The sequence below is a fragment of the Engraulis encrasicolus genome, chromosome 22 (genome assembly GCF_034702125.1).
Source record: "Engraulis encrasicolus isolate BLACKSEA-1 chromosome 22, IST_EnEncr_1.0, whole genome shotgun sequence".
NCBI classification, from domain to species: Eukaryota; Metazoa; Chordata; class Actinopteri; order Clupeiformes; family Engraulidae; genus Engraulis; species Engraulis encrasicolus.
In genome coordinates, this window is record NC_085878.1 from 6639476 (window position 1) to 6702992 (window position 63517).

The 63517-nt window shown below is 44.2% G+C and overlaps 2 protein-coding genes across 3 annotated transcripts in view; one reads left to right on the top strand and one right to left on the bottom strand.

The window, feature by feature from the left end:
• orc6 (origin recognition complex, subunit 6) overlaps positions 1 to 5721 on the top strand; it is an 8619-nt gene extending 2898 nt beyond the window's left edge. The window contains exons 6-7 of one of the 2 annotated variants that reach the window (XM_063189079.1): positions 2617 to 2703; positions 4680 to 5721. In XM_063189079.1, the coding sequence (XP_063045149.1) occupies positions 2617 to 2703; positions 4680 to 4813 (221 nt within the window). In that variant the 3' untranslated portion in view covers positions 4814 to 5721. The remainder of the gene's footprint in view (positions 1 to 2616; positions 2704 to 4679) is intronic. The other variant, XM_063189081.1, reaches the window with a different exon arrangement.
• Positions 5722 to 8799: 3078 nt separating this feature from the next.
• Positions 8800 to 53901, bottom strand: mylk3 (myosin light chain kinase 3). Its single transcript, XM_063188017.1, has 13 exons — positions 52481 to 53901; positions 48484 to 48577; positions 46942 to 47260; positions 45896 to 46290; positions 43512 to 43617; positions 39949 to 40042; positions 34508 to 34617; positions 28836 to 28977; positions 28297 to 28367; positions 20968 to 21096; positions 13548 to 13700; positions 9321 to 9456; positions 8800 to 8968 (listed from the first exon to the last, which is right to left on the bottom strand). The coding sequence occupies exons 1-13, from the start codon at positions 53402 to 53404 to the stop codon at positions 8894 to 8896; spliced, it is 2748 nt and encodes a 915-aa protein (XP_063044087.1). The 5' UTR covers positions 53405 to 53901; the 3' UTR covers positions 8800 to 8893.
• Between the last annotated feature and the right edge of the window lie 9616 nt (positions 53902 to 63517).

Genomic DNA, 63517 nt, shown 5'->3' on the forward strand with positions numbered 1-63517 from the left:
ATACATTAAGAGGAGGTATTTTGTTGTGCTTTTTCTAAAAGTCCTTTATAGCGTTCTGACATAGTAATTGTAGCATTTGAAGAAAATAAATAATTAAAAAAGGTTTATTAAATACACCAGCAGCAGTATGTGTGTGTGTGTGTGTGTGTTTGTATGTGTTTTGTGTGCGTGCGTGTGTGTGTGTGTGTGTGTGTGTGTGTGTGTGTGTGTGTGTGTGTGTGTGTGTGTTTAGTGCAGGTAGAAAGTGCGGTGTGCGTCTGTGTGTGTGTCTGTGTACTTGTGCGTGTGCGTGTGCGTGTGCGTGTGCGTGTGCGTGTGCGTGTGTGTGTGTGAGTATGAGTTGTGTGTCAGTGTGTGTATGTTTGGGTTTAGTGCAGAAAGTGCGGTGTGCGTGTGTGTGTGTGTGTGTGTGTGTGTGTGTGTGTGTGTGTGTGTGTGTGTGTGTGTGTGTGTGTGTGTGCATGTTTTGAGTTAGTGCAGGTTGAAAGTTCAGTCACAGATGTAGTAGTGCAGGTGGAATGTTCAGTCGCAGATATGGTGGTGGGGATGAGGGGGGGGGGGAGCGTTGTCAGTGGCCTGGCTGGCTAGAGGCTGACAGTGAAGGGAGAGTGGGTTGAGTGTTCAGTATCTTGATTGCTTGATGCATCGTGCTGCTTGCAAGCCTGGTGGTACGGGAACGGAGGCGCCTGTACCTCTTTCCAGAGGGCAGGAGGCTGAACAGTTTGTGTGCAGGGTGGCTTGTGTCTTTGATGATCATCAGTGCTTTCCGGGTGAGGCGTGCGGTGTAAATGTCCTGCAGGGAGAGGAGTGGTACTCCAATGATCTTCTTCGCTGTGTTCACAACACGCTGGAGTGTCTTCCTGTTTTTCTCCGTGCAGCTTCCTCCCCACACTGTGATGCAGCTGGACACGACGCTCTCTATGGTTCCTCTGTAGAATGTTGTCATGATGGAGGGTGTAGCACTTGCCTTCTTTAGTTTGCGCAAGAAGTAGAGACGCTGATGGGCCTTCTTCGCCAGTGATGTAGTGTTGGTGGTCCAAGAGAGGTCGTCGCTGATGTGCACTCCAAGGAACTTGGTGCTGCTCACTCTCTCCACAGCATCACCGTCGATGGTCAGTGGTGGCAGTTGTTTTTGGACCCTCTGAAAGTTGACGACAATCTCCTTGGTCTTGTTGACATTCAGCAGGAGGTTGTTGTCTTTGCACCATCTGGCCAGCAGGTCTACTTCTTCTCTGGCCAGATGGTGCAAAGACAACAACCTCCTGCTGAATGTCAACAAGACCAAGGAGATTGTCGTCAACTTTCAGAGGGTCCAAAAACAACTGCCACCACTGACCATCGACGGTGATGCTGTGGAGAGAGTGAGCAGCACCAAGTTCCTTGGAGTGCACATCAGCGACGACCTCTCTTGGACCACCAACACTACATCACTGGCGAAGTGATGTATCCTTCGCAACTCGCAGCGCGTGGGTTCTACGGATGTATAAAATAGAAAGCCAAACACGGCTGCTGTAGGGCTACTGAACGTCTGACTCGTGACTTACCACATTGAAACATAGATTTTTGTTGTAGCCTACATTGCCAGATCATTCCAAGACCATGTGAGAGCATTGTTCTGGCGGCAGAATTTATAAATAGATCGCCGAACACAACGTGCTTCTGAACAAAGTAAACAATTGTTTCACTGAACAACATTTAAGGGAGAAGATAAAATAACTCTCTAGGACATTTTATTATCCTCAAAATGATGCAGAATCCATTCTGTAGTAGCCTACAGTAGCTGTAGCCTCTCTTCGCAACTCCTGCTTTGTCTGCCTACCTACATGGTCGCTGGTGGCGCACGCCAAGTTACAAAAAATGTGGGGTGCACGAACTCGCGCCACGGCTGCTCGCGCCACGGCGTGTGACGTCATTTTGGGTCACGTGACGGCGCGCGCCATCGTCGCGAGTGAAGTATGAAGGAGGGTAGCGCCAGTCACGCCAAGTATGAATCCCCCTTTAGGCCGAAACGTCTGTCTGTCTGCCATGCTAACCCAGTATTAAAACTGCAAGAAACTGATCCGGGAGTGCGACTTTTTTACTATACATGAACTTTGCTGTTTGCTCGCACCCAAAGACCTTGTAAGAAACTTTTCGGAGTTGAGCGCACTTTCTCTACTAAAACTGTAGCATTTTCTTTGACCTTTTTTATAATCAAGATTCTATGAACATACTCATGAAGGCTTATAAGGCATTTATTAAGGATTTATCTTTGAGGCATGAAAGAGCTACATAATATCATAAGATGTGTTCCAAGTAATGCATTAACTTTTTTAGTTCCTGGATGAAAAGTTTGACCAGAGAACGAATTCCACACCTTGACCACTTGGTGACAGTGCAAGAACTCGTGCTTCTAATGCTTTAAACTGTCCACGTACAACATGTTAAGTATTTTAAATATGTGATCATTTTCTGGGTTGTGTTTCTGGAAAGTGCAGTTGTTAACCAGTTAGCTACTTGGATAGTTGCCAATGGGAAATTGCATTGGAAACAACAAAGTAGCAAACGTAGTTAGCAACTACAGTTTTGAGAAATGCACCTCTGATGGCTTATGAATTATCTTATCGCAACCTGTAGGTGAAACTACATCAGCGAAGGAGACGGCGAAGAAGGGGCAGAAAAGGCAGAAGACTCTAACAGAGATCTTGGAACAACAACAGGAAGGTAAACAGTCTTCCCTTATGCACTTGAATTGTATTGCTTTGCAATAACCAGGGGGGTATACTAAGAACAGGGGTTATACTAAGAACATGGTTAAGTAATAAACCAGGCTGGTGGTAAGTAGTGTTGCACCGATACCATTTTTTGGCCCCGATACCAGATACTTGGCTGTGCAGTATCGGCCGATACCGATACCACCCTATTTTAAATGTATATATATGAATGGCTGTAGTGCATACTACTTGGATGTAAAATAGTTGCATGGCTTTGTCAGGCTGCTGCCTACCTTTGTGAAACAGGAAAAAGACTAATACTAAGTGAATCAAGCAAAACTTTTAATACTTTTCAAATACCTCTATGAAATAACTAATTTCAAGGCTGTTTAAGTGTCATACAAGCACCTGGAAATGGTATCGGTGCCCTATGTTTGGAACTCGCCGATACCGATACCACCATTTTAGTACCGATCCACTGATACTGGTATCGGTATCGGTGCAACACTAGTGGTAAGTCTGCTAATGGATAGCCCACAGGTGTCATTTAGTTAAGGAGATGAGGACTCCAGGCTCTTGCATTAGATGAGTACGGTGGCGGGAACATAGTTATATGTTATGGCTACCTTGGTGCCTCAGGTCCTTGTCAGTTTGCTTTTATCAGTGGAACAATGAACCTTATGAGGTGATGAAGTTATGAAGTTTGTTGAGATATTTTACTGAAAAAAATGTGAGGTCTTCTGTCACAGTTGAAGCACACAAGAGGACGGGTGCTGAAATGGGCCAACAACTCACATTTTAGAAGCAAATCCACTTTAGAATGGCTTCATAACAATGAAATGCACATTCTGCAATAGCCCAGTCAAAAGCCCTGACAAAAACAAATGAAATAGGGCTGGCATGAAATAGGGCTGCACGATTATGATTTTGACCAAAATAATCGTGATTATGATTTTTTCCATAATCACGATTATTAATCACGATTATTGATTTTTGCTGATTTTTTTGAAAATTATAACAAGATGAAATATAACCAAGAATGAATTACATACGGGATGAGCAAAATAAAATGAATTGTAATAATTATGTAAAGGCAATAGCATGAAACTTAGGTGGACAGATTTCTGGCCAGAAACACCAGCCTGTCAGTATGTTCTGGCTTCAAGGATGCTCTCAAATGTAGGTCACTATTGCCACGATTAAATCACGATTAAAATCATGAGTTCGATTTCACTATTTTATCACGATTTTGATTATTTTTCGATTAATTGTGCAGCCCTAGCATGAAATCAAGAAAGCTATTCACTCCAGACATCCCAGAAACCTATGACTGTATGTTCCTAAAACCACCCTAAATATTTGTTCCCAATGCTGTGTAGATATGAGAGGCATACATTCGAAAACAAATGTTTAAGATGTTTTTTAAGAACATATTTGGAAATGCCCATATAGACTGCCATTGAAAAGCCAATTGAGACAAACATTGAAGACAACTCAGAAAAGGGGCTCAATGTTCAAAATAGTGCATTTTGTCCTTTAAAGATGAACATTGGTTTATGTACTTGGCAGTGCAGTGACTTCCTGATGCCAGGTTCCCCCCTGTCCCCGCTGCTGTCATGAGCTGATAATGAGAAGACTGGACAAGAGTGGGTGTGGGAGGTGTTGGGATATTATGATACACGTGTTGCTGGGGTTTTTTTTCTTTTTTTTTTCTCTTTACAATATTACTGAGTGCATCTCTAGTTAACTTGCACTGGCATTTATGATATTAAGAGTAGTTTTGATCGGTTCCTTCTAACACATTTGAATTGGCACGTGGACTTGTTGAGCTAACACCCTTTCAATCTTCACACATTGAATAGCGATTAAAATGTGTTGAAAGAAACTGTGATTGCTGTCTGAATTTATAACCAGTGTGGGTAGGTCAGATGAATATATTCAGGAGGTGTTAAGCTCACACGTTCATTGTCTTCTCTTCCCCTCTAGCAGAGGAGGACTTGCCAACCTCACCGAAGCAAAAGAAGGATGAGGAGGCTGAAGGGGGTGCGAAGGAGGACTATGAAGAATGGAAGAGAAAAATATTAGAAAATGCTCTCAAATCAAAGACGGCAGAAGCCTGAAAGTCTAGTTTTATGTCCTCAGACTGTGTCATGTACTCCTCATGCACTGTGTCCATGCTTGGTTATGAACACAAAGGGAGGGACTCATCGTTCATCACACCCCCTTGTGGTGAAGTCCAGTAATGTGCACGAGTCACTGTGAGTGCATCTTAATATGCGACCTTGCCTCCTCCACTTGCCTCCTCCACTCGCTTCTCGTCATGATGACATCACTGACAATAGCATTATATTTCAATATCTTGCAAAAGCTCAATTGTAGAGTCTTTTTCTCGTTTGCAATTGGGATGGTGAATGAAAAACAGTCCCTCAAAAGTTGCTGTGGCTAGGCTGACAGCTGGGAAACTTTATCGTTTTCTCCACGGAGGAGGGGCCAGGAGGCGGGGCGAGGAGACAAGCGCAAGTGGAGGAGGCAAGGTCGCATATTAAGACGCACTCAATGGGAGTTGTTTTCACTTCCTGATTTGTGCTTCAATTCTTTCTGATGTTTACGCAATTATGGTTTTAATATGAAAATGTGAAGAGTTGGGTCAAGTTGAAGTTTTGTTGTGGTGTTTCAACTTTGTATATACTATAGATGCCATGTAAGGACAGGTGATTATTATTATTTTTGTATCTGTTTTTAATGAGCTCACCAAACCTTTACTATTTTTAGTACTAGTACCCTGTAAATAATTCCAGGTATTTGATTTAGTAAAATGGGAATGTTGAATTGGTGTCCATCTGAATTTATAGCAGTCATTACGCTCAGATTAATTTACTGGAGGCTGTAGGTCTTAATCAAATGAACGGATGCACATCGATGGACATAAGATGAAGGTTTCAAAACATCTTTGAAAGATGTGTGTAAAATCCCTCATTTGCTCAGTTCTTTGAGTTTCGTTTTTAATAAAGTTATTTTACAATTCTGACTAATGGTCGTATTGAATGTAGAAGCCACACATTAATACATGTATTTACACTATTACATATCGATGCAGTTAATTATATTCCTACAATGGTGTAACAATATAATTACATACATACAAAATAGCATCACTATAACTAGTAACATGAAAGACAATGGATGGTCTCTTTTCTCAAGTTAGCTGCTTTGTCAGGATGAGTTTCCCCAACAATTTAACCATAAAGACAAACTAAACAACTTCAAATTCATTAAATTCTGTCATGGTTCCTACAATCGACGGTAGGGCAGTGCATTTGGTGATACACCTCACAATAACCCTGGGAAAAAAATTGAAGCATTGAATTATTTCTCACATTACAGTATAGGTATCCCACATCTAACAATGCAACTACTAACCCTGAATAAAGATGTAGCCTTACATGATTACTGACCAAGTTGCACTGAACACCATTATCCACTTTATTGAAGGTCCCTCTGCAGTTTGAGGAGAAATAACCACACTTGAATGTTTTATCTTCTTTTTTTTATTTCTCATATCCAAAGCAGAATTAATGAGCTGTCTTTCTTTCTATATGTCAAACGAACCTTTCAAATAGACAGCCAGGTATAGAACAATTTAAAACGTTGAAAATATTGAAAATTCTAAACTGAAGATGCCTGGAGAATATTTCCTGAATAATGATGGGTGTTAAAAAAAAAAAAACTTTTCAAAGGGTAAAGATTTGCATCATTGTATTCTTGCACACAACATGTAGGTAGATGTATGCAAAAAGATTATACTCACTAAAATGTTTAATGTATTTACATGCATAGAATTCCTGAATAAATTATTTGCATTTATAAGAACCTGATATCTCCAAACCGTGAAATGGCCAAAAAGACGTGTGTGTGTGTGTGTCTGTGTGTGTGTGTCTGTGTGTGTGTCTCTGTGTGTCCCTGTCTCTGTGTGTCTGTGTGGGCGCGCACACACATATAGATAAAACTGCATAAATCTCACATACATAAAACATAATAAGTATTACCCATTCACTTGGAAAGTAGGAAACCTTCACAGAAGGAAAATGTAGCCCCCACACACACACACTCAGCTTCCCCCAGCCACCCCATGTTGGATTGCCTGCTCCACCAGACATCAACAGGGGTGTGGAAAGACAGCCAGGGCCGGATTAACCCACAGGCTAGATATGGCTGCAGCCTAGGGGCCCCCACCTCCCAGGGGGGCCCCGTTGGTAAAAGGAGGAAAATGTGAATTTAATTGGAGAAACATAACAGGATGTGGTATTCTGCCCTACAAAGCAAAAAGGCAGTAACTGCGCAGAGCTCAAAACTGAGTCAGTTGACTTTAAAATGATACTGCAATCCAGTATAAGTGTGTTTTGGGAGATTATTGGCATGTGACAGTTTTGTTACTTTATATTACCATCTTTTTTGAAGATCAATCATTTTATTTAACTTTAGACTTTGATATTTATGGCATTAAAGTCATAGTAACTCATTTTAAACAACAATGCAGTTACTGCCTTTTTGCTTTGTAGGGCAGTATTGATAACTTAGTCTGCTGTGTCAGGTAGAGTTTTAAACCTTGTCAATACTCCTCTTGGGCAGGGTTGCCAGATGAGGCCCAAAAAAATCTCAAAACCCGCCTAGAAGCACAAAATCCAACACACAAATCACAAAACACAAATCAAAAAATGGTATTTATCAGAAAAACCCGCCCAATTTTTGCCATAGAAATCAATACAATTGGGCGGGTTTTTCTGATAAATGCCATTTTTACCCGCACACGGCCATCCTAAGCAGCCCAATTGGGCGGGAACCAGCCCAATCTGGCAACACTGCTCTTGGGTTGGAATTATGAAGGCCGTCTATGTGATTTTGTTATGAAATTTGCCTTCTGCAAACTGTAGCCTAGGGACCCTTTCTTAATCCGGCCCTGAATATAGCTATGTGAGGTAAAGCTGGCACGGCATTCCAAACATTGTATACATGACTGTGGACACAGAGGGAGATGTCCCCTTTAATGTCCATCCTCTCAGATGACCACCAAGTGGCCATTTGAGACGTAAGGCTACCCCGTAAAAACAACATGTAATGTAAGTAATGCACCTCATATGAACCTGTGAGAAACAGAAGAATTCTCACACTGTAAATCAGTGAGTTGCACCGTACAAAAAAAGTGAAATATTACACGTTACATTCATAATCCTGTCATTTCAACACCGCAAAAGTGTTGCTTAGAACCAACTTGGAGAAATTAAGGCAACATGCTGCCTGCTACATTTTAGGTTGGCTACCTACAGTAATCCAACTAAAAGAGGTCAGTCGGGCATGTTAATATAACAGTTGGTTCTGTGTCTCACTTTTGTTGGTGTATCGTATGCTAAAACCTCAATATTTTACTGCCTGCCTTGCCTGTACACATTGCACCCACGAAAGCAGAAACTCAAACACTCAGACAGTTCCCCCCGCCCTCCTCCTCACCACCCAGCCACGCCACAGCAGAGTGCCCCCTATTTCAGTGTCATTTAAGGTGCTGTTTCCACGTAGCAGGATATTTTTAGCAGGGTATTTTTTTCTCCTGTTAGGTGTAAACGCAACATGTGGATAAAAATAAATCCTCCATTGTAACGAATGCGTTTCAGCCCCCTAAACAGGATATTTCTTTTCTCCTGCTTTTTATACCTTGATTTTAAATATCTGCTATGTGGAAACGGAAGGCCAAAACCAATGCAAAACCAATACAACCAGGAGAAAAAAATATCCACATATAAAAATATCCAGCTACGTGTAAACGGCACCTAAGGTAGAAGTAGGCCCCACTCTTACAGTGGTAACTACAACATCAATAGTATGATATTACATGGTTTCAAATATGGTCAGTCAGTAGGCTAGTGGTGCGCACATCCAAGACGCAGGTGCATGACAAAAGGTCAAAATACTGTGAACATAAAGATGAATGTTTGCACACTGCTCCCGTGTTGCTTTTTTATTTTTTTCAAGTTAACGACTAGCTCGAAAGCGCTCACTTGAATTTTTTTTTTTTTTAAAGCAACACGGGAGCAGTGTGCAGACATTCATCTTTATGTTCACATGTTTTCACATATGTAATATCATAAGGGTACTTCTACTTTATACAATGCTGCCCTATTTTCTTTCACACGGACAGACAGCAGGTGCTATGCAGGGTTTGACGACCGATTCTTCTGGAACTTCTGGAGACGGTTGGCAGCTGCAACTACGTAGAAGTGTTTCTGTAGAAAACAAAGAAATACATTCTATGAAGTGACAGGGATACAAGAGTGAGTGAATTAAGTGACTGTCTTAGGTGGTACAGATGAAGCATTGCTTGCTTGATGTTTACATGTTTCTCACACACCCTGTGCACACTGTACATGTATATTAACTTGTCATTGTTTTGGACATGGACTCTTCCATACCAAAGGGGATGAGAGTTGCGCAATACCAAACGTGTGCTCTGACCACATCCAAGGACCAGACTAGTTTGTTTGACAGCCAGAGCACAACCCTACTGATGTTCACTCCCATCACATCAACTAGTCAACATTTTGGATCAGTTGTGGACTGGTGCAACTGTCCTCTCACCTTCCACTGGCGGTGGATGGCCATGTATCTCTGCAGGTGCATCTGGGACTTGAGCTGGACGCAGTGCTTCCTGGCCTTCTCCCCCAGGTTATTCAGCCAGCTGTGCTTCATGCAGCCAGTTGCACTCAGCCGACCACTGCGGAGGGCAACACACACACACACACACACACACACACACACACACACACACACACACACACACACACACACACACACACACACACACACACACACACACACACACACACACACACACACACAGGAGATCAGAGATCAGAGATCAGAGCTACAATGGACATAGTGGTGGCACTCAGGCAACCACTTAATACACGCACAGGAGATCTGGGCTGCGTTTCTCGACAGCATCGTTGCTAACTACATTAACAACTGACTTTTTTGCAGTGCAACCTCCATTTGGCAACCAACGTACGAATGCCTCTTTTCCAATGTTGGTTTCCTGGTAGGTCTACAACTCAACACAGTGCAACTTGGCCGCCACTTTTTGCTTTTCCAATAAGCACGACACAGCTCAATCGCAAAGAAAAAAGTGGCGGCCAACGAGTCGCGCTGTGTCGAGCTGTAGGCCTACCAGAAAACTGGCAATGGAAAAGAGGCATAAGTGGCTAAGTGGTTAGCAATGATGCTTTGGAGAAAATGGGTCCAGAGCTACAATGGACACAGAGACACTCAGGCTACCGAGCCCTATCTCACGCCTTTCGTAAAGTCTTCATGAAAAAAATAGAGTAATTTTCGTGGTGCATTCACGTTATTGCCCGCCTTTCGTTAAGTCTTCACGAAAATAATAGATTAATTTTCACGCTGCCTATTCACTTGAATTGCCCCACTGCTGCTATGGTTATCCAAACGTCTGCAGGGGCGGGGAGGGGGTGCTGACAGAACACTGCTGATACACTCACTAATTCGACGCCCTTTCGGTACTTACGCCTTATGTCCCCTAAACCTAAACCTAAACCTAACCCTAACCTTAACCCTACTTAACCCTAAACCTAACCCTAACCCTAACCTTAACCCTAACCTTGACCCTAAACCTAACCCTAAATTGCTTGTTTGAAATGTTTGATTACCATGTATCAAACTAGTGGGTCGCTAGGCAACAGTCGGGCAATTCAAGTGAATAGGCAGCGTGAAAATTAATCTATTATTTTCGTGAAGACTTTACGAAAGGCGGGCAATAACGTGAATGCACCACGAAAATTACTCTATTTTTTTCGTGAAGACTTTACGAAAGGCGATACGATACGGTTGGGCTACCACTGCAGAGGGTACGAAAAACACAATGTGATCAGTGCAACAATGCACAGTTTTGGCATGGCTGCCCGAACAGTGAGAGCAGTGATGGGGCTGTGGCACACTGCACTAATTCGCTGTAACATACTGTAGGCCTATGGTCAACATTGCCCAGGTTTAAGTAGACCCCCAACCTTACTCCGTTTCTCTAATCATTTCCTCTCCTGTCTTCTCTCTATTGTCCAAATAAATAAGGCACAAAAGGTCGAAAAATATACTGAAAACATAAAAATAGTAATATTGAGAGAGACTTTTGCAAAAACGAAGGGGAGATCCCTGATCCTAGCTTTGAACCCAGGCCACACCACCACACAGTCAAAGAACAACCTCTTTCAGTGCTTCAAAGAGTTGCCAAGGCAACAGATCTTTGATGCTAGATGGCTTGACATTAGTGTTTTTGCTCACCGGCCGGCCACTGTGACCAGTGATTTCCCAAGTCACTAGTCATTCAGCATTTCTACTTGCCACAGTTTTGCTCCCGGTTTTCACAAAGTGCAGTAGATGATCAGTGCTTTTACGTACAGGTAACATACGTAGCTTCCTAAATTAAAATAGCCTACTGGAAATCAGACACAAATTAAGTGAGCTATGCTGAAAACATCCAATTGTTGCACAAAGGCAAACAACAGTCTAGGCTACTGTGGTGTGTAGTGTGATCAAGGATGATGAACAAGCTGTCAAAGTGGCTCAAACTGAAATGATTAAAGTATTGCCAGCAGCCATAGCTGAGTTTTATACACATTTGGCCAGTGGACAGGTACCGTACCCATGACAAGCACTGCTGATAGGCCTAATAATGCACTGCATGGACTGAGGTTCTGAAGAATAATTTTTGTAGTCTGAAGAATATTTTGTTTTAGCTCCAAAAACCAGGGGTGATTTACTTGAACTAGACTACCACTTTGACAGATGATTGCAAAAAATCGGGGCCAGAAAACTGGTAAACCAAAACTAGGCTACCTGTAGTGTTTTTACTGCACCCACACAAAACACATAATAGAAGTACCATCCATACAGTACACCATACAGAGCATGATATAAAAGCTCTTGAGGGCCCTGGAGTAAGCCAGGGGGTCTATTCTCTGACTAGAGGGTTGCACAAGGACTGGGATGAATCATACCAAAAAGGAGGGACCAGCTAATAAAAGCAACAACAACAACAACAAAACAGTTGGGGGCCAAACCTTGTATATCCACAACTACCACCTCACCTCACCTCATGCAATCACCTTAATGGAAGTCCACCCAGAGCTCACACAAAATATAGAGTATGATATAAAGGCTGTTGGTCTTGGTGTGTTTTAAGGCTAATGTGTTGTGCAAACGCGAGAATGAATCATATCAATTCACAGGAATGAAAAAAAGAAAGAAAGAGAAAGAAAGAAAGGGGGCCAGACACTAAAAAAAAGGCTGATTAGGCAATTACTGTGCCATGTCTTTAAACAGGCATTTTTTTGCATGTGGAGGACATCTTAATATGGAACCAGCACTTTTCAAATCTTTATCATCATCAGAGCAACACATCATATTCACATCCATGTGTTACCCATTAATATATATCTTAATGTCTCTAGGCCTAAGGGACTTTCTGTATAAGATGTGATAAGCAAAGTCAATAATTTCTTATGTGTATTCATAAATTTGAACATGAACCCTTTTCTAGAGTGTTGCCATCATCAGCTGAACAGTAGACTGTATCCAAATGCACTGTCCTCAACACATCCGGTAAAACAGTGAGACGTGTGAGACGCCTTGTCCCTATCATTAGCCGCGCTGGTTGTGAGTGGGGATTGCAGGGTACAGTAGGTTACTCAGCCCGAACCCTCTTTTCACTGTCATGCTAGCTGATCATTAGCAGTGTCTCGGTCTAACAGTGTTTTTGTTCGAGGGCGAAAGTAGGCCTGTATGTTTTGCGTCACGTGTGCCCCCACTCCACTCCAGAGCCACCTGTCATGCGAGGCAGCTATTATCTCCCAACAACAACAACAGAGTGCCATGGATATGCAGGGTAGGGGGCATCTGCACTAACAAGCACACACACGCACACACACACACTCACACACACACACACACACACACACACACACACACACACACACACACACACACACACACACACACACACACACACACACACACACACACACACACACACACACACACACACACACACATGATCAAAGCCCTGGGCTTATAATGACCACATTAGCTGATCGTTTCATGTGTGTGTACACGGAAAGTCAAAGGTTCAAATCTAAGTGGGTATCATGTGCATGTCAATGTAAATAAACATGTAACATACACAATGAGTCTTTGGCCAACAAGTCAGCCTCTCATTTTATCCAGAGTGCCTTTTATATGACTCAGGAGAGAGAGAGAGAGAGAGAGAGAGAGAGAGAGAGAGAGAGAGAGAGAGAGAGAGAGAGAGAGAGAGAGAGAGAGAGAGAGAGAGAGAGCAAAAGCAAATTCAAACGAACATGAAATAGAAGTTAGGCTATGTATTTTGTCCTTAGTTATGAAAATGTTATGTCCTTGTTATGAACTTGGAACTTGCACAAGCAAATACAGTGAGGCTGAGAACCATGAATACCCATGAATACCATAGGCTATGTGTTCCTTGTTGTACACAGTATATTCTGAAGGTAGAGAAGACTGGCATAATTGAAAGAAAAATGTCTGCACACTTAAATCCCCTTTGTGTTCTTTTTGATAAGAGGTCAAGCTTTCGGTCTACTGACCTTCCTCAGGGCTCAGGAAGGTCAGTAGACCGAAAGCTTGGCCTCTTATTAAAAAGAACACAAAGGGGATTTAAGTGTGCAGACATTTTTCTTTCAATTTTACACAGTTTTTGTTTATGTTTGGCACCTTTTAATCAAGAGTGCGGTGTGATCCGGCTAAACACAGAGAAGACTGGCATACCATTTGGCTGGAATGAGCAGTCTGGAGACAAAGTCTTTGGCCTCCTCAGACACGCCATCAAACGCCTCGGAGTCAAAGTCCCAGTTGGCGTGCAGGATGTTGTTCATCGTCTCAGCGTCATTTTCACCCAGGAAAGGGGAGAGTCCACTTAAACTATAACACAACAGCACCAAAACATACAACAAACGTTAATATACAACCACCCATTAAAAAGTGAATCATTATTTCATTGATTGAATGGATTCAGAACACTCAACATGGGGGACAAAGTGAATCATAAAACCGACTTTAACAAACAAATGGAGTAAGTGGATGGACCATGTTATAGATGTTGAAATGTTGAAAAAATAAGTTCACTCCAGGACATTTCACAGGACACTGTACACATACGACAATGTGAGCCAAGAAAAGGAAGTAAAGAAATGTCCTTAAGAAACCCTTGACAGGATGTTGTGCATTAAGGTCCACAATCGTTACATCAAGCCCTCTGGCTGGCAATTGTGCCACATACTTGTGAAATTGTGAAACGCAGTCCGTAAACACGCCGCTGCCCTGCACGCACACATGCACATGATTATAGTGGCTTTAAATAGCATGAAGGATAATAATTGAATTAGCGCACTGGAGCCCGAGGGGTTGTGTCAGGTTTTGGGTCAGTCTACAGCAGCTTGGAGTGGGACAAGCTCCGCTCCTTGTGTCCCTGGGTGGGGGTGAGCCACAGACATACTACAGCCAGTGGTTCTCAACCTTTTTTAACAAACGCCAGACAATGCCCCCCCCCCCCCCACACCACCCTTTACCCAACATCATCATGATAAAGATTTTGAATACAACACAGCCTAATAACCATAATAATCTCTTCATGAATGCTTCTGTGTACCTTTTGATTTAAAGCATTATCAGGCTGTCTTCTATATTGTGTTCAAATTAATGAAGTCAGTTCTAATATACAGTAGCCTATGTACTGTAGATGCTTCATAATTTTGTCTCCTTCTCAACACCTCCCAAGGGCTCTCTAACGCCCCCTGGGGGCTGTAACGACCCCATTGAGAAACACATTGCCATACTGTATACCGTATCTATGCAGAGCTTTCAGAAAGCTCCTTCAACAGCTGTGAGGTTATTAGCATTAATCAAATCAGTTCGGCTCCCCTTGGATTGGCTCTGACTTACATCAGGAAGAGAGGACGAGGCAAGGCAAGACCAGCAGTGTGCAGATCCTTTCCCGCTCCTACATGTGACAGTTTTTTGGTTTGGCACCTGCTGATGCTTTTTTGCTGGATGTGCGCACTTTCCACTACACTCTCAGGCCAGGGGTCTCGCCAGACCTATTTTACAGTGGCACGTGCGTACCTGGGTATTGATTTGCTGTACCCCTACCCCGGTATGAGTTTCACAAAAAAAAAAACAACCTTGCTACCTCAGAATTCAGCTCAAGTTTAGCATACAGAGTAATCTAATGCACACAAAATAGTGCACATGCACTACTTGCAATAATATAATTAATTTACAAGCTTTTTAAAATAAATAACTGCAAAAACAATGTGCTCACACGCTTTACACGCTCACATTATCTCTCGGTGCCCTACTGTGACCCTGTATAGCGTTAGGTCAGCTGACGCCCCTGGGAAAGGCAAGGCAAGGCAAGGCAATGCGAGGTAGCTTTACTTAACATTGCATATTTCTTCCACTGAGGCATTTCAATGTCGATTCACAGACCAGAATAGGAAAATGCCTTCAGTAACACCACAAAAAGTGGCAAGAGGGAAATCGAGGTGGAAACAAGAGGTCAACATGGCCGTGAAAGTGTGGGAGCTGGATCGTGTAGGTTGCGGGGGGGGGCAGGAAAGTGGTGGTTAGAGGGTAATAACCGGCCTGAGAATGAATCGTGGTTTGAGTCTAGGCTAAAAATCTGTGTTGGTGGAAATGAAAGCCCATGTGCACAAAGAGCCTCATGGTTGAGAATGCCAGGCTGTGCTGGTGATTGGATCCCTGAACTGAACTGAGGCGTTTGACTCTCATCTCCTACGCTTATTAGTAATAATTAGTAATATTAGTAATAGTATACATTACTAAAATTATACATTATTTTTACATTATTACATTATACTATAATGTAATAATGTAAAAATAATGTAGAATTTATTCACTCTTTTGTCTCTTAGTGTATGACGCGTCAACCAAGAAAAGACATCCCCAACACAGCATCTATCAAAACATTTTCTCAAATACCGGCTCCAGACCTCCAAGCCTGCAGGGGGCAGTGTCTACAACCAACCAAACAGATCTGAGCTTCCTGTCAGACTTCCTGCGGCGGCCATATTGACAACAGCACACCTGCATGAGAAATGTTTGTGAACAAAGAAGAACTTGTGGATCCTGCACTGAGACACTAAAACAAGAAAACACTCAGGAAAAACACTCAGTTCAAAGTCAAGACGCAACTGGTAGGAGATGGACTTTTGAAGTATTTGAGATAACTAAACATGTAAACAATGACTCAATTGCTTGCCTATCTAAGTGAACTAAATGCTTGTTTTATTTGGCTGCTGCAGTGTAAACTTAACCTTAACCTTAACTTAATCTTAGATTGTTGATTTAGGTTTTGTTTACTTTCAGCCAATAACAATGAATGTTTGTTTGTTTTGTTTTCAAAGGTTTTCAACCTAATCACCCCATCCACTTAATAAAAGGAAAAAGGGAAGATTTGAGTGGTTACTTTGCGTCCTTAAAGACAAAGTGCTTTTCAAGTTGAGCAAGAACTGGGTTAAAACAAGACACAACTTGACAGTTGAAAACCAGCGTGGCAGCACAGACGAGGATTAAGGACCAGTCAAAGAAGCTGTTGACGCAGAGGAGAACCAACTGTGATGATGGCAGAAGAAGCTGTCGGCAAGACAATAAAGCAGCTGAAGCAAGAACAAACATCAGCCAAGAACATCTTCAACAAGCAAGCCAACCACCTAAGTAGAGCCTTTCGATACCTGACAAAGTTGGAGCTGAAAAAGGGATTCAGGGAGCTTTCCTCACTGGCAAGGAATGTCAATGACACAAACCACGACTATGAGCTTGGCCTACTGGCTGAAACCAGTGAAGAAGAGGGGGAAGTGACGCTACAACCAAAACAACAGGCTGACCTGTCAAGAACCATAGAGGACTGCAATGCCAGAATGGAACAAGTCTGGAAAACGGTGCAGTCCAACCTCTGGTCCAGGTATGCAGAAGGTGAGCTGAAGTTTGCAGTTGAAGAGGCTGAGTCAGCCTGCGAAAGAATTCATGCAATTCCTGTGTCCGTGGTCAACACTGATGCCTACGAACATCAGGTGGAAAGTGCAAAGAAACTCATGAAAGACACCATAGATATCTTCATGGAATGGGAAGAATGGATCCCAGGGGAGGAAAAGGTGCTTCTGGGTGGCAGATTGAAAGGCCTGCGGAAACTGATGAACAGCCTTGAAGCGAAAAAAGCTGAATTCCTGACCGTACAAAGAACCGCAGAAGAGGACAGGAGAACAGCTATTCAGGCCCAGTCAGCAGTACAGCCAGCCCAGCTGCCAATTCTCAGGATAAAACCCACCAGCCTACCTACATTCCATGGCTCCAAAAGAGACTTTTATCAGTGGAGAAAAGACTGGGAGAGCCTCCAGAAGCAAGGTGAACCAACCGGCTCGGTGGAGGCAAAAAAGATCCAGCTCCTCAACAGCATCGATGAGATGATCTGCAGAGACCTCAGGCTGTCAACTTACAAAACTGCAGAAGAAATGTTCAGAATACTTCAAAACAGATACGGCAACAAAACAACCATCGCCATGGAGATAATTGAAGACCTGGAAAAAATCCCACCATTAAAGTCATGCCAACCCAGGAAAGTGATAGACTTGATCCAGTCTGTTGAAAAAGCATTAACTGACCTGATAGAGCTTGGTAACACTGGAGCCATCAAGAACCCACTTGTCATTCGGTCCATCGAGAGCAAGTTGCCAGACAACATCAAGAAGGACTGGTTAGTATTCATGATGAATCCAGCGAAAGGCATCACACCTGATACTCATTTTGACAGCCTTCTCACTTTCCTTAAAAGCCAAGAGGACATTCTAGAGAGGCTAGAACAGCTTGGAGTAAGTGGGAAGCCAGATAAATATCTGGAATCAAAGAAATATGCCTCAACCCGGTCCACAAGACAAGGTGGATGTGTTGTGTGTGGCGATGAAAAACACAAAGAAAATATTATATTTTGCAAGCAGTTCAAACAACTGAAACCCAAAGAAAAGAATAGTGCTGTGGAGGAAATGGGAGCCTGCAAGAGGTGCCTGGAGTGCCATGAAGAGGATGACGAGTGCACAGATACATACCTGTGCAAAAAATGGGACTGTAGGAATTCTGCAGAACACAATTACCTTCTCTGCCAAAGAAGAGACTCGAAGAGGACTGTGACTTACAGAACCCAAAATCCAACCATGAACAGACACCAACTTACAGAGGAACAAGAGCAATTTGTGTCTGACCTCTCCCCAGACATGGAGGAAAAATTTAGGAGTGCTTTCACAAATGTCACTGCGACAACACACTGTACTGACAAGCCCAGAGTGATGGAGTCAAGTGCACTGCAAGAGCTACCAGTTATTCCAATGCTGTTACAGGTGACTGCCAATGCAGGACAGAAAATCGGAACACTGATAGACCTTGCATCAGACACCAACTATATCACTCATAGGGCTGCCAGAAGATTAAACTTGCGCAGTGAAAATATCTCACTGGTCATTCATGGAGTTGGAGGGATGGCCATGAAGGTCAAAACCAAAAGATACCTGTTGAGAGTCAGGGTCAAGACACCCACAGGCAAAGAGGGAGCCCATGAGCTATTATGCTATGGATTGGATGAAATTGCCAGAGTAGAAAGAGCAATAAAAAACTGAACAACTTAGAAAGTTCTTTCCTGAAAACCAGCCTAAGAGACCTGCGTCGACCAGATCACATTGATCTACTCATTAGCCACCGTGAAGGACGACTTGCTCCTCAGAGGATGAAAGTGGTTGGAGACCTGGTCCTTTGGGAAAGCCCACTGGGAAAGACTGTGGGTGGAGCACACCCAGACTTATTTGAGGAGGTTGGATATAGCTGCCCACACATCAAAACACCACTTTGCCCATTCCATGAGGGCCACTGCAGTGAGACGCCAAGTCTTCACCAACACAGAGGACAAAGGCCAAAGTGGGAGGCAGAGGTACGGACCAGGAGTAGACAATCAAAAAGCCAATCACAGCTTCAAATAAGTCAAAGTGGGAGGGTGGAAAAAACAAAGATGAAAGGAAAAGGACATCAGACATGTCAGTGCTGTGCTACCTACGGAAAAACAAAAGAAAATCCAAAAATTAACACCAAAAAACAAAACATCCAGGAGCAGCGTGACCTCCCTGGGTTCAGGAACCAGGAGGTCAAGTGGGAGGTGACGCGTCAACCAAGAAAAGACATCCCCAACACAGCATCTATCAAAACATTTTCTCAAATACCGGCTCCAGACCTCCAAGCCTGCAGGGGGCAGTGTCTACAACCAACCAAACAGATCTGAGCTTCCTGTCAGACTTCCTGCGGCGGCCATATTGACAACAGCACACCTGCATGAGAAATGTTTGTGAACAAAGAAGAACTTGTGGATCCTGCACTGAGACACTAAAACAAGAAAACACTCAGGAAAAACACTCAGTTCAAAGTCAAGACGCAACTGGTAGGAGATGGACTTTTGAAGTATTTGAGATAACTAAACATGTAAACAATGACCCAATTGCTTGCCTATCTAAGTGAACTAAATGCTTGTTTTATTTGGCTGCTGCAGTGTAAACTTAACCTTAACCTTAACTTAATCTTAGATTGTTGATTTAGGTTTTGTTTACTTTCAGCCAATAACAATGAATGTTTGTTTGTTTTGTTTTCAAAGGTTTTCAACCTAATCACCCCATCCACTTAATAAAAGGAAAAAGGGAAGATTTGAGTGGTTACTTTGCGTCCTTAAAGACAAAGTGCTTTTCAAGTTGAGCAAGAACTGGGTTAAAACAAGACACAACTTGACAGTGTATGACATTATACACTCATGCGACTCTTTAATGCAAAACGACTTGTAAGAGGACAAAAACATACAGGTACACAGATGTGGAAAATCACATAAACAGAAACCAAGCACAGTTGGTGCAGCCAGGCTCACTGGACCAAGTTTATTAGAGGTTATTTCTGTTTGTTATTTTGGAAGGGAAGCACTCTCGGAAAAGAACCTTCCCGAGTTTCTTAGAGGTCAAGAGGGATGACCTCTCTCTTGCAGCAGCTGCTGGCTTTTTCCACCACATACTGTAACAATGGAGAGCATTTTAAAACGAGACTGTCTCTGTTCCTCGAGTGAGGAGAGGGCAAGGGCAAGGGCAAGGGCAAGTAAAATAAAGCAAATAAAGCAAAGCACAGAACCATAAAAAATATGGCTATTGCAGCCTCCAGTGTGAATGTATAGTTTACTGCTTAAAGGGGTATGCATTTGGGGCTTAATACAGTTGAAATCATTGGCCAGGGTTTATAAAGGTGGTAAAGTGTCTTATTTTTTCATGTCAGCCGTTGTCTTGCTTTAAGACAAGTTAAAAGAGGGAGCATGTCGCTAAGCTAGTGAAAGTCAATGGATCCGTGTAGCATGCTTTAACAAAAAGCGAACATATGAGTGAATATATCCATGACCTTGTTGTTGGAGGTTACTTAGTACTTCAGGAAAAAGAGTGGGAACATTTTGACACAATGCAGTATAGATAAACATTGTAAAGAAGAATACTGTGTGATTTATCCAACTGGACCATGGTTTAAAATGTACTTTGTAATGGCGGATAACTCATCAATTGCTCATTTTGTGCAGGTATTTATTATGAAACGTTGCTTGCTCTTTCAAAAAAATATCTTTAGGGTTTATTTAAAAAAAACACTTTGAAGGACACTCTTCATTTACTTCAGGGTTTTGGAGTTGTTTTGCTGTACAATACATGACAAAAAACCGACACAATAACCCTGATTAAAGTGGATTGAGCATTTCTGACGGGTGAAAATTCAAGTATGACAATCATCCAAAAATACCGCCATTATGATGCGAAAGCATGAACCAGAACAGCGACACGTCTGCCTGCACAATTGGTCACAGCGTGACACATCCTGGCAATTGAGAGGAGGTTCATAATCTCGTGTCATTATGATCAGGCTCGCTGACAGGAGGGGACAAAGGGGTATGTTGTCCCAGGCCCGGGGAGATAGGGGGCCCAGAATTGGGTCCCAATTACATTGTATGTATTGCATAGGGGGCCCTTTCAGATGACTTTGTCCTGGGCCCAGCAAAAGCTATCAGCGGCCCTGATTATGATATCTCCAAAAGATTACACACAGTTGATTGCTCACTCACAGCATGTATGTGATGACGCCAACGCTCCACATGTCGGTGGGGAAGGAGACAAAGTCGTAGTTGACCACCTCAGGAGCCAGGAACTCAGGAGTGCCAAAGTTCACCTTCAGCTTCTCCCTTGGCCTGTATCTGAGGAAGAGATTTACACATGGTGTATTACTGCTATGACACTCATTTCCTCGGTCGGCCTGTATCTGTGGTCGACATCTACACATGGTAGGCCTATATATTACTACTATATGACAGTCATTTTCTCCCTCGGCCTGTATCTGTGGTAGACATCTACACATGGTGTATTACTGCTGTGACACTCATTTCCTCCGTCGGTCTGTATCTGTGGTAGTAATTTAGGCCTACACATGGTATTACCAGAGATTCTTTAAGTATATAGAGATATGCCAATGTAATAGGTTGCTATGGGCACCTAACATGACCAGGTTCCGATCTGCCTAAAGGGGCGTGTCATAATACTCCTAGCATTGAATAGAACAGTCCTTAGGTCTGCCTAGGTCTGCCTAAAGGGGGATTCCCCCCCCTCCCCATTGCAATAATAGAACCCGGAAACAATGGGCCAATGGAACCTCTCTCTCTCTACTCTCTCTGGTATTACTACTATACTCATTTCCTCCCTCAGTCGGTATCTTTGGGATAGGACTATTACATATTACTACTATGACATTCCTTTTCTCCCTCTGTCTGCATCTGTGGGAGAAGATTACGGTAACACTTTATTTTAGGGATACATCTACTAGCACTAATACATACAATGTTAATGCCTGCATAAGTAACTTGTAAGGCATGTACTAAGCAAACGCTAAGGCCTGCTAGGTCCTTACTAAGGTTAAATTGGTAATGAATCCCTTATTGTGCATGAACAAGACATTTGCGAATACGTGCCTAACAAATGTTTGATTTTGCTTTGTATATGCCTTACAAGTTACTTATACAGGGACATTGTATGTATTAGTGCTATGTATCCCTAAAATAAAGTGTTACCAAGATTACATATCCTATATGTAACTCAATTTGGCAAAGTTAGCCCTATATCAAATTTTTGGAAAAAAAAAAAAGATTTTGAAACAACAGGTGTGTCTGAATCTTTGGTAGAAGATTACATGTAGTGTAGTGCCTTACTTGGAAAATGAGCCTGAAATCATATTCTAATTTGGGTTGAAAATATCCAGATTTTGAAACAATAGGCTAGGCGTCTCTTTTCATACTGTACCAGTGGTGTAGTCTACGTAGAACGCAGGTATACAAAGTATACCCACTTCTAAATTTCTGGGATTTCAGTATACCCACTTAAAATTGATTTAGGCCTATCCATTATTTAGAATAGCACAAACATATACAGTATACCCACCTCAAAAAATGCTCAAATATACAGTATACCCACTTCAAAAAGTAGACTACACCACTGTACTGTACATATACCAATACTTATGTAAGAAATGGCTTTAACCATTAACACAAGCCTTACAGTCTTGCATTTTCATTGCTGACAAAATTTACATTTTAAATTCTACGTCACTGTGTGCCTCATGTGTTGGCAAATTTGGGCAACTACTGTTGGTAGACGATAGCATTCGTAGGTGATATGTTTTTTGACTTGCAACCTAAGTGTCCTGAACCGTCTACTGAGGATGTCACAATAAAAATGAGCAGAGCTTATCACTCATCTCATCTTGCAAACCGCTTTCTCACCAGAGGAACCGGCGACAGTAACCATGGCTACAAGATTAAAAACATCGGGAAGGGATTGAAGAGAGAGGAAAGAAGAGAGCGAAAACTGGCACCACAGTGACTCATGGCACGAAATGAACACCAACATAACAGAATAACCTCCCTCAGGATAAGTGCACAAGAGAGATACACATGACATTTTTAGAACAGGGTGTTTTCAAATCGGGTCCCTTTCAGCCATTTAAGTGAAGATCAGACCTGTAACTCAGCATTTTCTCTGCATATGTGAAGGCTCTGAAGTGTACCCAGACCCTCGGAAGTGAACCGTATGAGACCTTTATTGATGTGCTCTCAGTACGGTTCGCTTATGAGTCCTAACCAGTTACACTTGAGACTAGGTGGAGCCTTGGGTGAACTGGGTGTAATCAAAAAGAGGACTGACACACCATAAAAGTGTAACGGGACCAGAAAGAGCAGCCGGTTCTTTTTGCAATACACTCACAATGGGGGGAAAAAACAGAAGCTTTTGCTGTCGGCAGGGGCGCCGCCATGAATGTTGGGCCCCATGAAAGATTCGAATTTTGGGCAACCTTTATAGTCTAGGCAGGATTTCTGAAAAGGTGCTTATTTAAGGTCCTGAAGGCAAATCATGTTAATTTTCGGCATACAACTGATTAAGGGGTATTCAAGGGTGCTGAATCCAAATCTGCCGTATGCCGGACGCAAAAATGTACCGAAATGCCTCAAAACGGGCAAAATCCAATATGGCCGCCGCCACCGTGTTAAAATCCTGCAATCACTTTTCTTTTGGACTAAATAAGGTATGAATTTGAAAATAGCACTTATTTTTATGTTTTCAGACATGGGGAAAGCCATTATGTCATCAGATTTAAGCTCAGATTGGAGGAAAATGCTTATGTCATTGGCTGGCAGCCATTTTAAAAGCAGAGAGCCTCATATTGTCAACGATTTTTAACATTCTTACTAATCTTTCAAGATCCACAGAAAAAAATGCTCTTTGTTTCTGTGAACACAAATACTACAGAAAACTGCACTGGACTGTCTACTTTCACCTGAAAAAAGAAGTTTGTGTCTACCTTTTTCCATTCTTTAGTTATGGGCAGTAGAACATGGGATGACACCACAAAAAAGCACAGATTTTTGACCCCAAAATACTGCACTTCTCACTGCCCATATTTTTGCTTTAAGGACATATTGTCTTTGATAGTGTTCATGTTTGATATACAACATTTTCAGGGGGTTTGAAGGGTGCTTAATGCCTTTAATTCCCATAGTACATCAAAATGAAGAAATCCAATATGGCCGCCGTCACCAGTCTACAGTGTACATTTCTTTGATTACACAAGGTAAACTCTTAAGTAGGCCTACATTATGTAGCATCAGGTTTTCATACAAGGAGAATTAATTTCCATACTCAGATTTAAGAAAGATATCAAAGTAAATTATTTCAGTGTAGACTGAATTCATGTTTGCAACAGGAGATTCTTTTCCATAAATTGACCATTTGTATTTAAATCTCTCCCTATTTCAATTACACGTTTAATGCATTATACCATGAAAAATGTTCCCACCTCAAACCACCACACAATGTTTCCACACCTCTTCACCCATAAAAAATAAATGACCACAAGAGTCTGAAATCGAATATTTTCTAATAGTATCCTTTGTACAATGGGAATTACTTCATGTTTGCCGGTTTAATTGCTGTGCTCAGATCACTGTATATCTAGGCCTATAAAGGGGATCAAGAGGCAAACTGATGTGAATAATATATAGAATAGAATAGAATAGAATAGAATAGAGTGTACAGATAAGGGAGTGGCATTGTGTGTGTGTGTGTGTGTGTGTGTGTGTGTGTGTGTGTGTGTGTGTGTGTGTGTGTGTGTGTGTGTGTGTGTGTGTGTGTGTGTGTGTGTGTGAATATATACACAAAGGACATACTCAGGCTGGTATTGCACATCAGTCATCCAAAGTTATTGCATAGATTGTCTTGCTTATATATTAATATATAATACGTACATATTTCAGCTGAGATGGCCACTCTGTGACAATTATAACCATTAATTACAAGGCTGGCCTTTGTTCTGTAGTACGGCAAGAATTCAGCTCAACACATTGCACTGTATCAATTATTTCACAACAACCGGAGGATGGAAGGAGATCAGGGAAACAAGAGATTGTAATGAACAGTCAGACAGTCCATGTGTGTGAAATGTGGTTTTAGTCTTTGGTCCTTACTTTGATGATACATCTGTAGTGCCAATGATACATCTGTAGAGACCCAAGAACTCAGAACCAGGATAATGTCCAAGACAATGTTTTAGCTCTGTGACAGTGGGAAGTTCAGAGAGGGCTAGGTCTATTCTCGCTATAGGTGTGCCTCCTGAAGGCAGCAATGATCTCTTTGGTTTTCTTTTCATTCAGAGCTAGAGAAATTTGTCTCGGTCTCTGTACACCAGGCTGCCACCTTCACCCTTTTGCTGGCCATGCTGCAGTCATGGACGGATAGACTTTAGATGGGGGCTCAGCATCCAGCCATGTGGGGATCCAGCCCTGCTGAACAGGGGAGCAGGAGGAAAAGAGAGTCTGTCTGTTATCTTCTGTTGGTAGAAATTGGCCTAGTTAAAATATACTGGAATGTACATCTGCATTGTATCAATAACGGTGCTCAACTGGAGAGAGAGAGCCAATGGCAGGCAGAAGAGCAAGTGGTAGTTTTAAGGTGCCTAGGCACAGAAATGGGCACTTCCCTGTCTTTCTCACAGCACATGAACACAATACTCAAAAATGGACTGCTAATTAATCCATTTTGTCCTACGCCCTTTTTGGGAAAGGGTGCCCTCTTCCTATTAAATCCGCAATGTCTCAGCCTCTGAAGCACATACAAACATGAAATGAGTTACATTTAAAGCCAATACCCTCCCCTTGCATTGTAATGTGTTCATTCAGCTCTAACATACCCACATAGTTAATAAAACAGCTAAAATCTCAAGATCCTGAAAAACCTATTTGTGTTTCCAGGACACAATGGGTTAAGTTATACGAGGAGGAGGTATCAAAAATCAGAATGTCCTTGCTGACTTGGAATGTCCTTTTTTGAATATTGTGTTCATGTGCTGTGAGAAAGGGTGCCCATTTCTATTAACCTTGCGCACCATCTTACGTATTTCCGCCAAGAGACTTGACTCCACACTACTTCTGATACCAGTTTATAGGCCTATATATACCAAATATATATGCACATACAGTCACCCTCCTCTACTCTAACCAAAATTGTTTACTTGGTATACTAAGTTAACCTATTCCTAATCACCCCTCCTTGAGTTGCTGAATTGCAGCAACTGCTTGACTCCATGTACTCCATGCCACTTCTTGCAGATGCAGTGTTGGATGAGGCAAGCACAAGTTGTGATGTCTTTGTGTGCCTTGAGAATACATGGGTTCTAAATTTTGTTTATAACCTGACTGCGAACCTAGCCACGCACAACTCAGCCTCTGATTGTTGGAAACCGCTGTCTGTCAAAAAAAATAGCTCACGTGGTTGGCTGCCAGTGTCTTGCCCCTCTTCATAACATTGTGTTGATAAACAATGATAACCCATGTATAAGTGGCAGATACAGGACCAGTGGGACTAAAGCCCTGTTCAATACCACCCATCCCACTTCGATGACTGGCAGGAGGATAGGAAGGGGTGTGTGGGCCTGACTCAATAGATTTGATAATGTGGGGCATTTTATGTAACCATGTGACATCTGAATTAGATAGGACTGATCATTGCAAAACGCCATACTTTGCTTTTGTTGCATTTGCAGCCAAAGTGCCATGCAGTGCATGATATTGTGTGTCCTGCCAAATCACTGGAGAGGAGGAGGTTGATAGGCCTAATGGTTGGGAATGAGTTAACATATATCAAGTAAATTCCTCACAATAACATAAACACGTTTCACCTTTCCACCATTCAAAGATATAATGTAAGCACCGCAATAAAATCGGCAAACAATGAATTCCTAATGCACAAAATGTAGATGTGCATATTATATTTAGGCACATTCAGACTTATGTGTGTACATTTGCCTCATAATGGAAGAGGTGGATTGAGGTGAACATATTGCATCATGTTATAATAAGCATTAAAATAAAAGTGGAAGTAGAGAAAACATTTTCATTCAAAAGAACAGCTTATTGACATGAAAGTCAACTGTCACTTGTAAACATGAATTCAACCTATGAAATAATGTCCTTTGATTCTAATCTTTAATCTGAGTATGGAGATGAATTCTCCATGTATGACAACCTATAGCTACAATGTAATTAAGAGTCCACCTTGTCTGGTGATGGCGTCCATATTCGATTAATTCATTTTGAGGTAGGCCTATTAAAGAGGTTTTCAGCCTAATACACAGCATATTTGAATATTTGAATTAAGCACCCTTCAAAACCCCTGAAAATGCTGCATATCAAACATGAACACTATCAAAGACACTTTGTCCTTAAAGCACAAATGTGGGTTGAGACAAGTGCAGTATTTTGGGGTCAAAAAATATTGTTTTTTTTATGTCACCCTATGTTCCTGTTGCAATAATGAATTCAGACTACACTGAAATAATTTCCTTTGATATCTATCTTAAATCTGAGTATGGAAATTAATTCTCCCTGTATGAAAACCTAATGCTACATAATGTAGCCTACTTAAGAGTTTACCTTGTGCAATCAAAGAAACATACACTGTAGACTGGTGACGGCGGCCATATTGGATTCCTTCATTTTGATGTACTATGGGAATATACATTTATTTATACATCATATTGGCATCAAGCAACGTTCAAACCCCCTGAAAATGTTGCACATCAAACATGAACACTATCAAAGACAATATGTCCTTAAAGCAAAAATATGGGCAGAGAGAAGTGCAGTATTTTGGGGTCAAAAAAATTGTGGCGTCATCCTATGTTCTACTGCCCATAACTAAAGAATGGAAAAAGGTAGACACAAACTTCTTTTTTCAGGTGAAAGTAGACAGTTCAGTGCAGTTTTCTGTAGTATTTGTGTTCACAGAGACAAAGAGCATTTTTTCTGTGAATCTTGAAAGATTAGTAAAAATGTTAAAAATCGCTGACAATATGAGGCCCTCTGCTTTTAAAATGGCTGCCAGCCAATGACATAAGCATTTTCTTCCAATCTGAGCTTAAATCTGATGACATAATGGCTTTCCCCATGTCTGAAAACATAAAAATAAGTGCTATTTTCAAATTCATACCTTATTTAGTCCAAAAGAAAAGTGATTGCAGGATTTTAACACGGTGGCGGCGGCCATATTGGATTTTGCCCGTTTTGAGGCCTTTCGGTACATTTTTGCGTCCGGCATACGGCAGATTTGGATTCAGCACCCTTGAATACCCCTAAATCAGTTGTATGCCGAAAATTAACATGATTTGCCTTCAGGTGTCAACTTTTTGGAAAAATGACCCTGACTATTAGGGCCCCTGTCAATGCTGTCAATGCTTGGGCCCTTAGAATCTGTAACACCTTTTCCCCCCTTAGTGGCACCCATGACAGTCGGTTGACTATATAGCCAACATAAAGAGGTTAGGAAAGCAAAACTTCATGGGGCATCAACACACTTACTTCCTCGCCAGGCCAAAGTCAATGATCTTGATCTGGTTTCCAGTGTTTGTCACACAAAGAATATTTTCCGGCTGTAACAAAAAAATTGCACAAACTCGTGTCAGACACTTTGTTAATACAATACCAATTGCATCGAACAAAGAATGTATCAGGTTACATTAAGCGTATGGCCTTAAAGGGGTATGCCACTATTTTGGGGCTTAATACCGTTAAAATCGTTGGCCAGGGTTTATAAAGGTCGTTAAGTGTCTTATTTTTTATGTAGCCGTTGTCTTGCTTGAAGACAAGTTAAAAGAGGGAGCATGTCGCTACGCTAGTGAAAGTCAATGGATCCGGATGCTACATGCTACAGTGATCCATTGACTTTCACTAGCTTAGCTATATACTCCCTCTTTTAACTTGTCTTAAAGCAAGACAACGCTTAACATGAAAAATAAGACACTTTACCACCTTTATAAACCCCGGCCAACGATTTTAACTGCATTATTAAGCCCCAAAATAGTGGTAGGCCTATACCCCTTTAATGCTTTGCACTTCACCTTCAGGTCTAAGTGTAGAATATATTGCTGGTGGAGATATTGCACTCCTTCACAGATCTGTCTGGTGAAGATGATGGCATCCAGCTCTGTTAACTGGCAGTTGTCGTCCACAATGCGATTGAAAAGTTCGCCTCCTTCCACACTGGTGACACACGCACACACCCACACACACACCCACACGCACGCACGCACGCACGGACGCACGGACGCACGCACGCACGCACGCACGCACACACACACACACACACACACATACAGGTACATGCGTACAGACACCCACACATGAAAAGAGATATGTGGGAAGGGAGAAAGACACAGATTGCTAGATAAATAAGAGACATAACACCAAGGCATTCTAAGGTAATACATGACCACAAATACCTTTCCAAAGGGGTTTGTTGCCTCGGGCCCAGGGAGATTGGGGGCCCAGACTTGGATCCCATGTACATTGTATGTATTGGGTAGGGGGCCCTTTCAGATTACTTTGTCCCGGGCCCAGCAAAAGCTGTCAGCGGCCCTGCTGCCTTTAACCAATTGGAGCATTTAAAAGCAAATCCCAAATGGTGTAATACAAACTGGTGTAATACAAACTTTGATCACATTTCAATGGAAACATTTGCTGATCATACAACCCCCCTTTTCAAAATGTCTGGACATTCTATCTAGTCTGACTACACTCTGACATATTTTGCAGGACTGTTAAATGCATAAGTGACTATGATCCCTGCCCTTGAGCAATGCCGGTCATAACTGCCTCTGGTATTCTGGTAACAGGGTGAAGAATGGTCTTTGGAATAATGATATAAGAGAAGATCTTGGAATCGATCCCTTGACCAAGATGTGAGATATGAGATATGAGTTGGTTTGGGAGGGGGGCGAGCAGTGTTCTAGAGCAGTGGTTTTCAAGGTGGGGGCCCGGAGACCCCTTGGGGGTCACGGGGGGGCGCTAGGGGGGGGGGGGGGGGGGGGGGGGCGCTAGGGGGGCTGCGGCAGGTGGGCAGGATAAACAAATACTTAAATAAATTGAATACACCAAAACTAAAAAACTAAAATAAGCTAAATAATATTCCCATTAGGTCAGAGCTGCATTAAAACAATCTATTGCATCTCTCAACATTACCACTATTATCATTATTATACCCCCGAAACGCGGAGCGTCGGGGATGTAATGGTTTTGCGTGCGCCGCCGCGTCCGCGTCCGCCACCGCGTCCGCCACCGCGTCCGCCACCGCGTCCGCCACCGCGTCCGCCACCGCTGCCGCATCCGCAGGCACGTAAGGTCTTTCGTGTTAATGCGATAACTTTTGACCGGGTGGATGGATTTGTCCCAGATTTGGTGTGTTAATGCTCTAGGGTAGGTTCATGAACTGATTCGAGTATGGAGGTCAACACTTTCAAAATGGCGGAATTTTTATTTGGCCCATAACTTCTGAGTGGATGGATTGATTTGCCCGGTAACACCTTATTTTAATGGTTCACCATTTCAGTAAATCTACCATATTAGGTACAGTGTAATAACCAGTGTAACAATATTTAATACCATGTAATACTAGTGTAATACCAGTGTAACAATATGCAATACCATGTAATACCACTTACACACAAATACATGATGTAAGTACAAAATTGGTACATGGTGTTGCACTGGTATAACATGGTATTAAATATTGTTACACTGGTTATTACACTGTACCTAATGTGGTACAGTATATCCACTGTAATAGTGAACCATTAAAACAGTGTTACCATTTGCCCCAGTTTTTGCCTCATTTTCACAATAGTCGCTTGGTTTTAAGCCTATGCACGTCATTGATCTATGTATAGATATTAAATATATTTTTTTATATTTTGTATTTATCATCTTTGTTTATGAAAAGGTGGACGGGAGTGGTAGGAATGATGGGGGACTGGAAGCATCGTGTTTTGGGGATATACTTCAAGCAGTCGAAGGCGACTGCACAGGGCTAGTTTTATGGGGCACTGGCACAGAGACATACAGTAGACTACATATGATTGTGAAAGGGGGTGCACAGAAGGAATAGTATATGAGGGGGGCCTTGGCTGGGTTCTACTGGTATTTGGGGGGCCTTGTCATGGTAAAGTTTGGGAACCCCTGTTCTAGAGCGGGGTTATCGTTCTCAAAGTGGGGTCAAAGGGGAGCCCTGGGGGCCATAGAGCATTGCCAGAAGGTCTGTAAAAAAATTGTTACAATGCAATAGAGGAAAATGCTACAGTACACATTGACAATGGCATTACGTAGTAGTATTTCGACATCCATTAACTGAATAAACACTAGCTGGAGATGTTATGGTTCCATTTTTGTTGCTGTTACAATAAGTAATTTGTTTTTTTTTACCACTGATATTTAACGATAAACTCAGCTGAGCATGAGTCCTTAGATGTGCTATGGAATTTCGAGAAGAAAAACAAATCCGTTGAAGAGGTGCTATCTTTGAATGGCTCAAGGATTTTGACACGTTTCTGTTTCTTGAGAAAGGAAGGTTTTAACGAGGCGTGTTGGTAACAAGACTGGTGAATCACGTCAGGAAAAGATTGTTTTGATTAAACCAACTCAGAAATGAAGTTCACACTGTGATGATGGTAAACCCAACGTCCATTTTCGGGAACCTTTGTCACTACCAAGGCCCACATAATCCACTTAAGCCTAGTGCATGAGTAAGGCTATGGAAAAATATGGCTTGGGAAATAATTAACTGCTTAAGGCAGAAAACCCTTTTGGCTACTGTTAAGAATTGTGAGCCCTGAGTCCCCTGAGCCCTCAACAGTCAGGCCTCTTCTCACTTGTCAACACTCAGCCCATCCCCTGTTGTTTGTGAGAGAGATGCTGCACCCCCTCTCCCCTCCCCACCTTCTACTGCTCCCCCTGCTACTGACCTACAGACCCTTTCACTGACCTACAGACCCGGTACTTTTCCATCATGCACCAAGTGTGTGGCTAGGCAGTGATTGGCCCAGCAAGCGGACCTTCCGGCTCCAGAGGTGGTTGTGCAGCTGGAAGCATATAGGGCCAGGACAGAGGTCACTACTCAGACCACTCATCACACGGGGACTCCATGCTCAGTTCACTTGGGATCCAACTTTCATTCTCATCATCTTGGACGTTTCAGGATCCCAGCGTCCATTCATGTACTCATGTGCATTCCGTGCGTCTTTCAGAGTGAGTGTCTGTATTATGTTGTGACTATGTTATGTCTGTCTAATTGTATTGTTTGTTTACTGTACAGTTTGCATTGTCTAGTAGCTGCATAGTATGTTACTCATTTCTCCATGTCGCCGTTCTACCAGAGAGTGCATTGGTTCTGCAATGTGCTACTGTGGTGGAGTAGCGCTTACACTGATGTCTGTTTATAGTAATGCATGCTCTGTGTGTCTGCTGTAGGCAGGCCCATATCCATGCCCCAGTCCACACAGCTACTGTAGGTAGCTGTGTCATGTTCCCCCTCCCCCTTGGTAAGATAGCTGCTCATTTCCCCCATTGTACATATTGTATAGTATATTGTATAAAATCTGTATATGTATTTTGCTTGTATTCACATTGATGTATACATGTTCTTATGTCTTGTTTGTATTCTTTTTACTTTTATAGTAAAACCACGGTTTCACGGTTTCACTTCTACATCTGTGTGTGTCTGAATTCATTGGACATCTTCATACTGTTCTGGCCGGACAGCCTGTGGCGTTTGTTGTATACCTGATCCAGCCCCTTTTCAATACAGTCCTTTTTCGGGTGCATCACACGGCACTATTGTTTTTACAGCTACTAATGGTCTATTCATGATTTTTTCTTTTGTGGACTCGACTCGTAAATTATGTTTATGAGTATATGACAATTAGAACATTTCAAAGTGGGGCCGGGGACCCTGGGGGGGTCACGAGGAGGTGCTAGGGGGGCTGCAGCAGAATGGCAGGAAAAGTATAGCACAGCAACAAATTAACAATAAAACAATAAAACAATAATAAGATGAACAATAGGCCTATTCCTATTCCTATGGATAATATTTTAGTGTCACACTGCCTCACAGGCCCTACACTATGGTTGTGAAAGAGGGTATACAGAAAAAATATTGTGGCACGACCCATGTAGGGGGGCCATGGCTGGAATATAGCGACATATGGGGGGCCATGGCTGGAATCTACTGGTATATGGGGGGCCTTGGCTGGAGTCTACTGGTATATGGGGGGCCTTGGCTGGAGTCTACTGGTATATGGGGGGCCTTGGCTGGAATCTACTGGTATATGCGGGGCCTTGTCTGGAATCTACTGGTATATGGGGGGCCATGGCTGGAATCTACTGGTATATGGGGGGCCATGGCTGGAGTCTACTGGTATATGGGGGGCCTTGGCTGGAATCTACTGGTATATGGGGGGCCTTGGCTGGAATCTACTGGTATATGGGGGGCCATGGCTGGAATCTACTGGTATATGGGGGGCCATGGCTGGAATTTAGCGACATATGGGGGGCCATGGCTGGAATATAGCGATATATGGGGGGCCTTGGCTGGAATCTACTGGTATATGGGGGGCCTTGGCTGGAATATAGCGACATATGGGGGGCCTTGGCTGGAATATAGCGATATATGGGGGGCCATGGCTGGAATATAGCGATATATGGGGGGCCTTGGCTGGAATCTACTGGTATATGGGGGGCCATGGCTGGAATATAGCGATATATGGGGGGCCTTGGCTGGAATATAGCGATATATGGGGGGCCTTGGCTGGAATCTACTGGTATATGGGGGGCCTTGGCTGGAATCTACTGGTATATGGGGGGCCTTGGCTGGAATCTACTGGTATATGGGGGGCCTTGGCTGGAGTCTACTGGTATATGGGGGGCCTTGGCTGGAATCTACTGGTATATGGGGGGCCTTGGCTGGAATCTACTGGTATATGGGGGGCCTTGGCTGGAGTCTACTGGTATATGCGGGGCCTTGGCTGGAGTCTACTGGTATATGGGGGGCCTTGGCTGGAATCTACTGGTATATGGGGGGCCTTGGCTGGAGTCTACTGGTATATGCGGGGCCTTGGCTGGAGTCTACTGGTATATGCGGGGCCTTGTCTGGAATCTACTGGTATATGGGGGGCCTTGGCTGGAATATAGCGACATATGGGGGGCCATGGCTGGAATCTACTGGTATATGGGGGGCCATGGCTGGAATCTACTGGTATATGGGGGGCCTTGGCTGGAATCTACTGGTATATGGGGGCCATGGCTGGAATCTACTGGTATATGCGGGGCCTTGGCTGGAATCTACTGGTATATGGGGGGCCTTGGCTGGAATCTACTGGTATATGCGGGGCCTTGTCTGGAATCTACTGGTATATGGGGGGCCATGGCTGGAATCTACTGGTATATGGGGGGCCTTGGCTGGAATCTACTGGTATATGGGGGGCCTTGTCTGGAATCTACTGGTATATGGACGGCCTTGGCTGGAATCTACTGGTATATGGGGGGCCTTGCCATGGTAAAGTTTGGGAACCCCTGTCTCATCTTGTATCATGGCCATCTTCAAAGATAAAGTAAAATAACAACAAAAAAAGGTCTTACTGTCCCATGTGAAGGATGAATGTGCTTTCAATCTCGTTGTGAATGTGCATAGTGTAAATTGGACATGTGAATAATGACAATAGAAGGCATTCTAAAAAGACCTTACTATTCCATGATGAGCGTGAGGTTTGTTCTCGACTCAAAGGCGTCGTAGAGCTGGATAAGATTCACGTGATTCAGCTGATTCATGACACCGATCTCGTTCTTCACCTCATCCTGAATACAATATATAAACATACACACAAATCAGTCAAATAGCAGAAATAGATGGAGTCCATAGAAATAGACACATTCAAAGCAGTCAAATACTAAAATATGTAGGCCTATGAGATATAAAAATCCGTCAAATACAGAAAGAGAATGGATAATTGTAAAAAGGTAAGGGTCTATTTTTAAAAAAAAACCTAAAGCATGTGTACATCTACAAGATAATTGAAACAGCTTGATAAGAACAGCAAGTCTTAGGAACTAGTAGAGGTTTGGGTTGGACCATTTTGAAACATTTGTAAGCTGGACCAAACAAGTACAATATGATGAGAATTAAAATATGGTTGCCTACAGGGCTGGACTGACACGATAAAACCAACGGGGCATTTTTGACTCAAACTGGCACCTCACACACATACAACCCGTTTCTGTACTATATCATTCTAGACTAATCAAACACTGTTTTCCAACAGCCACATACAATGACAACACACATTTCGTTGTATTTCATCCAGTCCAGTGACTGTCCTGCCAGGCCTAGCATCAGCCGTTATACCAGAGAGAGTAGAGAGAGAGAGGTTCCATTGGCCCATTGTTTCCGGGTTCTATTATTGCAAGGGGGAGGGGGGGGGAATCCCCCTTTAGGCAGACCTAGGCAGACCTAAGGACTGTTCTATTCAATGCTAGGAGTAATATGACACGCCCCTTTAGGCAGACCGGAACCTGGTCATGTTAGGTGCCCATAGCAACCTATTACATTGGCATATCTCTATATACTTAAAGAATCTCTGGTTATACAGTACCGTACCGTATTTCAGCCTGCGTGTAAGAGGTCCTGCTGTGTAACAGAGCAATGGCTAAGTAATTACGCTACAAGGAGATGTGTGTCAACAGCACATGAAACCTTTTTATATTTCCTTTCACTCACCATTCTAGCTTTTCGATGGCTATTTTTAATGTAACCCTGGACACTGACTGCAACATGAGCACCATGTATTTTGGTTGGGAAGATCAAAGTGTGCTATGGTTTGTACCGGTACATATGTAACCAAGATGAGGAGTGCGTGCGTGCGTGCGTGCGTGCGTGCGTGCGTGCGTGCGTGCGTGCGTGCGTGCGTGCGTGCGAGCAAGCGAGCGAGCGAGCTTGTCAGTGTACATGATCTGAGGTTGCACTCTTATGTCCATCTGAGCGTATCTGGTATCAGGGCCGCTGACAGCTTTTGCTGGGCCCGGGACAAAGTCATCTGAAAGGGCCCCCTACCCAATACATACAATGTAATGGGGACCCAATTCTGGGCCTCCTATCTCCCTGGGCCCAGGACAACATACCCATTTGTCCCCCTCTGTCGGCAGCCCTGTCTGGGACCAGTGTCTGGGGGCCAGAGGGGGTTTGGACGCATCTCAGCTGGGCAGCGTTTGTTGGTTGGCCTTCGTGTGGTTTTATGGTCCATGCCCAGGGCTGGACTGGGGGAGAAATAAGTCCCGGGGATTTTTTTTACTTTTTTTACTATTTTTTTTACATTTCTGAAAATAGGGGCCCACAAAGGTGCAGGTCGGGCCCACTGGGAAATGCCCGCTATGCCAGATGACCAGTCCAGCCGTGTCCATGCCTCATGTCAGGCCTCAGTGTCTCCGGTTCAGGGTCGGAAAGTCTGGTTAAACTCGTCCGCAATGTGCTTATGAGAGGCCTTGTCATTAGTAAATGTAATTAGAGCCAGTTGTTGAAGGCCAAGGATGCGGCGCTACACGAAGGTGATGACGGCCTCCGAAGTCTTGAGGATGGGTTGTGAGAAGGGCTGCCATGCCATGCCCAAAAGTCGACTATGTACGCACATTAACAATTATTATGATCTCATATTGCTGTGCTGTGGTGCTGTGTGTGTGAGTGTGTGTGCATGTGTGGGGGGGGGAGTTAGGGTGTCTGTGGGTGTATGTGTGTGTGTGTGTGTGTGTGTGTGTGTGTGTGTGTGTGTGTGTGTGTGTGTGTGTGTGTGTGTGTGTGTGTGTGTGTGTGTGTGTGTTTCCATTCATGTGCCCAGATGTGTCTGTTCTTCAAAATAGGTGAAAATAGCCCAGATTCATAAACACATCTGTGTATCGTGTAGTGGGGTATGTGTGTGTCAGTGTATGTGTGTTGGAGTCTGTTGTGTATCGTGTAGTGGGGTATATGTGTGTGTGTGTCAGTGTATGTGTGTTGGAGTCTGTGTTGTATGTTGTGTATCGTGTGCTGGGGTATGTGTGTGTGTCAGTGTATGTGTGTTGGAGTCTGTGTTTTTATGTGTAGTACATGCAGGCCCGGATTAAGATGGTCTGGGGCCCCTAGGTTACATGTTGCTGTGGGGTCCCCCAGAATGCAAATTTTGCGAACGATTTACCAAAACATTGTCATAATTATGAGTTAGGAATTCAGGATAACATGTCTACCAATTGTACTCAAAATAGTTGTTAATGTGTTAATGTTAATGTTTTTCAACATTATTACATTACATTATTATTACATTGCATTTGGCAGACGCTTTATAACCAAAGAGACTTTCAAAAGAGGACATAATCAAGCCAACATCACAAGCAAATACAAAGTGCACAGGAAATATACAGAACAACAAGTGCAGTTGCAAAGAGGGGTTAGTTTTTTTATGTTTTAGAGTACACACACAGCACACACACAAACGCACGCACACACACACACACACACACACACACACACACACACACACACACACACACACACACACACACACACACACACACACACACACACACACACACACACACACACACACACACACACACACACACACACACACTCAAACTAAACTAAAACTAGACTAAATAAAAATAAACTAAACATCGTGTCAAGATTCTGCCCTGGGGTTAGGCCAGCATTGCATCTTGTCACAATTCTGCCATTTTTAACTTTTGGCCAATCAGGGGCCCCATGGCAGGTGGGGGGCCCTAGGCTGCAGCCCCATCTAGCCTGTGTCTTAGTCCGGCCCTGAGTACATGGATGCCACTAAGTTCACAGCCCTCGCTGGTGGTGGTTGTTGGGGAGCAGTACTCATAAATCATATTAACAGGAGCTGAGTGAGAGGAGGGAGGATTGCTGCTGTTACATGGCTGATGCCAGGGCCACAGGACTCACTGTGTGTGTGTGTGTGTGTGTGTGTGTGTGTGTGTGTGTGTGTGTGTGTGTGTGTGTGTGTGTGTGTGTGTGTGTGTGTGTGTGTGTGTGTGTGTGTGTGTGTGTGTGTGTGTGTGTGTGTGTGCGAGTGTGCGTGAGTGCATGCATGCGCACGTGCTTAAGTGCATGTGTACTTGTTTGTATATGTGTATTTGTGTGTGTGTGTGTGTGTGTGTGTGTGTGTGTGTGTGTGTGTGTGTGTGTGTGTGCGAGTGTGCGTGTGTGCGTGAGTGCATGCATGCGCACGTGCTTAAGTGCATGTGTACTTGTTTGTATATGTGTATTTGTGTGTGTGTGTGTGTGTGTGTGTGTGTGTGTGTGTGTGTGTGTGTGTGTGTGTGTGTGTGTGTGTGTGTGTGTGTGTGTGTGTGTGTGTGTGTGTGTGTGTGTGTGTGTGAATGGGTGTGTGTGCGTGTGTGCATGCATGCGCGTGTGCCTAAGTGCATGTGTACTTGTTTGTATATATGTATTTGTGTGTGTGTGTGTGTGTGTGTGTGTGTGTGTGTGTGTGTGTGTGTGTGTGTGTGTGTGTGTGTGTGTGTCGGTGTGTCGGTGTGTGTGTGTGTGTGTGTTTGTGTGTGTGTGTGTGTGAGAGAGAGAGAGAGAGAGAGAGAGAGAGAGAGAGAGAGAGAGAGAGAGAGAGAGAGAGAGAGAGAGAGAGAGAGAGGTTGTATGAGACCGGTATGCATGGTAAAGCCCAGCATAGAGGAGCTAGCAAGGACACACATGGACTCTGTTCTGTCTACTCACCGCGCTAAAGGCTCTACTTCAGGGGTGGGGAACCTATGGCTGCGTCCCATTACTACCACTTCCACTTCCGCTTGAACTTCCCCTCGTTTGGAGTGAAATTAAAAAGCGAGTCATTCCCTCGAGAATAAAGAGAAGTCGCATTTTTCCCTACAGATTGGGACAGACTTCAGGTGGTGACGTAGAGCTACTGAATACACATCATCTCATAAAAGATCTTCCTCCAATGGGCCTACTATTTCATTCAATTATTATATTTACGCAGCAAATACGAATGGACCGTTTGTAATTTTCAACAGGAAAGGCAAGTGTCAGGGAGTGTTAGGGCTCAAAACGAGTGGAAGTGGTAGTAATGGGATGCAGCTTATGTCTCTGACCCTAACCCTTGAGGCCGTTTTACCCGGCCCCAGATATAATTCTAATGTTATGCAGCTTCACATGAAATAAGAAATATTTTGTAAAGGAAATTTACATTTTCAATACAATTAAGTTATATTCAGGGGACCCAGAGAAGGTGGGGTCTGTTTTAAAGGTGGATGCCTTCAATATAGGCCTAAAGTGCAGGGGGGAAATCCTGGTTTGTGTTCATAATACGGCCCTTGGAGGACTTTTACGGCCCTTGGAGGAATTTGAAGTGGCCCCTCAAATGAGAAGGGTTCCCCACCCCTGCTCTTCTATGTTGTGTGGTGTTGTGTTGTGCAGTGCTGTGCGGCGATATGCTGCGCGTCATGCCATAACTGCTGCACTTGGGCTATTGTGCAAAGTGTCAAAAGTAAAAGTAAAAATAAATTCATGGTGTAAGTACAGTGCAACATGATATTGCATAGCTGTTACACCAGTATTTCCATTGTACCTAATGAGCTAGATGCTTTGTTGTTACTGGAAAACACTAAAAACCCAACAAGAACCCACCACAAATTTGATCCAACCAGCACAGTCAGCTGACGGTAAGACATCGCACAAGTCTACTGACTATTGCTCAGATAAGTTACCTGTGTGGAAGGAAACTGTGTTTCTTTTTTTTGGAAGTCTGATGCGTGCTAAGTCCCTTTAGAAAGATTGAAAAAAAAATCTTGTTCTTGTGGGTGCTCTTTGGTTCAAGGTCCTTGGTTGCCCAAAGTTATTTGAAAAGAAAAGGGTTAGGCCCAACTGCTGCTACGCCTGGGCAATTTTAGATTCCTTAGTGGACATGTCATAATACAGTGATAAACTATATAGCAAATAACTATAGTAAATAACTATACTTTTTGGAGTGCCTTGGTTAAGAAAACGTTTTTTTTCCCTTTTCAAATAACTTTTTTAACTTTTACTTTTACTGAAGACATCTCTGCTATTGCTGTATCGTGTCATGCCCTGTCTTGCTATTGTTGTGTCGTGGCATGTGGTGTATCCTTGTACTGGTTGCTACTCACCCTCTCCTTCATCCCCCTGACTTTGATGATCTTGGCTGCGAGGGTGAGTCCCGATGACAGCTCTGCACACTTGTGCACCTGGCCAAAGCGCCCGCTGCACACACAAACAACAAGTGATATCCATGGTAACAACATCATGGTACAGTAACACATCCCCCGTTTATACATCCTATAACATAAGCAAGGCACCCAATCTTTTTGAGACAGATGGGCGTGTTTTTCTTTTTCTTTGCTACACTAGCTCTCAATTTTACGTCCATGGGGAGGGACAAAACTGAACTGGACTGGCCCAGTATCGAGTCCCCAGTCCTGGGTCACAGCATTCATGGATGCACGGAGAGGTGCCCAGGCAAGAGGAGGAGTGAGGGGGGTGAGGGATCTGGTGGAACAAGGTGGGATGGGATAAGATGTGTGTGTATGTGTGTGTGTGGGGGGGGCTCTTTGTAAATACAGCTTCAATAGCCCCGGGGGAAGAGGGGTTAGAGAGGAGGAGGGAAGAGGCATGATATGAGGGAGACGGGTCAACATTGGGATGGGATGGGGGGGGGGGGGGGGGGTCTATGCAAACACAGGCGCTCACCACTTCCCAGAAATAGAGCTGAGGGGCACATGCCAAGTAGAAGAAAACAATGCCCTGCTGTGCTGCTTATTAGTGACCATGACCATGGGTGGGGTGGGGTTGAGTTGGGTGGACAAGGGGACAAGGGGAGAGTTTGACTATTCTGTTCTGCCAGCTTCACTGTGTAATGTAGTGTGGGCATCATTCATTTACAGTAGCTTCAATCCCAACACATATTGTACACATATGCATACATGAACAAAATACACATGTGCACCCACATATGTAGCCTACTGTACATACAGTATGCACATAACATACACACACACACACGCGCACGATCGCACCCCCCCCTCACACACACACACACGCCCACACACACACACACACACGCCCACACACACACGCACACACACACACACACACACACACACACACACACACACACACACACACACACACACACACACACACACACACACACACACACACACACACACACACACACACAATATCGTGGCTGCTCCTGCCCCTGCCCCTGCCCCTGGTTATCTAGCTAGCTAGCGAGCTGAGCCCCACGTCCCGCTATCCCGCTATCCTCCCCCAGTCCGCCTACCTGTGGCCGGCTGGCTTTATCTGCCTGCGTGGCCCACCGTTGTCAGCAGACATAATTGGGCGCATGCCAGGCTGACAGTGTATTGATAGGGCCAAGCTAAAAATAAAGCGTGGCGGTGGGTGCAGTCGTGACCCTTATCGGAGGTCTCGAGTCGAGAGGTATAGCGGAGCGGAGCGGAACAGGGGCGCTGGGCTGGATGCTTCTGGAACACGCTGTCTGATTCTCTCAACAGCTGTAAGCCTCTCTGACTCTACTCTACTCTACTGTGCTGTGGAGTTCTACTGTGATATAACGCCCACCATTCTCTTTATTTTTATCTGAAAATGATCAATGAACTGGTCAATGTTCAACAGGATTAGACAACAACAACATAAAACAATAATATAAATAAATTATATATGTCTGTTGAAAGGTTTTTTGTTCATGCTGACTTGGAGCTGTGTTGTGTGTACATTGTTTATATAATGGGACTAAAATCTCCAAACTCTGTTGCTATTAGGGTATGTATTACCATGGACCGAATATGATTTAGCACAGGGGTCCCCAACCTGTCTGGGTCTGAGGGCTACCGAGGGCTGCCTGAGGGCTACTTGAGGGCTTCTTGTTTGTTCAAAATCCTGTACCAATGCCTTGACATCGTTCTCTAATCACACTATGATTGAATGATAATTAGCTTATAGGTTGCTATAAATAAATATTCTTCATAGTTTATAAATAAATAATCTCATATTTAAAACAAGAAAAACGTGAACTGTGACTAAAATATTGTCGTTGTAGTCACTATTTTTTAACATCCTTGGTGGGCACCACAGAAGCTCCTGGAGGGCTACATGGCGCCCATGTTGGTGTTGCCTGGTTTAGCACATGTGGTAACTGCTTACTTTAAATAAACTTAACTACTGTGCAGTCAGCTGTGCACTAAGAAAGCATCCACCCATATTGTTACACAAGCTGAGGAAATGCTTCCTGTACAAACACACATTATATACCATATTACAATGAAGTAGGACTCATTTTAAGTGCTAAAACATCCAAATACAACAGCAATGATGTGTACTGCAGTGTATATGGCAAATAAATATTCTAATGTACAAAATAAAATAAAATGAAATGAGCTGCAAAAAGCTTTGAAAGCAATTGTTGGTTTATCTTTCTTATCTACAACAGATCCTCTTTCCAGCTTGTTAAGTGTCATAGTTGAAAGATACCTATAATGTGTGCACACAACTAAAATTGATGATGGTAGGAATGTAGTCTGAGGATGATGTAATTATGTAATCAGTATATATTCACTCAAATCCTTAAAGGACCAGTTCAGTCAATTTGAATATGCTGTTGTATTGCTCACGCTACCCTTAACTTGTCAGTACCCGGTGATGCCACATTTTTCGGCTCAGCCCTTTCCGAGATATGAACTATTCTAATGGGGGCAGCGTTGGTTTACATTTTTAAAAAAAATTAACATAGGCCTACTCCAAATATTTTCCCAAAAGGTACCGCTGTTTGCTAGTTGTCTGCTGATGTTGTATAACCTTTTGGATGTTTTTGGGAATAAATAAAAATGTTTTTTTGAAATGTAAACAAAGCGCTGCCCCCATTACAATGACCAGGATCTCGGAAAAGGCTGAAGAAGGCAACAAAAAAAATCTCAGGGACTGACAAGTCCAGAGTAGTGTGAGCATTACAACTGCATGTTGAAATTGACTGAACTGGTCCTTTAATCCACCCCTGCCCTTGCCCACTGACCCTCCCCTGGCCTGCCCATGAAACTGCATTGTTTTCCCCTCCGAATGCTCCACCCCCTGGTCGTGCGGTGCCAATCACTGCCAGTCATTAGGCATATTAATTAGCCACTACATACAGCGGATGGGGCAACCGTGGGGGAAAACGAGCAATTTCATGAGTGGGCCCCGAGTTGCAGACTGGGTCAATAGGTCATGCCTATATGTCTAGCCTGATAACCAGCCTAAATGTGCGATTGGATGTGTAATTTAGTCTGGCCCCGATCAATAGTACATCCTTAGATTGTTGATGAGAACAACCCGTTGTCTTTCAAACCGTGCCTGTGCCTATAGGCTGGCGCTCTGACCAATCAGCGCTATCTTTCTCGTTGATGTGCTTTCCCAACGTTGCGAGCTTCATTGTCACTCCCTCAAAACCCCGCCCACTTTGATTCAAAACAAATCTCTGCGTTGTGATTGATTTGCCAGATTCTTGGCAAGCCTGGCAGACCACTAAAACGATGAGAGGCCAGACCACTCGCAGCCAATAAAATTTGGCGTCCGGCGGTTGGTGCTGGTTTACTAGGCTAGCCCGTCACGTCAATCACAGTGTCAAAAATGAGTTGTTTAGGGTGGGAAAACATGTGATTGGTTGATCTGGACTTACCCACCCAATAGTTCATTGGGTTTGACGGAGTAGTAGGAGCCCATTGGCACTTGCTTGGCGCTTACAATGCGGTGGGTAAATGGGGCAGGCATAGGTGGGCAGTCATCTGAGGCGAGAAAAACACACATGTACAGGTGGCATAGTAGCCTGATTATCCTCGACTTTCAAATCTTTTCCGAGTCTGAACAAAAGCATAACAATTAACATTTCCCAAACGGCACTGGTTGACCCGCCTCCCTTGGTTTACTAATGGTTGTTTGCTTCCCGACAAAGTGGGAGGAGTTTCCGATTTTTCGGGAGCTCAGAAAGTACTTGCATTGCTCTTGACCTGACTAGTAGCAACGCTGAAGGTGTTGGGTCACTAAGATGGCACGGCCTGGCTAGTAGCATAGCTGAAACAGCTTCAGATGGGCATCAGTTAATCATGCGGTGGTTTTCAAAACAAGTGGCACAATGTAGCCCATAGGTGCCGTTCCAGTAGTGGAACACTGCACTAGTCATCGAAAAGACTGTACTACCATAGTTCTACACTGCTATGGTGTAGTCTACACTGCTTACCGTACATATAGTCTTTAGTAAGTCATTATGACTTGGTCATTGGACTTTTGGTAACAGCACATTTATGACAGGGCCATGTCAGTGTTGCAACTGTACACTGTGCCTTAGGGCCAAAACATACCAAGGCGGAACGGAACGGTCGCAGGACGGACGCGGTCTTTCTGCTTAGTTTTGGCCGGCGTGCTTTTCTCTGCCTTGCACACTGACAGCGTCGGCGTGCGCGGCCAGTCCTATTCAAAACCCTAGCCACAGCCAAAGCTAGCATGCTACTTTGCCATTCATTTGAATGAGACACCGCCGGTCGCCGGCGTGAAAAATACGCTCGAGTTCTATTTTCCAAATGCAGCGCGGCGCGGAGCCGGCTCCCGCGCCGCTGACGCACGACTACCGCCGGTTGGTGTGTAAGGACAGATAGGTTTCAATGTATTTTCACCGACGCCGGTAAAAAACGTGGCCGTTCCGCGACGCTTTACCGCCTTGGTGTGTAAGACCCCTTACCCTGTTCTTGCTTAAATTTCTACAGGTTGGAAGAGGAATTGCCACTTAATCAAACCACAGAATTGCAACCACCTCACCTGCCTGCCTAAACGTAGTGTGTCTATAGACCACTGTTGGTCATAGAGGGTGTCAAATTAAACTGTGATATTGTAGAAATTATAATATTTTCCATCATGATGAAGCCTACTGTTATTTCTTAATTCCTTGTTCTGTTTTTTTTTCTTTCTTTTTTTTTTTTTTTACATTTATGTAACAGTTAAGTAGCTAGAAGTTACACAATAGTTAACCCCCTAACATAATAACTTAGAATAAGACTGCAAGTGCATATGCACACACACACAAACACACACACACACACACACACACACACACACACACACACACACACACACACACACACACACACACACACACACACACACACACACACACACACACACACACACACACACACACAAAGGAAGGATCAACACACCCATCTAAGATGGAGGGAATTTAAAATAAATCAAATTGGCGGAATTCCAAGGCAAACGTATTATTGGCTTAGCAGCACTTGGTTGGGTTGACATCAACATTGAAACACAACCAGGGTGCAGTTTACAACAGGGCAGGACTGAACTGGTGGGGAAATAGGGCCCGGGCACTTTTGCCTTAAAGGGGCCCCTCCTAATTAGCGGCGCAGAACTGACTCGCCGGTGCGCCCCACACCCTCGTGGGCCACTATTTCCAGAAACGTAAATGTATATATATATATATATATATATATATATATATATATATATATATATATATATATATATATATGTATATATATATATATATATATACACTTTATTTAAGGGATACATCTATAAGCACTAATACATACAATGTTAATGCCAGCATAAGTAACTTGTAAGGCATGTACTAAGCAAATGCTAAAGCCTACTAGGTCCTTACTAAGGTTAAATTGGTAATAAATCTCTTATTGTGCATGAACAAGACATTTGCGAATACATGCCTAACAAATGCTTGATATTGCTTTGTACATGCCTTACAAGTTACTTATACAGGAACATTGTATATATTAGTGCTAATAGATGTATCCCTAAAATAAAATGTTCCCGACATTTCCTCTTTTTTCCTTCTTTTATGCATTCCTTTATATCCTGCACCCTTATCCCTAAAATAAAGTGTTACCATATATATATATATATATATATTTTACATTTCTGAAAGTAGGGGACAACGAGGGTGCTGGAGCCCACCGGGAAATGTCCGCTATGCTAGATGGCCAGTCCAGTCCTGCAACCGGGACATTTCTTGAGGTCCTACTTGGATTTGCTCACCTACGACCACAAAGTGCGCGTCGGAATCTTTGCGCAGAAGGAACACGTTTTTCAGAGGAGGTGGAGGTGACGGGGAAGTGGCTTTTGTCTCTGACGCTGTCGCAGTAGCTAGCTGCGGTTTATCTTGAACCTTTTCCGCAGACAATGTTCGGTTCTGCACTTTGTTTGACTCTGATTCAGGAAGTGTGGCTGTAGACTCGGCAGTTTGATCGTCCTTCAGGCAGGGTTCCGCTATCTCTTGGGAGATGGCCTCCTGCCCTTGCAGTTTTGGCAGAGTCGTTAATCGCTCCCCTTCAGATTTAAGCAGTTTCTCCTCTTGGCTGGGTTGTGGAGGGACTACGGTAGCCACCACGACGTCTGTACTGTCTCTTGTGATGTCCACCTCCTCTTTGGCGCTGAGACAAAACATAACAAACAGTTGTTTGTGTTTGTAAAAATCTGCCGCGGGGCGCTACATTTTCATAGCCTTCACCATGTTCTCAATCAATGTTAATTTGTTAATAAAGATACAGTACACTGTATTTGTTGAGCTGCAGAATTTGAAACATTCAGGTTTGCACACCCTGTGGCCATCAGTACATGGGCCCCTAGGAAGCTTACCACCCACTCCACAACCTTCAGGCCTTGGATATTGAATTATTTAAATAAAAACAAAGAAACCAACATAATAACCAACATAAGGCGAAGACACATTTTCATATACCGGTATTGTGATGTTGTAACATGCCATGTGTATGTTTTTTTTCTGTTATTGTTGAGTTCATGACAGACGTATTAAGCATAGCATATTATTTTTTCACAGTACACGATGTTTGTTATAATAATAATTACTTTCATGGAACCCTCTGCAATTTTTACAGCAAGGGAGCTTCTGTGGCGTGCAGACATTTCTTCTTTTTTCCCTTCGTTTATGCATTCCTTTATATCCTGCACCCTTATCATTTGATTTTTGTTTGGGGGGGGAGGGGGGGGTGTGCACCTCACACTTTTTGACAATCGTACATACTGTCGTAAAGACTAACATACTGTCATAAAGACTAACCCACCTTTCCTCCTTAGCCGGTACAGTAGCCCGGATGGCAGCTGTTGATGCTGCTGCCGTTTTAACTGCCATGACGTGCGGTAGAGGCTCCGGGGCAAAGGTCTGCACCCTCGTCGGCTCCCTGCTCCGCGGCGTCACCTCCTTTGGCCGGCGCTGGGCTTTGCCCGAGGCGTCGACTGCGTTGAGATGTTGAGATTGATCCGCCACCCCCTCCTCGCGCGCCGTCTCGCTGTGACCTTTGCCCTCAGTATCGAGCTCGGGAGACGCCACAGAGGCGTCCAGGCCCAGCGCTCCCTGCCCCTTCTCACCTTGCTGCAGTTCATCTGCCAGAGGGCAAACAAACAAACAAATAAATAAACAAACGAATAAATAAAGAATCAAAGCACTTAACACACTGAATCAAGACATAAAGTGCACACATATGGTACATCATGGGGAAAGTCTGTGTCACTCAAACAGGAGGAAGGCAGCATTGTGCTGCTCTTTTTAAGATTATTTTTCAAAGCAACGTTCTAGGTTATGTAGCAAAATAAAAATTGCTTAAATGAAAACAAGAGGCGTGTTAACTATGAGTTTGGTGATGACAGAGGATGGTGTTCTATTGCCTATGGCGTATAGCGTCAGCATAAGCTTACAATGTTGGCCATTGTTGGACTGCAAGTGCTGTCATAAAAGGTACCAAGTGCAGACTGCAAATATAAGTGACATGTCATTTTATGATACAGTAAGTTGCAGTGAGATTGCCAGTGTTTTAAACGTCATAACGTCATATGCTTGAATTTATAGTACAATGTTGGACATAATAAATAATGCACATATTATAATAAATGTAAAGGATATAGTGTGATTTTGGCATATTGAGAGTTATTATGGGGCATTATGGGGCTGGGCGATATGGAAAAAAACCGATATGGATTACTTTATATCACGATAACGATATATATCACGATATAGCACAATTAGGCCTACATATGTTTTCAGTTATTCTCTTTATTTGCTCTTTATTTTTTCATGGCGCAAAACAACCTTTCTTTTAAATGGATCTTTTTATTGTTATTTCTACAGTTACATGAACTTATAGTGTGTATTGTGAGAAGATGAAATGTAATTAAATGATATTCAATTGTATACAACTGATAAAATTACTATCACGATATAAACAGTATAGGAGAAAGGTCACGATATACACTTTTATATTACGATAACGATATATATCGTCATATTGCCCAGCCCTAGGGCATTAACTGTATTTGGCGGTAAATGCACTCTATTAATAGGTGGAGAAACTTTCCACTGAGGTGAATAAAACTTTATTTCTGAAATGTGAGAGGGGCAGTAAACTCTGTCATTTACACATCACCTCCACTACAACATTGTTACTAAAACATTAAACTGGGCAATGCACCAAAATAAAGATGTACCAAAGCTTGCCCCACCCCATGCGGTGTACCAAGAGCATGGGCTGTGTCAACAGTACATTAAACAGTCACTATAAACGAGGACTATGAATTGCACTCAGGGGAGAAGATAAAGTAAGACCTCTTACCAGGAAGTGACTCTTGAATATCCTCCTGGACCTGAGTCGCCTGGTCACACATATCAGGTTGAGGTGTCACACCTCCATCTTCTGGTTTGGTTTTCTGGCAGGTGGAAGAATATAACTGTCAGTCACATTGATTGATCTTGCTGTTGTTCAGAGTATACACTGTGGCCTGCTTTCTTTTTCTTCTTTACTTTTATTTTTTATTTTCCTTTCTTTTCTTCTGTTCAGGGTGCACATATAGTTTAAAGGTGCACGGTGTAATATGTTTAGTAAGCTATTTCCATAATTCATGCTGTCCATTCACAAATATTACCTTTTTCACAAATACTTACCACCACCACCAAATTCTTCAAAGTAAGTATTCATTATGACCTCGAAAATTCCACTTTTCATACATTACCCACCATTTTGAATATCCAGAAATTGACATTTTTAGCTGCAAAACATACTGTACTTTGGTCATTCTAGTAAATATTAGTTAATTATTTAGTAAATATTCATGAAATGATAACATTTGGCAGTAGACAGCACAGTTTCAATGAGCAGCATAGCTGCAATACCTATCACCATCCTACACAGTACACCTTTAAGTCAAAAAGTTAAACTGTTAAAAGTTGAAAGTGTCAACAAAATGCCTGTACTCATTGGTCTAGGTATGCTGTGTACAGAAAGAGGTCAGAAAAAAGAAACGGCCAGAACTATACTGAAGTTCCATACAAGGCCTCTAAACAAACCGGAGATCATCTTTCACCAGTTAGTTTCTAGATCTTTAAATATTTCTCACCACTGCTGATTAACACAAACACTTCTAATAGTATTAACTAATTAGATTCAATTAAAATTTATTTTACTTGGTGATAAATAATTCTGAGAGAAAGTCTAACTAATTGGGAGATAAGAATCTATTATCTGAGTAATAGTTTCTAAATTGATTTATCAAAATCAGATGTGTCAGTTTAAACAAACCTTGTCTTAATTATTTTATCACTAGTAAAAATGTATTCTGATCATGAAGCAATTATATTTTAGTGTATGGTGAGACAGTTCATGAATGTCGGTTGTAAAAGGCAGAAGTGGCCAGGCATTCCTCAGCTGAATAGCAGAGACTCTCTGGCTTGCTAATATCCAAGTGTGACATTCCCCAGACACATTCCCATTCATTCACAACAAGTGCTTGTTTTAAGGTTGTTTTTGTCAGCATTTACGACACTCAGACTATGACGCTCAGGAGTGCTTGAAGTGCCCTTCATTTCACAACAGCGTGACGTTATTCAGGGCTGAACTGGAGGAGAAATAGGGCCCGGGCACTTTTGGCTTAAAGGGGCCCGTCATAATTAGCGGCGCAGAACTGACTCACCGGTGGGACCCGCACCCTTTACATTTCTGAAAATAAGGGCCCACAAGGGTGCAGGGCCCACCGGAAAATGCCGCTATGCCAGATGGCCAGTCCAGCCCTGACGTTATTCGACGAGCGAGACCAGACTGGCAGGCCATGCTGGCAGGCCAGCCTCGACTCATCCCACCAAAGCCAAGCTAACTGAGAGATGTCTGTCTACCCTGATGCGCGTCCGTACTGTAAGTGGATCTTTCTCAGAAAGGCATCCGCAAGAGATCAGATCAGAGTGCTGTGTTTGGGGCGTAAGGTCTTGGTGAGGTGAGAGGGGTGACATCGCTCTGATCCACCTGACTACACGCTCAGCAGCCATGGCGGCCGACGAGACGACTCCAATGAAAATAAACATGAACTGAGGGTCTCAGAGCCTTATTCTAAGTCTGAGTGGCAGGCCACTTTTTTTTTTTTTACAACACAGCTTTGGATTATGTTGTCAGCATAACAACAACAACATGCAGTAGACTACTCTACATTTCTTTTAGATATTATTATGAAATGAGCTCTAAAAAGCAAGGCATTTACACAAAGGTTAAACTTATGTTATATAATACTTTGCTCCCCATCCTTTGCTTTTTTAGCACCCTTCTGACAGACATATCTGACACAGACCCATCGCTGCCTTTAAACGCTCAACTGCTAGAAGAAACTGACGGGAGCGAGCAGCTAAGCTGATGACCTTTCATACGTTTAAAAACACATCTATCTGGTCTGGGCTTTAAAAGAAGCGCCTACATAACTTTGGATTGCGTAACTCTAGCCGACACTGGATTTACAGCTGCCTGCAAAATATCCCTCGGCCAGTTGTGTGTCTCACCCTGGCCCCTGAGATCAAGAAGCTTGACATAAACAAAGCCGTGGGGTGCCCCAACACACAACATATTAGCCTACACACCCGAAGTTGCACCTTGCATTTGCACTCCGCTTTCCCACAAAATCCATTATTAATAAGATCATGGAGGCATTCTGAAAAACAAACATGCTTGCCTGTGGCGATGCGAGTATACAAAGTTTTAAGACAACACAAGATACTTCTGTACCTAGACAGATGGATACAAGATACGTAGATGTCAATGCACCTTAAAACATAAAGTATAAGTAAATTTAGTTAAACCGTATGGAGGTGCTAACAGCAGAGACGGTCTATTGGGAACTAAGATACGTAATCTTTGCTAACAGGTCCATGAAAGGCCAGCGCCCTCATCTGAAGGACAGTAGTTGTGCCGACTAAACTTAAAAAATAAAAAATAACAGTAAAAAAACATACTATTAAAAATTACTCGCTGACTCATCCCAGAAGAACTTCTGTTGTCATATTGAGTGAACTCATTACCCCTCATAGCAAAATAATAAGAGCTGCTATAGGCCCTACATCAAAGCCCATGAAAAACACAAAATAATCTTTCAAATTAATTTAAAATATATATCTTAATGGGCATTACCACTAACATACAGTACACACATACTATAAGTTGACTTAACTTGACACAGAAAAAGACACAAGATGACTTGATTCAGTTAATTTGTGTCAACTTTACACTGTATGTGGCCCATATTGACATAACACATACGCTACAACTTAACACAGACAAAGCAAGAAGATGGCTTGATTCAGTTTATCAAGTCCTCTTCCTCTCGTTCAGCTCCTGCCCCATCCTGCATCTCCTGCCCTACTATTGTAAAGATAAAAATAAAATACTTTGACAATCTGGGGGTGGTAAGAGAGAAACCATGGCAAGAGAAGCAGTGAAAACTGGACAGCATTTCTGCTATGTGCTAAGTGGCCTGTGTTGACATGTAGCCCCTTTTGTCCTCTCCCTCCTGCAGCTATTTTAAAACAACATTCATAATCTGGATGTCTATGAACCTTAAAACACCTAAAATACATATATTTATTTATATTATGACCTGGTGGTCTGGAATAACCAGACTTCGAAATGCACTAATATGCTGTGTGAAAGAATAAACTAGTTGGCTTCAAACGCAATTCATAATCATGGTGGTGCTTAGCAACCATGGAGACTCCTTGGAGGCCCCTTATCTGAAGGACAGCAGCTGTTGATGTGTTTACTATTGTTAATCACTGTAGATAATCCGGTGGCACTAAGAGAATTCATGAGGAGCTAGCGAAGCCATGCGCATGAGACATGGGACATGGGACACGTCACACGGGACATGCGACATGCGTTGACATGGCAAGCCCCTACTGACCTCCACATGGGTCTTCGCATCCACTTCCTCCTTGTCCCGCTGCTCACCCTTCACCTCCTGTGCCCTGTCCTGTTCCTCCACCACCTCCACCTCCACCTCGACCTCCACCCTCTCCTGATCCTTACCCACATCCACCCTCTCCTGCCCCACCTCCGTCTTGTGCTGCCCCTCATCCTTCACCTCCTCCACCCTCTCCTGTTCCTCATCCTCCACCCTCTCATGCTTCTGGGGCCCCTCAACCTCTACCTCCACCTTCTGGGTCCTCTCCTGTTCCTGCTCCAGCCTGTCCTGCTGGACCTCCATCTCCTCCATATTTTCCTGCTCCTGCTCCTGCGCCTGCTCCTGCTCTTGTAGTCCCCACGGCTTCACCTCCTCCTCCTCGCTGTCCCACTGCTCTACCTCTCCTTCCGTGTCCTGCTTCTTATCCTCCACCTCCTCCGGCCTCTCCTGCTCCTGCGGGTCCCGCTGCTTCACCTCCTCTGCCCTGTCCTGGGGCTCCTGCAGCATCTGCGACTCCACCACCTCCTCCTCCACCCTGTCTCGCTCCTCGCGCTGTTCCTGCGGCTCCTGCTGCTGTGGTCGGCCCCACGGCACGATGCCCTTGAGTATGAACTCCACGATCTTGGAGCTGCGGAAGAGCTCCCCCAAGTAGCCCAGAGCCTTGTCCACCGCCGACACAGAGCTGGCGATGCCCTCCATCTTGACCCGCTGGCACCGGCCCTCGTCCTGCACGCCTTTCAGCAGCGCCACTGTCTCTCCGCACAGTGCCCGCACCTCTGCCAGCATGGCAGCGCTTTCGGCGGTAGTGGTGCTGGCAGCAGGCGTGGTAGTCACAGGGGCAGGGGCAGTACAAACGCCAACAGCAGGGGCACCAAAAGGACCAAAGCTAGCACGCCGGAACTTCGTCAAACCCTGGTGGTTCACCGTCGCCGTTGTACCCCCACCCACACCCCCAACACCACCTCCATTGCCTCCACTTGGTACTTCCTGTTTCTTCGACGGCTCTAGTTCCTGTTCCTGCTTTTTCAACAGCGCCACATCCTGTTCCTGCTTCTTCAACTGTGCCACGTCCCTCTCCAAGGCTCCCAGGCCTGCGCAGATGGTGTCCAGCCTGCGCAACACCTCGGCCTGTCCGTGCGCCAGTTGCTCCACCTTGCCCTCCAGCAGGCCGAGCTTCAGCTCCACGGCCCCCAGGCTGGACAGCATGTTGTTGCTGCTCGGCTTCTTCACAAGCACCGCCGGCAGTGGAGTGGCGCCATTATCCAGCTTGCCGCCATCGTACATCTTGGCGATGCACGACGTCAACGTCGCCGGTTTACTCATCGCTCTTCCCCACGAAAATAACAATAATAATAATACGATAATGTAATAGTCTTAATATAGTACAATAGCCGTTTCCCCGGGTGAACGGTTGTCTGTATCCAAGGCTCGGGAGATTAAGTCCACAGAAACGATAACAGCATTAATGATAATAAATGTTTCCCTGGGTGAAAGGTTGTGCGCGCGTGTCCGAGGCCGTGGCTCGGGAGATCGAGTCCAGAGGTGCAGCTGCTAATCCTGGAGTCCCAGAGTAAGTAAGTACGTAGAGAGTGGTGGAGAGCCGGGTTGGGTCGGGTCTATTTTAGCCTGTTGAAGGTCCTCCAGCCTGTGGTTCCCAGCCAGCCAGCCTGTCCAAAAGTCCCAGGGTGTCTGTGCTGTGCTGTGCTGTGCTGTGCTGCGCTGCTCTGCGCTCCTCTCAGACAATGCAGTCACTGCAGTCACTGCTACTGCTGTTGTGTGGGACCCTGTTGTCAGTACGTGCCAGAGACATGACACCACTTAAATAAACACCTCTGTGTTGGGGTATCTTATCTCCAGTCCTTTCTGCCCTCCTCGACCCCCTGTTCTCCTCCACCACTCCACCTCCTGGTAGCCATGTCTCTCCTCCTCCCTGGGTTTTTATATGACCTACACGCAAGGCCGCTGACAGCTTTGGCCAGGCCATGGACAAAGTCATACGAAAGGGCCCCCCTATCCCCAATGCATAGGCCTACAATGTAATGAGGACTCAATTCTGGGCACCTCCTCTCTCTGGGGCCGGGACAGCTGACCCCTTTGTGCCCCCCCCCCCGGCTGCTTCCCTGCCTACACGACCCTCAGAGCTGACAAAGTTCCAGCCTGGGCTTTGACGTCACCAAAATATTCAAATTCAAAGCTCAACACACGCTGCTGACAGGAAGGTGTGCGTGGAATGAGGTTTTAAACATTGCCATGCTCCCTGCACACACAGCCCACGCTGCACTGACAATGTTGTTACTGTTTTGTTTTTGTTTTTTTTTGTCTGTGTTTTTTTTTTTTTTTTTACAGAGGTTGTTTGCAGTGGAGCAAATACAATTTGAAATTATAACCCATACTATATTGTTACCTTTTTAAATTCTTAGTAATAATGTTGCTATTTATGGATATAAACATATGCACCCACTGCCACACACATCCAGACATGCATGCCTACCGCACACCAACGCCCTCATACCCCCATGTTACCTCTGACTATTAGGTTGCCACACTTTTCCGTTGTTCTATGTGGCTCCTCCCACTGGGTCGCCTTTGTTAAGGGTCTATATTTAGGGCGACCACACACGTTATCACACACGCACGCACGCACGCACGCACGCACGCACGCACGCACGCACGCACGCACGCACACGCACACAAGCACACACACACACACACACACACACACACACACACACACACACAGACACACACAGACACACACACACACACACAGACACACACACACACTCACACACACACACACACACACACACACACACACACACACACACACAAGCACACACACACACACACACACACACACACACACACACACACACACACACACAGGTCCATCGCTTGACATAGGCAGAGTACGCAGAGTGCCTAGGGCACCAACCAATTGAGACTGACTATAAAACGTCATGAAAAAAAATATTGAACTATATTACAAAACATATATTTATTAGGTAGTAGATTATTATTATTGTTATTTTTATTACATGAGAGGGCCCTCCTGACCAGTAATGCTTATACCAGTTGCCTCCAAAACCTTAGCAACGGCCCTGCACACACACACACACAACACACACACACACACACAACACGCACGCACACACACACACACACACACACACACACACACACACACACACACACACACACACACACACACACACACACACACACAGACACACAGACACACACACACACACACACACACACACACACACACACACACACACACACACACACACACACACACACACACACACACACACACACACACACACACACACAGACAGACACACACACACAGCTGTTCCAGGTGACCCATAATGTCCTGGTATGAAGCTGGCAGGAACGAACGTGACTTGACATTGGTTGACTCCACTGGCTAAAATAAACCCCGCTGGACAGTGGAATGATGATGGATGGTGCTTGGTGGGTGCTTGGCTACTCGCTCACCCTGAGTGCGTTACAATATGCGGCCTTGCCTCCTCCACTTGTGGTTGTCTCCTCGCCCCACCTCCTGGCCCCTCCTCCGTGGAGAAAACGATAAAGTTTCCCAGCTGTCAGCCTAGCCACAACAACTTTTGAGGGACTGTTCTCATTCACCATCCCAATTGCAAAAGAGAAGAAGGTTTTAAAATTTAGCTTTTGCAAGATATTTAAATATAATGCTGTGGTCAGTGATGTCATCATGACATATTACTTCCTGGTACGAGGAGACAAGCACAAGTGGAGGAGGCAAGGTCACATATTGTAACGCACTCCCTGCCTCTTCTCTCTCCCGGGGGATTGCCACTTCTGATTGGCTTGGATTGGATTGTGTGTCTTTGTTGGGGGCCAACTAGACGATTCCGTCAGTATATCATGTCAACCCAGATGATTCCGTGTTCGGGGCGGATTTTCTTTTTCCAGGAAACAGGAAGTGTTTTCCTTGAGATTTATGACAAATGGCATACCTTTGATGTTTTCCTCATATGAAACAAACTTCTGAAACTTTCTGAAACACTTAAGGTTTTCTTTTGCCTAAGACATGTAAAAGTTTTTATCTTTTACCTGACATGTTTCGATGGTGTTACTTCCGTCTTCATCAGAGGGTCACTGTGATGTTAATGAGTGATGTGCTTTAAAATCAGCTGATGTTGTGGAGGTGTGACCTCCCTGCCAATAATGACAGGTTGGTCACACGTCCTGCTGTTAGAGTTGTCCTCTTAGGATGGTGGTCCAGGTGTGTGAGAGCATGTATGCCCCCTCATCCCTGTTCATGGTACTTGGGCTACCATTATTGGCAGGGAGGTCACACCTCCACAACATCCCTGCCAATAATGACAGGTTGGTCACACCTCCTGCTGTTAGAGTTGTCCTCTTAGGATGGTGGTCCAGGTGTGTGAGAGCATGTGTACCCCCTCATCCCTGTTCATGGTACTTGGGCTACCATTATTGGCAGGGAGGTCACACCTCCACAACATCAGCTGATTTTAAAGCACGTCACTCATCAACATCACAGTCAGTGACCCTCTGATGAAGACGGAAGTAACACCGTTGAAACATGTCGGGTAAAAGATAAAAACTTTTACATGTCTTAAGGCAAAAGAAAACCTAAAGTGTTTCAGTTAAACAGTTAGACATAATGAACCTTGTACATAAGTCCAACTTCATGGTCATTATGAAGGAACAATCCAACATTCCAGTCGCTATGACAGTAAATGGGTTAACTTTATGGAACGCTGTCGAGCCATTACCAAAATGCCTTCAGAGCTCTTCTTCCACGTTAGGTTACCGCAGTCAACAACAGTAACTTGTATGGTTAATAACTGAATTTATATTTTTCCTGCGACGAATAAATGAATGTAGCAATATTAATGGACAATACAAAATGTTGGCATTTGGAATGTGATGTGGCAAGGGGTCACCAAAATATTCTCAGGTCCAAAACGGGGAATCAACAGAAAAAGTTTGGGAATCACTGGGTTACCTGGTACCTAACATAAGATAAATGTCTGACCACTGCAGTCTGTTTACATCGTTGAGTAGCAACTAATTGTGAGTATTCAGTGTTGTATTTCAGTGGCACTATTCAAAACATAAATAAACAAATAGCTTTTGCGTGTACACCATGTATTAAAAGAAACCGCGGCATGACAAGAATGTCATTACCTATATTCTCCATCCAGATGCCAGGCCTAGGTGTTGGTCATCCTATCAGCTTGTTAGGAACGCACATTCCAACTCCAAAGGAAACTGTGGCTCATTTGCAGTGGACTCTTGGAGGAGGCGTAATCATGCTATTTCATTGCACTGTTCCAACACTTGCACCCCCTCTATTGTCCCCAGGTCCGTATTAAGCCAATGTGGTGCCCCCGGGCACTATACCTCAGGGGTGCCCCCTTTATGACCAATATTTGTTAAAGGGACACTGTGCAGGAAGTGGTCAAAAAAGGTACTGGAACTATGCTGCTCACTGAAACTGGGCTGCCTATTGCCAAATTTGATCTTTACATGAACGTTTACTTAGTAATAAACAAATGTTTTCAAGTATGGTCCAAGTACAGTCATTTTTGCAGCTAAAAATGGCTATTTTTGGAAATTCAAAATGTCGGACCATGGAGAAGATCCCCCTTTTCATGTATGAAAAGTGCAATTATTCCAGTCATACTGAATACTTAGAATTTGATGCTGGTGGTAAGTATTCATGAAAAAGGTAACATTAGTGAATGGGCAGCATGAATTCTGGAAATGAACAACTAAAAATCTCACACAGTGTCCCTTTAAGTTTGTCTCTTCTGGTGCCCCGCAACTGTTCAAAAATGCTTGGTGCCCCTGTGCCCTGTGCCGCTGGCCCTTATGGATAATCCGGCCCTGGTTGTCCCACAGGGCTGCATCCATACAATTGGCAGAATGGACGGCAGGAACTATAAACTAGAGATGCACCGGATCCTGATTTTTGGGATCCTGCCGGATACCGGATCCACTGCTTAAGATACTGTCGGATCCGGATCCGGATAACGGATCCTACGAAAGGGTTGAAACACATAGCCAACTCGCACACGTGGGCCCTTTTTATTACGTTGGCGCAAACTATTTTTAAGACTCATTGTCTTACTGCCACACTGCCTTCAATGGCCGCTTCGCTGTTTGGACTGACTGAAAATTCTAGGCTACGTAAAAAGTACAGATGTCCCAGATCCTGATTTTTAGGTAACTGCCGGATACCGGATCCACTGCTTAAGATCCTGCCGGATCTGGATAGTCTGAAAAACCCTATTATCCTGCCGGATCCGGAATCGGATCTTGGATCCTGTACATCTCTACTATAAACCCAGGGCCGCCGGCAGCTATGGCTGGGCCCGGGATATAATCATCTAAAAGCCCCGCCACCAGGACCAGATTAAAGATGGCCTGGGGCCCCTAGGCTCAAGGTTGCTGTGGGCGCCCCAGGAAGGCAAATTCTGCGACAAATTTAATAGACCGTGTCACAATTACAAGTTATCAATTAAGGATAACATGTTAACATGTCTACCAACTGTGTTAAACACGACAGATACATTTTCCAATATTGCATTGTGTCACAATTCTGTAATTTTTTCACTTTTGGTCAATTAGGGCCCCCCTGGCAGGTGGGGGCCCCCAGGCTGCAGTCATATCTAGCCTGTGCATTAATCCGGCCCTGCCCGCCAGCCCTACCCCCCCTGATGACTACCATGCTTCCATCCCTCCTGTTGTCTCAAAGGACAGCATATTATGTACAATTGGCAGAACAAACGCCAGGAACGTTATGTATACATACGATATGTAAACCCCCACCCCAAGCCCCAATTCCCTGTGAGGATATAGTTTTCTGTCCTGGGCCTTTTCCAGGACTAGTCCAGGCAGCCCAGTTGCGATCAGAGGTGCATCTTGCCACCAGGCAAGGCAGGCAGCTGCTTGGGGCCCCCAAGCCCCTAGATAGTGAATAACAGCCCATGTTTTACCACAGTAGTGGCGATTTTGTTTCAATTGTTCATTCTTTTGCATTTTCACTAGGGGCCCCACCTGACCCTAGAATCGCCTATGGTTGCGATGCAATTCCATGGGCAGCAATGCCCTGCCCGGCCCTGACCTGCTCGGCCAATCAGCCTCCTGTTGTGTTATGCAAGGTGGAAAGTGGAAATGTACCAGAAGGGACTTGCTGTGTCGGCGACTCAGCTGAGCTGCTCTGGGGTTAGCTGTTGTGTTGCGGAGGGTTTTCCATGAGATGGGTTTCCAGGGTGGGTGGGGAAGGCATGTGCCACTTCGTCACACACACACACACACCACACACACACACACACACACACACACACACACACACACATACACACACAGACACACCACACACACACATACACACACACACACACACACACAAAGAAAAGTTGGAGCACACATACGCGCACATACACTCGCACATTAACAAAACAATGTAAACTTACACACACACACACACACACACACACACACACACACACACACACACACACACACACACACACACACACACACACACACACACACACACACACACACACACACACACACACACACACACACACACACACACACACACACACACACACACCTCTCACCACCACACACACAAACACATACACACACTCACCCGCGTTTCCCCAGATGCACTGTCAACTCAATTTACCACTCAATAACACCCAACAGGCTGGGCTGGAGAGCTGGACGGCCCAGAGGCCGAGGGGATATCACCCTGGCAGTGACTCAGTCCTCTCGGACGCTCGAACGCGTTTCCATAACCTGCGGAGGTGCTTGTTTTTAATGTGCCCTAATGGGGTGCAATCCATTGCCAATGACAAGCGTTAGTGTTGGGTGACTGACGACTGTTTCCTCCCACTTGTCAATGGAGAGACCTTACTACTGAACCGGGACCAGCTTGCACTGGCGTAGACAGGCTAGGCCTACTCACTAGCTGCACACATACACACACACACACACATGGGTGCCGCGAGGGGGGGAAAGGTGGTACAGATTCTAAGGGCCCAACAGCACTGACAGGGCCCCTGGAAGGATGCTGATAACATAATTTGTCATTTTGGGGGCCCAAAATTTGAATCTTTCATGGGGCCCAACATTTTTAGCAGCGCCCCTGCACACACACACACACACACACACACACACACACAGACACACACACACACACAGACACACACACAGACACACACACACACACACACACACACACGCACACACACAGACACACACGCACGCATGCACACACATACACACACACGCACGTACGCACGCACACACAGCAACAGCACGACACACAGTACAAACAGTCAAAACGTTTTAAAGTGCACAGCTATTTTAAGATCTTTCAAGTGTGCTGTGCCCTATCCTATGAAGAGCAAGCGTTCGGAGAACAACTGCGTATCCGAACACAACAGCGCAGCAGTACTACACTAGGCCACAAGGGACATTTGACCTCATCTGCGGGGTCCAACAACAACAACATGGCCTGGGATTTAAGCTGTTGGGTTTCTCTCTCGCTCTCTCTCTCTCTCTCTCTCTCTCTCTCTCTCTCTCTCTCTCTCTCTCTTTCACTGTCTCTATCTCCCTCCATGCAACATGGCACAGGATTTAAGCTATCTCTCCCTGGCTGTCTCTCTCTCTCTCTCTCTCTCTCTCTCTCTCTCTCTCTCTCTCTCTCTCTCTCTCTCTCTCTCTCTCTCTCTCTCTCTCTCTCTCTCTCTCTCTCTCTCTGCCTTGCCTCCAGTCTGATCCTGGTGCCCGGGGTCCAGTGAGCCGGAAAAGCGCTCCATAAAATGGAATGGCCACATAGTTTCCATCCCCGCCTTCCTTACTGAGTCACCGCCACCGAGGCTGAGAACACACACACACGCACGCACACACGCACGCACACACGCACACACACACGCACGCACACACGCACACACAGGGCCACCAAGGAGCTGACAATACACACACACAAACACCAACACACTCACAAACACACACACGCAGGTGGTGGGCAAAGAGAGAGGATGTTTGTGTGTGTGTGTGTGCGTGCGTGCGCGTGCGTGTGTGTGTATATGTGTGTGTATGTTTGTGCGTGTATGTCTTGATTCATCTCTTCAACACATCCACACTGCAATCGCTCAGACACAGAATCCATTCGTATGACTGGCAACGTGGAGACGGAAGACGTAAAAGGGGAAGACAGCTGTACACGCCGCATTCCTCCAGACAAGTCTTACAACAGCGGTTCCCAAACTTTTTCGGTAACTCTTTACTTTACAGATCGCTAATAAGGTGGTAATTTCGTGTTAATTTCATAGTTATTTCATAGTTATTTCAGGGTAATAACTGTTTGTTTTTAGTAACAACAGCAAAATCACCATACAGTTTCCAGTGCATTGTGGTGACACCCTGATGACTCGCAGCACGGTGACACTTTGTTGACACACACACACACACACACACACACACACACACACACACACACACACACACACACACACACACACACACACACACACACACACACACACACACACACACACACACACACACACACACACACACACACACAATGCACTGGAAACTGTATGGTTATTTTGCTGTTGTTACTAAAAACAAACAGTTATTATTCTGAAATAACTATGAAATTAACACAAAATTACTAACTTATTAGCGATCCGCAAAGTAAAGTGTTACCCTTTTTTCCTTGCGCACCCCATTGTACATTTCTATGTGGTTCGCACACCCCCTAATCAAATGTTTTGGTGTGCTGATGGCCACTCAAATATGGCTTCACTGCACAAATCATTGTACATTATGTAAAGTCATGACCCCAATCCTCATTTCCAATAGACTTGATGTTTCTTCAAGCATACAATTCACCATAAAATTAGAAACTACTTCATTTTCATTAATGCTGTATAAAACACACACATTTCCGCCATTGCTCAATTCAACTCACGCACCCCCTTGTGGCAGGCCACGCACCCCCAGGGGTGCATGCACCACAGTTTGGGAAACCTTGCCTTAGAAGTCTTCCTTCAGCACCACTATTTTGGTCAGGGAGCTGAGGCTGTGTGTGCACAGAGAGAGTGGAGGGCTCATGGGTAGTTTGTGGTTAAGTGTCCACTTCTCTCTCTCTCTCTGTCTTTATCTGTCTGTCTCTCTCTGTCTCTCTATTTATTGCTTTCTGTCTCTATCTGTCTCTCTGTTTTTCTCTCTCTTTCTCTCTCTCTCCCTCTCTCTCTCTCTCTCTCTCTCTCTCTCTCTCTCTCTCTCTCTCTCTCTCTCTCTCTCTCTCTCTCTCTCTCTCTCTCTCACACACACACACACCACACACACACACACACACACACACACACACACACACACACACACACACACACACACACACACACACACACACACACACACACACACACACACACACACACTCACTCTCTCTCTCTCTCTCTCTCTCTCTCTCTCTCTCTCTCTCTCTCTCTCTCTCTCTCTCTCTCTCTCTCTCTCTCTCTCTCTCTCTCTCTCTCTCTCTCTCTCTCTCTCTCTCCTGGCAGACAAGAGAGGAACATCACTTGGACCCATTTGAAAAGATTTAGACATCTATAGATGGAAAGTGTTTATTACATTTAAACTCAACTGCCTCTGACCCCTGGCATTAAAAAGAGATGTCTCTCCTCTCCCATGGCGTCCCCACGCAGCAGATAAGCTGCCATTGTGGCATGGCGGGGGATCAACACGCAGATCCACAGATGAAAAACAAGCATCCTCCGCTGTATCCCTGCCGATTCTATCTATCTGTTTTATTTATCGACGTTATTTATTACCATTGGCTTACAGCTGGTGATTGGGTTAACGCATGAATGCGTACATGAAGATGTGCACATTCCATTTTTTTGGGGGGGTATTCTTTGGGGGTATTCTTTAACATATTTGGAATACCCCCAATTTATGGTAATAAAAAGTTTGTTCAATATATGTTTTTTTTTTTGTTTATAAACACGGTGTTGTGAGGAGGGGCAAGACACTGGCAGCCAACCATGTGAGCTCATTTTTTGACCGACAGCAGTTTCCAACAATCAGAGGTTGAGTTGTGTGCAGCCAGGGTCACGCAGTCAGAGGAAAACAAAAATTGAGAACCCATGTATAATATATTTTGCTCACAAAAACATGTTTTTTCGCCCTGTATGGGTGTAGTATCACTAGGGAGAAAAGAAAGGGGAAAAGGATGGGGGCTGGGGGGTGGGGGGGGGGGGGGGTGGGTAAGGGGGACGGCTCAGCCTCAGAGCATGTGGCGATAAGACCCCTTGTTTGTGAGCGGAGCCCGGGCCTGCCCCAGGCGTGCGGGGCGCTTATGCCACAATCTCAGTTTACGACCGCCGG

Excerpts from the sequence above, each read along its gene's own strand:
- mylk3 (XM_063188017.1), bottom strand. The coding sequence starts at position 53,404 with ATGAGTAAACCGGCGACGTTGACGTCGTGCATCGCCAAGATGTACGAT. Across the intron at positions 46,291-46,941 it reads GTACCGGCTAAGGAGGAAAG|CGCCAAAGAGGAGGTGGACA; the intron begins GTGGGTTAGTCT and ends GTTTTGTCTCAG. Across the intron at positions 13,701-20,967 it reads GGCGTCATCACATACATGCT|TTTAAGTGGACTCTCCCCTT; the intron begins GTGAGTGAGCAA and ends GTTGTGTTATAG.